The sequence below is a fragment of the Rhinoraja longicauda genome, chromosome 14, assembly GCF_053455715.1.
Source record: "Rhinoraja longicauda isolate Sanriku21f chromosome 14, sRhiLon1.1, whole genome shotgun sequence".
In the NCBI taxonomy this organism is placed as follows: Eukaryota; Metazoa; Chordata; class Chondrichthyes; order Rajiformes; family Arhynchobatidae; genus Rhinoraja; species Rhinoraja longicauda.
Genome location: NC_135966.1, coordinates 40792324 through 40858494, shown reverse-complemented (window position 1 = coordinate 40858494; position 66171 = coordinate 40792324). Strand labels below are relative to the sequence as shown.

The 66171-nt window shown below is 44.2% G+C and overlaps 2 protein-coding genes across 2 annotated transcripts; both read right to left on the bottom strand.

The window, feature by feature from the left end:
• Nucleotides 1-6012: 6012 nt before the first annotated feature.
• On the bottom strand, nucleotides 6013-23322 carry LOC144599931 (platelet-derived growth factor receptor-like protein). Its single transcript, XM_078411197.1, has 6 exons — nucleotides 23236-23322; nucleotides 20443-20743; nucleotides 15778-15929; nucleotides 8808-9101; nucleotides 7049-7188; nucleotides 6013-6244 (listed from the first exon to the last, which is right to left on the bottom strand). The coding sequence occupies exons 1-6, from the start codon at nucleotides 23291-23293 to the stop codon at nucleotides 6017-6019; spliced, it is 1173 nt and encodes a 390-aa protein (XP_078267323.1). The 5' UTR covers nucleotides 23294-23322; the 3' UTR covers nucleotides 6013-6016.
• A 9784-nt stretch (nucleotides 23323-33106) lies between these two features.
• Nucleotides 33107-55592, bottom strand: LOC144599778 (cationic amino acid transporter 2-like). Its single transcript, XM_078411015.1, has 11 exons — nucleotides 55217-55592; nucleotides 51694-51849; nucleotides 48338-48503; nucleotides 46508-46644; nucleotides 41497-41719; nucleotides 40229-40365; nucleotides 38673-38775; nucleotides 38377-38540; nucleotides 36248-36414; nucleotides 35433-35541; nucleotides 33107-33237 (listed from the first exon to the last, which is right to left on the bottom strand). The coding sequence occupies exons 1-11, from the start codon at nucleotides 55590-55592 to the stop codon at nucleotides 33107-33109; spliced, it is 1869 nt and encodes a 622-aa protein (XP_078267141.1).
• Between the last annotated feature and the right edge of the window lie 10579 nt (nucleotides 55593-66171).

Here is a 66171-nt window from a genome sequence, read left to right as displayed (position 1 = left end):
TTGGGTTAAATCGTAAAGTCATTCATAAAGAAAACATTATTTACTTTACTTTAGACTTTAGAGATACGACGTGGAAACAGGCCCTTCTGTCCACCGAGTCCATGTCGACCAGTGTAAGAAAATAACTGCAGATGCTGGTACAAATCGAAGGTATTTATTCACAAAATGCTGGAGTAACTCAGCAGGTCAGGCAGTATCTCGGGAGACAATAGACAATAGACAATAGGTGCAGGAGTAGGCCATTCAGCCCTTCGAGCCAGCACCGCCATTCAATGCGATCATGGCTGATCACTATCAATCAGTACCCCGTTCCTGCCTTCTCCCCATACCCCCTCACTCCGCTATCCTTAAGAGCTCTATCCAGCTCTCTCTTGAAAGCATCCAACGAACTGGCCTCCACTGCCTTCTGAGGCAGAGAATTCCACACCTTCACCACCCTCTGACTGAAAAAGTTCTTCCTCATCTCCGTTCTAAATGGCCTACCCCTTATTCTCAAACTGTGGCCCCTTGTTCTGGACTCCCCCAACATTGGGAACATGTTATCTGCCTCTAATGTGTCCAATCCCCTAATTATCTTATATGTTTCAATAAGATCCCCCCTCATCCTTCTAAATTCCAGTGTATACAAGCCCAATCGCTCCAGCCTTTCAACATACGACAGTCCCGCCATTCCGGGAATTAATCTAGTGAACCTACGCTGCACGCCCTCCATAGCAAGAATATCCTTCCTCAAATTTGGAGACCAAAACTGCACACAGTACTCCAGGTGCGGTCTCACCAGGGCCCGGTACAACTGTAGAAGGACCTCTTTGCTCCTATACTCAACTCCTCTTGTTACGAAGGCCAACATTCCATTGGCTTTCTTCACTGCCTGCTGAACCTGCATGCTTCCTTTCATTGACTGATGCACTAGGACACCCAGATCTCGTTGAACTCCCCCTCCTCCTAACTTGACAGAAGAGAGACGGAATGGGTGACGTATCGGGTCGAGACCCTTCTTCAGACTGATGTCAGGGGGGCGGGACAAAGGAAGGATATAGGTGGAGACAGGAAGACAGTGGGAGATCTGGGAAGGGGGAGGGGAAGAGAGGGACAGAGGAACTATCTAAAGTTGGAGAAGTCAATGTTCATACCCCTGGGCTGCAAGCTGCCCAGGCGAAATTTGAGGTGCTGTTCCTCCAATTTCCGGTGGGCCTCACTATGGCACTGGAGGAGGCCCATGACAGAAAGGTCAGACTGGGAATGGGAGGGGGAGTTGAAGTGCTCAGCCACCGGGAGATCAGATTGGTTAAGGCGGACTGAGCGCAGGTGTTGAGCGAAGCGATCGCCAAGCCTGCGTTTGGTTTCGCCGATGTAAATAAGTTGACATCTGGAGCAGCGGATACAATAGATGAGGTTGGAGGAGGTGCAGGTGAACCATGTCGACCAGTGATCACCCATGCACGCGCATTATCCTACGTACTGGGTAAATGTTTACAATTTACAGAAGCCAATTCAACGTACAAACCTGTACTTCTTTGGAGTGTGAGAGGAAACCGGAGCACTCAGAGAAAACCCACATGGTCACAGTGAGAATGTGAAACTCTGTACAGACAGCTCCAGTAGTTACGATCAAACCCATGTCTCTGATGCCATAAGGTAGCAACTCTACCACTGTGCCGCAGTGTTACCTTGTAAATCATAGATTCATCACCCCCACATTTACACTAGCTTTCCTCATTTAAGAAGTTATTTGACCAGGCATTTGGTTACCTGTTTTAATAATGTCTTTATTTGTTGCCAGATTTTTTTCTGTGCAATTATTTGGGATGTTGTAACTGTTACAGACACGACACAGAGAGAAAATGCTGTTGCCTTCTTCGAGCCTTCCTGGTGTCAGTTTAGGAAACCTGATTCCACGTATTTCCAGTAGACTAAAGTTAGCACTCACGCCAAATCTGAAGATGTTAACATACAATCAGGATATTAAAATATACTAAAAACGTTGGTATGATTTGCATGTTGCAAGAGAAGTTCACCTTCGACCTTCGCCTTTGCTTGGAGAGTGGCAACATTATTCAAGCACTGAACAATGGGAAGAAGGTCAGACCTATTTAAAACTTGTAGAGGCTGTCACAGAGATAAGGGAAAGGAGGAGTACTGTTTGGTGGGAAGCAGAAAGGGAGGCCATGTTCCGATGAAGTAGAGTGGAAATGGAGAAGGGAAGAGATTCTGATGATGCAGCACCTAAACTGTGAAGCAGCCATGATCAGACAGAGGGGTCTGAGAGCCAGAGCCAGAGGAAGTGGACCGAGTACTGTGATCAACTCTGCTCAGGCGAGGCAAACCAAGGAACGACTGCTGTTGGCTGTAGGCTAGGACTCCAATCCATACCTTGGACACCTGAAGGTTTTATTCAGATAAAATTCACCTGACACAGCAAATGCTTCTTAAACTCAAGTTTGAGGAGAGATTGTTGCCTCTGCAGCTATGGAGATACTGAAGAGGCAGATGAGGATCGGGCAGACATGGACAAAGGTGGGACTGGAGTAGTGCACATCGAGTAATGCTTTCTTTATTATCATGTGTACCAAGGTACAGTGAGATTATTATTTTTGCATACAGATCAGTGAGATTATTGCCATACATAAGTACAATACCCAGTTAGCACATAATGCAAAGTAGCAGCCCATTGAGTCTATATGCCAATGATGTTTTTTGGCACCATTTCAAAGTCCCAACTTCAGCTGGCCATCAAGCCATGTTCAGCCATCGCCTCCAGCTGGTCGTCCCGCAAACTGTCGTCCTTTGCCTTGCCTGGCCTATCTTCAACCTTCGTGCCCCGTGGTGGGGGGGGGGGGGGGGGGGGGGAGAGGGGCCCCCTTGACCAACCAACCTTGATTCAAGCCAACCTTGAGGGCGCGGAAGGTAAAACCCTCCGGTTCTAACTACCGTCCTTCGTCCAGCGTCTGCCATCGTCACCGACTCCCTCCACCTCCTCTTGGTTCCCGGTGTTCGGGGCGAGTAGGGGCCTGGCTCGGGTGCTTCCCTCTCCCAGTTCCATGGCGGGCGAGCCAGGCCTGAGGCTGCGGTATGTCTGCAGCTGGCCGGGATCTTCAGCCGCGGCACCATAGCACTGAACTTCAGCTGCGTGCTTGCTGGTACTTCACAGCACCACCTGCCCTGCCCAGCCCTGCCCTGCAAGGACGCCATCCATTTTTCTTAGCACTTACAGCTCCAAACACATCTCAAGGTGACACTTTCTGCTGTAACACGTCCAAAATGTCCTCCTTGCAGATAAACGGCTTCCTCTCTGCTACGGTTGATGGAGCCCTCACATATTTCTCCTTCATTTCCCACATGTCTGCACTCACCACCACCATAATTTCCCCAGACAAACGGGGACAGAGTTCCCTTTGCTCCACGCCTTCCACTCCACTGGCCTCTGCATCTAACATACCGCCATTGACTATTTCCAGCTGATCCAATAAGATCCCACCACCAGTCACATTTGCCCGACTTTCTCTGCTTTCAGCAGAAATCCCTCTACATCTCCCTGGCCTTCCCATTCCATCTCGCCCATCTCTGTCTACGTGTTGCTGCTTTCTCAGGCAACCGCAGGAGATGCAGCACTTATCCACCACCCAGGGACCATGCATTGTGAGTTACTCCAGCACTTTGTCTTTTACTCAAGCTTCCAGCATCTGCAGTTCATTGTTTCTCCATGCACGATTAAAACATCTCTGTGTAGGAAGGAACTACAAATGTTGGTTTGCTCCGAAGATTGACACTAAATGCCGGAGTAACTCAGAGGGACAGGCAGCATCTCTGAGAGAAGGGATGAGCGACATTTCGGGTCCAGACCCTTCTTCAGAGTGAAGAAGTTTGAAGAAGGGTCTCCACCTGAAATGTCACCTATTAAAACATCTCCCCCTGCTGTCCCACTGGTGTAGTCTGCATCTTGCTCTGTGCAGCAGCGTTCTCAGTAGACGGAGCGCCCTCTGCTGGGCATTACCTCCTTCTGCAATTGCTCATTATATTCAGTCTTCAGACTTTGATTCCCATTCCCATCACTTGTGTCAGCACAGTAATGCTTCCTCCATCCTCCACATCTTGTGCCACCTAGAAGGCACAGTGGTGCAGCGGTAGAGTTGCCGCCTTACAGTGGCAGAGACTCTGGTTTGATCCTGTCTGTGCGGAGTTTGTATGTTCTCCTTGTGACTACATTTGTTTTCTCCCGGCGCTCCAGTTTCTTCCCACATTCCAAAGACGTGCAGGTTTGTTGGCTAATGGCTTCTGTAAATTGTCCTTAGTATGTAGGATAGAACTAGTATACAGGTGTTCATTGGTCAGCGCAGACTCGGTGGGCAGAAGGGCCTGTTTCCATGCTGTATCTCTCAGCTAAACTAAGGAGCATAGATTTGAATAAGCGGGTACATGTCCTCTAGACATGCTGCCTAACCTACTGGGTTACTCCAGCAGTTTGTGTTTTTTCCTAAACCAGCATCTGCAGTTCCTTGATTAGATTTAGGTTTATTATTGTCAATTGTACCAAGGTAGAGTGAAAAGCTTTGTTTTGCATGCCATTCAATCAGATCATTTAATACTGTACATTATTACAATCATGCCAAACAAGTGCAATTGGCAGAGCAAAGGGAAAGATATAGAGTGCAGAATATACACCGAACTGCCAAAACATTATGACCCACTAACAGGCGAAGTGAATAACATTGATTATCTTGTTACAATGGCACCTGTCAAGAGGTGGGATATATTAGGCAGCAAATGAACAGTCAGTTCTTGAAGTTGATGTGTTGGATGCAGGAGAAATGGGCAGGAGTAAAGACCTCAGCGACTTTGACAAGGGCCAAATTGTTGTGGCCAGATGACTGGGTCAGAGCATCTCTGAAATGGCAAGGCTTGTGGGGTGCTCCCGGTTCAGCAGTGGTGAGTATCTACCGACAGTGGTCCGAGGAGGGACAAACCACAAACCGGCAACAGGGTGTTGGGTGCCCAAGGCTCATCGATGTGCGAGGGCAACGAAGGCTATCCCATCTGGTCCAAAACGCCAGAAGGTCTGCTGTGGCACAAGTCACAGAAATTTTTTATGGTGGTCACGGGAGGAATGTGTCACAATACACAGTGCATCGCACCCTGCTGCGTATGGGGCTGCACACGGAGGACCAACAGCATATTAGGCAGGTGGTCATGATGTTTTGGCTGATCGGTGTAGTTCTCAGCATTGTAGTGCATCAGTTCCACAGCCAAAGTCCAATGTCCGCAATGAAGTGGGGAGTGTATCAGACCGTACCCTAACATATGGAAGAACCGTTCAGAAGCCTGATGACTGAAGGGAAGATGCTGTTCCTGAGTCTGGTACTGCAGGCTTTCAAACCTCTGTATCTTCTGTCGGACGGGAGTGGGGAGAAGAAGGAATGTGGAGGGCAAGGTCTATGATGATATTGGCTGCTCTCTTGAGGCAGTGTGAAGTGTAGATGAAGTCTATGCTGGATAGTCTAGTCCGCATGATAGACTGGGAGCAACTCTGCAATTTCTTGCTGTCTGGGCAGTGATGTTGCCAAACCATATATGACTTCACATAAAGGGATGTTACTTCTTCATTAGGATTTGTATTAGTAGAATCAGTGTCCAGATGAAATAATAATTAGCTGGGTACAAAAGCTCACTGCCCCTGATGTCATATTGATCACCATTGCAGGCTTTATTTTAAATTTGCATTAAGATGTAGAATTGTTGTTACAGGTACAAGTGACAACATTATCTTACCAAACAGGTATCTTTCCTCTTCAGAGGAGAAGCATTGTCTACTTCTCTTTAAGGCAGTCATTGCACAAACACTCGCATAAACATTTGCGATGAAAGATTAAAATATCAAGATATTTTAAACAGCAAAACACTTTTTATCTGAGACCGAAATATGCAAATGTACAACTAAATACTTTGCAGGGGTTTAAAGACAAGTGCAGTTGGTTACTCCATTTTGCAGAGTAGTTGTCAGTAAACTGAGGGGAAAGTCTTAATTCTGCTCCTCTGCTTTTTCTCGAGCTGGACCTGCCTGTGGGAGTACGTCGACACGAGTGGAGACTGTGCTCGCCCCCTGCTGGTTCTGAGCGGTACAGGTGTAGAGTCCCTCATCAACAGGGCGGGCCTCATCGACCAGCAGCACACTTTGGGATGACCGGACTGCCTTGCCACCAGCATATACAGACTGCTGGCTCTCCATTGTGTAGGTGGGTCTCCCCAGCTGATTACACAGAGAGGGGAATAAACAGAAACAATAGATAGAATTAAAAAATAATAATAATAATTCCATTTTAAATGCAACATACTGTGGTTGTTTAGAGCTGAGTAAATACGCATTTCATCTCCATTTCAACGGGAAGTCGAGAAATAAGAATAATGAGAAAATTAATTCTGCTAACACAAAGTGCTGGAGTAACTCAACGGGTCATGCAGCAACACCGGAGGACATGGAGCCTCCAGAGAGAAAAGGTCCCGACCCAAAGTGTCACCTGTCCATAGAAGGATGAGGAAGGACCTCATTGAAGCTTACCCGAATAGTGAAAGGCCTGGATAGAGTGGATGTGGAGAGGATGTTTCCACTAGTGGGAGAGTAGGATCAGAGGGCACAGCCTCAGAATAAAAAGATGCACTTTTAGAAAGGAGATGAGGAGGGATTTCTTTAGCCACAGGGTAGAGAAGATGTGAAATTCATTGCCACAGACGGCTGTGGAGGCCAAGTGATTGAATATGTTTAAGATGGAGATTGACAGATTCTTGATTGGTAAGGGTGTCAATGGTTATGTGGTGAAGGCAGAAGAATGAGGTTGAGAGAGAAACATAAATCTGCCATGATTGAATGGCGGAGTAGACTTGATGGGCCGAATGGCCTAATTCTGCTCCTATGACTTATGAAATGAACCATTGCCATCAAGGCCAAGGCACAGTATGCCACCAAGAGATACACACGCCGTGCCCATTTTGATGAGGTCCATGGCTGAAGTTCTACGTCAAACGTTTCTAGAGGTCTCAGGGGTCTTAAACTTACCTGCTGACCAGGGAATTCCCAAGCGAAGTCCACCTCTATGTTAGCTTCTCCAAGAACTATACAGGTTAAGTTGAAGTTGACACCTGCATGCACAGAGCTGGATGAGGCTTTGATTGTAGCAGATGGAGGTGCAGATGGATCTGAGAGAAAAACCACTATTTAGTTTCCCCTCATAGATAGTCCATTGTTCATATGCAGTAAACCCTCGCAATAACGGACCTTTCTATGGTGGGGTTGGGTTACAGTGGACCGAGGCTCCCGTTGCACTGCGCCTCCCCACCTCTGCAAGTTACCTGATGAGCTGGGGCCACGTGACGTGCTTCTGCTTGCGTGGGCGGATCGAGCGAGCGGCCTGGAGGCGTCGTGGGCAGTCCCTGTCCTGTCCCTGGCATAACTTGTGTGGGACCGGGGGGCTCTGTGGCTCCCCGGCCTGTGAATCCCCGCTTGTTTCAACCCCCCCAATGACGTGCTTCTTCCCTCCTCGCCTCAGGTTCAACTTTATCCACCCCCACTTAGTTATTGCAGATGATCGGCAATAACGGCGCTTACAAATTAGAAGCGTTGACTGTCAGTGAAATGACGTCATTATCATGTTAAATTAATGACAGTTGTTGGAAAAAATATTTTGATTCAGAATATGAATTGTCAGGTATGTTTCTGCTGTATTAAGGCACAAATTAGTATCGGATAGCAAATATTCTGGAATATTGAGTGTTGGATTAATGAGAATTGACTGTAGAAACAACAGAGTGAGCACAGGGATTGTGCAGAATCATGTAGGCCATGGATCTAGTGCTGGTAAAGGAGATTGGTATAGGCACCATCTAATGGTCAACATTGACCATCAAGTTATATCGATATCAATCCCATTTGATGGGTTTCTGTGCCTTATGACTCTATGACTCTAGACATGTACTTGAATGAGCAAGGCACAAGGGGAGAGACATAAGCTGCTGGAGTAATTCAGTGGGTCAGGCAGCATCTCTGGAGAAAAAGGACACAAATGGGAGGAACAGCACACCATATTTCTCTTGAATAGCTTGCAAACCAGCGGGTATGAACATTGAAATCGCTAATTGTTGGTAACTTCTACCAACACTCCCCTCCCCTCCACTCTTGCCCCCTCCCTCCACCCTAGTCATTGAATCAGTTCCACAGTTCACCGCATTGCATCCTTCTTGAGATTACACCTTCCCTTGCCAACAATGGGCCTATCAGCACTCCACGCTACCTGAGAATATTTGTTGTGTAGAAAGGAACTGCAGATGCTGGTATATAACGAAGGTAGTCACAAAGTGCTGGAGTAACTCATTGGTCAGGCAGGATCTCTGGAGAAAATGGATAGGTGACCTTTCAGGTCAGGAACCGTCGTTAGATTGTTTATCTGAGCACATTTGTTGCCTGCCCTGATCGGTCCTGGTCTTTTCTCGCCTCCAGCTCTTCACCTCTCCCCCCCCCTCCCCACCCCCCCCCCCCCCCCCCCATCCACTATTTTCTGTCTGAAGTAAGGTCCTGACCTGAAACATCACCTGTCCTTTTTCTCCAGAGATGCTGCCTGACCCGCTGAGTTACTCCAGCACTTTCTGTCTATCTTCGGTTCAAACCAGTATCTGTAGTTCTTTGTTTCTACAAGGCATAGAGGGATACGGTATTAATGCAAGTGGTGTTAGTATAGTTAGGCTTGATGGTTGGCATAGATGTGGTGGGCTGAAGGGCCAGTTTCTACGCTGCACGGCTTATGACTCAATAATGTACTTACAATTGGTAAATATCAGGAGGTACTTGATGGAACTCTGCCGAAGCCCCTGATAGCTTGCCACGCAGTATAGTGTGCCACCAAACAATGGCAGGGCTTTGTGGATAACAAAACCTTTCTTCACATCAAACGTGATTAATTTCCCATCCTCTGGAATCAACTCTGGTGGATACTCCCGATGCAGAGACACTTTGGCGAGAGGGTTGGTCACTTGGCACGGTATCCTTGTGGCCCTGTCGGTGCGAAGCTGAATGGCCTTGTAGTAATCGTTCGCTGGTACAAACAGCTCACGAGGATCTGCAGGGAACAGAAACATCAGTAACTTGAATCATTTCAAGCACGAAACAAAAAGCTTTGCACTGTAGTCCACATGGCAATAAACTCAAACTCAACTCATTTCAAGTCGTGGTGAATCTCTGAACTAAACTAAACTAAACTGGTCAAGTCAAGTCAAGTCAATTTTATTTGTAAAGCACATTTAAAAACAACCCACGTTGACCAATGTGCTGTACATCAGTTCAGGTACTAAGAAACGAACATACAATGGCACACAAACATAACAGCACATACATAAACAGTTCACATCGCCCCCTCAGAGGGCCTCAAACGCTAGGGAGTAGAAATAGGTTTTGAGCCTGGACTTAAAGGAGTCGATGGAGGGGGCAGTTCTGATGGGGAGAGGGATGCTGTTCCACAGTCTAGGAGCTGCAACCACAGCTAAACTAAACTAAAATAAAATAAAGTCTTGCAACTTCATAATGTTTAGTCTCATTCAATGATTTGGATCTAATTCAGGCGCTCTACCCAGTTTTACACAGAGGGTAGTGGGTGCATGAACCATGCAGTCAGGGGTGGTGGTAGAGGCAGATTGGATAGTGGTGGTTAAGACATCTTTCGATAAATACATGGATATGTAGAGAATTGAGGGACACTGATCAGGCGCAGGTAGATGAGATTAGTTGATCTTGGAATCATGTTCAGCACAGACATTGTGGGTTGAAGGGGCTGTTGCTGTGCTCTATGTTCTATGTTCTATGAAACCAATCCGATTTAATTTCATTTTATCCGATTTAATTTCATTAAATCCGATTTGATTTAATCAAGCTGGTCGAGCTGTTGCCTCACAGCGCCAGAGACCCATGTTTAATCCTGTTCATATGGAGTGCTGTTTGTGTGGAGTTTGCACGTTTTCCCTGTGACCGTGTGGGTTTTCTCCAGGTGCTCTTGTTTTCTCTCACATCCCAAAGGCATGCGGGTTTGTTGGTTACTCGGCCTCTGGAAATCACCCCAAGTGTGTCCGGAGAAGGTGAGAAAATGGGTTAACATAAAACGAGTGTGAATCTGTGCTTGATGGTCGGCATGGACGGTGGCTGAATGGCCTGTCTCCATACTATATCTTTTACCATTTTGCAATCATTAGAAAGGAATTGACAGGCATAAAACATTCATTGAGAGTAGCTGTTTAGACAATAGACAATAGACAATAGACAATAGACAATAGGTGCAGGAGTAGGCCATTCGGCCCTTCGAGCCAGCACCACCATTCAGTGTGATCATGGCTGATCATTCTCAATCAGTACCCCGTTCCTGCCTTCTCCCCATACCCCCTGACTCCACTATCCTTAAGAGCTCTATTTAGATCTCTCTTGAAAGCATTCAGAGAACTGGCCTCCACTGCCTTCTGAGGCAGAGAATTCCACAGATTTACAACTCTCTGACTGAAAAGGTTTTTCCTCATCTCTGTTCTAAATGACCTACCCCTTATTCTTAAACTGTGGCCGCTGGTTATGGACTCCCCCCAACATTGGGAACATGTTTCATGCCTCTAATGTGTCCAACCCCTTAATAATCGTACATGTTTCAATAAGATCCCCCTCATTCTTCTAAATCCCAGTGTACATAAGCCTAGTCGCTCCAGTCTTTCAACATACGACAGTCCCGCCATTCCGGGAATTAACCTAGTAAACCTACGCTGCACGCCCTCAATAGCCAAAATATCCTTCCTCAAATTTGGAGACCAAAACTGCACACAGTATTCCAGGTGCGGTCTCACTAGGGCCCTGTACAACTGCAGAAGGACCTCTTTGCTCCTGTACTCAACTCCTCTTGTTATGAAGGCCAACATTCCATTGGCTTTCTTCACTGCCTACTGTACCTGCATGCTACCTTTCAGTGACTGATGCACTAGGACACCCAGATCTCGTTGTACGCCCCCTTTTCCTAACTTGACACCATTCAGATAATAATCTGCCTTCCTATTCTTACCACCAAAGTTGATAACCTCACACTTATCCACATTAAACTGCATCTGCCAAGCATCCGCCCACTCACACAACCTGTCCAAGTCACCCTGCAACCTCATAGTATCTTCCTCACAGTTCACCAGCTTTATGTCATCTGTAAATTTGATAATGGTACTTTTAATCCCTTCATCCAAGTCATTAATGTATATTGTAAATAGCTGCGGTCCCAGCACCGAGCCTTGCGGTACCCCACTAGTCACTGCCTGCCATTCTGAAAGGGACCCATTTATCCCCACTCTTTGCTTTCTGTCTGCCAACCAATTTTCTATCCATGTCAGTACCCTACCCCCAATACCATGTGCTCTAATTTTGCACACTAATCTCCTATGTGGGACCTTGTCGAAGGTTTTCTGAAAGTCAAGGTACACGACATCCACCGGCTCTCCCCTGTCCATTTTCCTAGTTACATCCTCAAAAAATCCCAGAAGATTAGTCAAGCATGATTTCTCCTTCGTAAATCCATGCTGACTCGGAACGATCCTGTTACTGCTATCCAAATGCTCCGTAATTTTGTCTTTTATAATTGACTCCAGCATCTTCCCCACCACTGATGTCAGGCTAACTGGTCTGTAATTTCTTGTTTTCTCTCTCCCTCCTTTCTTAAAAAGTGGGATAACATTAGCTACCCTCCAATCCACAGGAACTGATCCTGAATCTATAGAACATTGGAAAATGATCACCAATGCATCCATGATTTCTAGAGCCACCTCCTTAAGTACCCTGGGATGCAGACCATCAGGCCCTGGGAATTTATCAGCCTTCAGTCCCATCAGTCTACCCAACACCATTTCCTGCCTAATGTGAATTTCCTTCAGTTCCTCCGTCACCTTAGGATCTCTGGCCACTAGAACACCTGGGAGATTGTTTGTATCTTCCTTAGTGAAGACACATCCAAAGTACCAGTTCAACCCGTCTGCCATTTCTTTGTTCCCCATAATAAATTCCCCTGCTTCTGTCTTCAAGGGACCCACATTTGCCTTAACTATTTTTTTCCTCTTCACATACCTAAAGAAGCTTTTACTATCCTCCTTTATATTATTGGCCAGCTTACCCTCGTACCCCATTTTTCTCCCCGTATTGCCTTTTTAGTTATCTTCTGTTGCTCTTTAAAAGAGTCCCAATCCTCTGGCTTCCCGCTCTTCTTTGCTATGTTATACTTATTGTCTTTTATTTTTATGCTGTCCTTGACTTCTAATTACTATTGTTACTTATGGTTAACTTACAAAAATTGAGTGGTTTTGAATGCTACTTTTTAAAAAATAGTTTGATGTTTCTCAGCAGTTTCTACACTTCCCTGTAGGACGTGGTTTCCACGTGGGAAAGGACCATGGTTTCCCCCAACCATGCCCTGGTCACCCCTCACAGCCAGCTCAGCCTCGTGGTACAGACAAGGCTGAGAGCACATTGGGTGCCAGCACCCTGTGAGTGGCGCATGTGAGGGGATTGTCAGAATGAACTGCAGATGCTGGTTTATACCGAAGATAGACACAAAATGGTGGTGTCTCCACTTTTCCCGACGTCACCTGTTGACGGCCCTGATTTGTTCTGGCCTTTTCTCGCCTCCATTTTCCCCTTTCCCCCCTACCTCTATCTTTCAGTCTGAGGAAGGGTTCTGACCCGAAACGTCACCTGTTCCTTTTCTCCAGAGATGTTGTCCGACCCGCTGAGTTACTCTGGTATTTTATGCCCATCTTTAGCGAATATGAGGTTGGGTTGAGTCTAATCCAACCCATCGCATCTGCTCAGCTTGACAAATAGCTACTTAACTGTTACTCTCAAGAGAACACTGGAATAAGTTATGAATGAGTGAAGAAAAGGAGTAGAAATAGATTGTTCTTGAGAACAGGGCTTCCATACTGCAGCTGAAATATTATCCGATTCTCACTGTAAACCACTGATGATCCAGCAACCCAGGGGCTTTGGTGGCACCGGTCGAGCAGATTTGCAAGACTATTGCATATTTCTCCTATTAAAATACCTCCACGTTTTTTAAACTGAAGATAGACACAAAAAGTTTTATTCTTGGATATTCCACAGTCGTCCAATAAACTTTCCAATCCACTGGAGTCCAGGAATAATGGGTCTCATTAAGTTTAAAGGGAATGTGGCAAACAGATTTGCTGCTTTTAGAGGGTGCACTGGACACATGGCCTTAGTGACTTTAAAGAGGGTGCAGAAAACAAGACCCCAGTGAGTTTAAAGGGAGCGTGGGAAAGAGAACCTAATGAGTTTAATGGTGGCATGGAAAACAGATCGCTTGTGAGTTAGGGGAAGTGCAGGAAGCAGGGTCCTGGTGAGTTCAAAGGGAATGTGGGAAACTGGGCCCTGGTGAGTTTGAAGGAGCATGGGAAACAATATTTTGGTGAATGAAAGGAAATGCAGGAAAGGGATCTAAACGTCAGGTGCTGCGTCTGGTGTTGTCAGTCGCTTAATGATGTGGTGTGCGCTATTTGCTGAACACTGAGACCCAACATTCGGATTAGTTTTGTTAGTTTAGTTTAGAGATACAGTGTGAAAACAGGTCCTTCAGCCCACTGAGTCCGCGTCAACCAGCGATGCACCCCAGCACTATCCTACACGCACTAGGGACAATTCACAATTTTGCCAAGCCAATTAGCCTACAAACTTGTACTTCTTTGGAGTGTGAGAGGAAACTGGAGATCCCGGAGAAAAACCACGCAGGTCACAGGTAGAACGTACAAACTCCGTACAGACAGCACCTGTAATCAAGATCGAACCCGGGTCTCTGGCGCCATAAGGTAGCAACTGTACCGCTGCGCCACCGTGCTGGCCTGGTGATGACTTTGGACAAAGGCCAGGTTAAAAAAATTATCATAGAACTCTAAGGTGAGCACAAGGGGTACCTATATAATTTGTCCAACAACCTGCCTATCAAATGACCCCCCTCAGCTGTGTTCATTATTACAGCCATGCTTTGGCCTGCCCCTTGTCTCTTCCAGCTGCCTCTCCCGGCCCCACCTGCAATCAGTCTGAAGAAGGGTCCCCACCTGAAACATTACCTATCCACGTGCTCCAGAGATGCTGCCTGACCTGTTGAGTTACTACGGGATCCCACTACTGGCCACATCTTCCCATCTCCACCCCTTTCTGCTTTCCGCAAAGACCGTTCCTTCCGAAACTCCCTGGTCCACTCGTCCCTTCCCACCCAAACCACCCCCTCCCCAGGTACTTTCCCCTGCAACCGCAGGAGATGCAACACCTGTCCCTTTACCTCCCCCCTCAACTCCATCCCAGGACCCAAACAGTCTTTCCAGGTGAGGCAGAGGTTTACCTGCACCTCCGCCAACCCCATCTACTGTATCTGCTGTTCCAGGTGTCAACTTCTCTACATCGGCGAGGCCAAGCGCAGGCTCGGCGATCGTTTCGCTGAACACCTCCGCTCAGTCCGCCTTAACCAACCTGATCTCCCGGTGGCTCAGCACTTTAACTCCCCCTCCTATTCCCAATCTGACCTTTCTGTCCTGGGCCACCTCCATTGCCAGAGTAAAGCCCAGCGCAAATTGGAGGAACAGCACCTCATATTTCGCTTGGGTTGTTTACACCCCAGCGGCATAAACAATGACTCCTCTAACTTCTCTAACCTCCCCCTTCCCAGTTCTCCCACCAGTCTTCCTGTCTCCTACTACATCCTATCTTTGTCCCAACCCATCCCCTGACATACATCTGTCTGAAGAAGGGTCTTGACCCGAAACATCACCCATTCCTTCTCTCAACTCCTCAGAGATGCTGCCTGACCCGCTGACTTACTCCAGGATTTTGTGCCTACCTTCGAGTTATTCCAGCATTTGTGTCTTTCTATGGTAAACTAGCATCTGCAGTTCCTTGTTATTACTTAATTAATTTTAAGGCACCTCCAATATGTAATCTTTTTCATGAAATCACCCATGACACCAAGCTACGAGGAAACTCTGCTAATACCACAGATATTTTGTACAAAGGAGGAAGAACGTGGCCACAGCTCAAGATAATCAGATTCCATATCAGGATGGAATGAAGCCAGCATGGTGGTGCAGCGGTAGAGTTGCTGCCTTACAGCGCCAGAGACCCGGGTTCAATCCTGACTATGTTTGATGTCTGTACGGAGTTTGCACATTCTCCCTGTGACCACGTGGTTTTTCTCCAGGTGCTCCGGTTTCCTCCCACACTCCAAGGGGTACAGGTTTGTAGGGTAATTCGCTTTGGTCTGTTGTAAAATTGTCCCTAGTGCATAGGATTGTATGGGGTGATCACTGTTCGGCGCAGACTCAGTGGGCCGAAGGGCCTGTTTTTGCGCTGCATCTCTAAAGTCTAAAGTCTTGAAGAAATATGTTAATCTAAAGGTCTCCGTTCATTTATCAAGATGTGGATCCACAGCATCTTCTGCAGTTACAGCATGCAGTCTGAAGAAGGATCGCGACCCGAAACATCGCCTGTTCATTCCCTCCACAGATGCTGCCTGTGACGCTTTGAGTTCCTCCAGCACTTTGTGTTTTGCTCAAGGTTCCCGCATCTGCAGTTCCTTGTGTCTCTATCATCATGATGTTGGCATCCTGCCATTGTTTTCAGTTACATTTAAGCCATTGTGAAACCTGAGTCCTTACAGTGAAATTCCAGGGGTTAGTTCTGTTTCTGTGCCTACTTTAAGACTAACACCTGAGCGTGGTCCCCACCAGTGAAGAAGACATAAGTGCTGCCCGTTTTGGAGTCGTCCCTCCTGCAAGTCTCAGCATCGCAGTCCAGCGCCCAGCAGCTGAATTCACCAGTATCAGCTCCTGTGCTGTTTGCCACTCTCAGTTGACTGAATCTTTCCCGATGGTTAATGCTGCAAAATAAAAAATAAAGCTTTAAAATATAATTCAAGCAAGTATCAGATCACCAAATCTTAAATTCATCGATGGATGGAGTTGTACAGTGGCACAGCGGTAGGTGTTGCTGCCTGACAGTGCCAGAGACCCAGGTTCATAGAAACATAGAAAATAGGTGCCCTTCGAGCCTGCACCGCCATTCAATGTGATCTTGGCTGATCATCCAACTCAGTATCCCATACCTGCCTTCTCTCCATACCCCCTGATCCCTTTAGCCACAAGGGCCACATCTAACTCCCTCTTAAATATAGCCAATGAACTGGCCTCAACGACCTTCTGTGGCAGAGAATTCCACAGATTCACCACTCTCTGTGTGAAAAAAAACTTTCTCATCTCGTTCCTAAAAGACTTCCCCCTTATCCTTAATTGTTCATTCCTGACTACGAGTACTGTCTGTACGGAGTTTGTACATTCTCCCCGTGAACTTGTGGGTTTTCTCCGGGTGCTCCAGTCTCCTCCCGCATTCCAAAGACATACAGGTTTGTAGGTTAACTGGCTTTGGTAAGAATTGTAAATTGTCCCCAGTATATAAGATAGTGCTAGTATACGGGGATCGCTAGCCGGTACAGACTCGGTGGGCTGAAGGACCGGCTTCCGTTCTCTAGCTCTAAGCTAAACTAAAGGGCCTGTCCCACTTTGGCGATTTTTTTGGCGGCTGCCGGCGACTGTCAAAGTCGTAGCAAATCGCCGAACTTTACTTTTACCCGACGACAATGACCACGACAATGCCGAGTCAGGTCGAGATTACACCGTCTTCTGAAACATCGCAGAAATTCCCACGCTGTCAATGCTTCTCCAGTGTCCTGGTTTTCGCTGAAATCACTGACAAGTCGGTAAGTACTTGAGAGTTTTGAACTATAACACCTTGTATGGGTTACTTGAAAACCAAGCTTCACTGTGACAAGGAATAAACTGGATTTATTTCCAGTTTACTAATAGCTATATTTAAAAAGAAATAGTTTTAAGTGGTTCAGTGGATTTTTGTGAAAAGTGTGTGGGCATTCTTTGAAAATGTAAGGGAGATGCATATCTGGTTTCTAGGTTGAATATCTGGGTTTGGAGCCCACTTTAAATGTAATGGCTGATGGCCAAAAACATCGCGAAAATTCCCACGCTTACCTGACCGTCAAACTGTCGCCTCCAATCTACCTGTCAAATGTCCTGATGGTAAATAAATTGGTTAAACACATGCATTTTCATGGTATTTTGAAATTATTTTAATATTTTAATATTATGTGCTTCTAAATGCATCTTAAGAGAACCTATCAAATCTGGAGACAGCATGCGACAGCGCCCGCAATAAGCAACGATACCTGGCGACAAGCCAGCTGTCGCCGAGAGATTTCAAACCGTTTGATTTCTCGGCGACGCGCCAAAATCCACTACGATCTATTACGATCTTTGGAAGACTCCTCGCGATCATGCCCACGACACAGCCTAGTCGCCGGCAGTCACTTTAAAATCGCCTAAGTGGGACAGGCCCTTACATCTAAAACTTCCCTGCATTTGCAGATATTGGTGAAAATTTGTATACTCTTGCTCTGCTCCCATAAAGCCAAATTGAATCATATGAAGATACACAAACTCCCATTTTAACCTCCAATTTGTACTAAAGTTTCAAGGGTCCTTCCTTTTCGAATTGATGTTAAGCTGAAGTCTCTGTAGACACAAAGAACAACTGTTGCTGGGTTTACAAAAATATAGGCAAAGTGCTGGAGTAACTCAGCAGGTCAGGAAACATCTAAAAGACATGGATTGGTAACTTTTCAGGTCTGGGCCCTTCTTCTAGTTGCCTTTTCCAAAGAATGATAAACAATCAGTACAATCTTCGAGAAGATCAGGGAAGTTCTGGTCAATGCCGTGACCAAAGGACCTGTTTCCACGCTGTATCTCTGAACTAAACTAAAAAAAACTAAACAATCTCTTGGAAGCTCACTCTGCCCAAAGCATTGATTGTTGTGAGATCAAATTACTTCCAAAATTATTGTTTCAGGACCCCAGTCCTTGTAATTCCAGGAAAATAGCATTGTAGAATTACATCAATACTGAAAGACAAATCAATTCAACTTTGAAACCCTATTTATTCTATTAATTATGGCGTGCTATGTTTCCAAATTTGATTACTTAAGTAGCATTTCATAAAAAGCACACAAACGTGAATAATAAACTTCAAACTCTACCAAATATAATTTTATTAAATGGTGTCTTGTGTGTACAAGTCTTGAACCCACCAAAAACTATCTTTTCATAACCCTTTTCAAAAAACACAAAGTAAAAAATTAACTTATCAAGTAGTTTTACAATATTCTTCATTGGTAGTTTGTGCCAAATGTGCTTGTTTACAGGGGCTCCAATACACAAGGCTTTACATTTTTTTTAACCCAACATGAAAGTACACATTTTTTAACTGTAATTTTTGATCATTTAAATCCACATGTAATTGATTTAAAATATGATTAAAACTATCAAACCAATCTTCAGGTGTATTGATCAAATTAGATTGTATCGATACTTAAATATCGCAATGAATCAATCAATACTTTTATAAACAACTTCATAAATTGTATTTTAACATCACGCACATACACAAGCTCACACACGCACGCACACACACACATGTGCACACACACACATGTGCACACACACACATGTGCACACACAAACACACAAAACATGTTTGTATTGATTCATAGCTGATTTATTTTAGCAATATACAAAGTGATTGACAAGTAGTGCCATTCCCTCTCTCCTAGATGCTGCCTGACTTGCTGAGTTACTCCAGCATTTTGTGATACCTTCGATAAGTGATTGACAAGTGATTGATTTTCATTTCCAAAATCATTGTAAAATCATGAAAACCTAAAATAGTAAATAGAAATTCTCGCAAAAGGACACAAAGTGCTGAAGGGTCCCGACCCGAAACGTCACCTATCCATGTTCTCCAGAAATGCTGCCTGACCCGTTGAGTTTCTCCAGCATTTTGTGTCCGTTTGTATTTCAGCTCATATCCGCGGCTCCTTGTTTCTCCATTGAAATTCTCGCCTCTAACTTTACATAAATAGTAACCAACATGAGCAGAATGCAGCTGAATTATAACCCAGAAGAGATCTCATTAAACAATCATTTACAAAGCATTTTTAACTGGCTTTGTGAATCTGTTACACCTGGGACACAGATTTAAGTAGATTTCAATGAAATTTAAAGGCTATATTAAATTGTATTTTTCTCCAGAGTAATGGACGCTTATTGAGGTGTACATCCCTTGTTTTGTCTGTGTTGGTGTTGTGCTGTGGTTAGCTCTTGTCTCTTGAATGCAATCTTGGAAATGCTTGTTTGCAGATCAATTGGAAATTAACTATTGGGCATTTTCCAGTGCATTTGAGTGCAACTGGTGAGTCCAGTTATGGGCGGGAGGGGGTGGGGAAGGGATGACATGAATGGTGGTGGGATCACGTTGGAGGTGATGGAGTTGACAGGGAGTGATGTGTTGGATGCAGAGGCTGGTGGGGTCAGGGGGTGAGGACTAGAGGAACTCAATCCTTGTTCTGCCCGGGGGGGAGTGGGAGGAAGAGCAGAACTATGAGGCACAGGGGAGATGCAGGTGGGAGATCTATCAATAACAGAATGGAGAGGGACCATGTTTGATGTGGAGGGGGGACATCTTGGATGTCCTAGAGTGGGGGGGGGGGGGTTCATTTTGGGGTCGGATGAGGCGGAGTCCGAGATGTTGATGATAGTTGATTTGCAAGATGCAGGGTGGGTCTGGCTTTATCCTGCCCTTCCACCCTTCCAGTTTTATCCCCCAACCCCCTCACCACGACAATCAGTCTGAAAAAAGGTCCTGACCCAAAACATCACCTATCCATGTTCTCCAGAGCTGCTGCCTGACCCGTTGAGAACCTCACTCCAGTATTTGTTGTCTATCTTTGGTTTAGACCAACATCTGCAGTTCATTTTTATTACATTACTAGACCAAGTGGACCCGTTGGGCCCAAACTTCTCCTGCATTGGTGCAGCATCCTCTGCTACCCCCCACCCCCCTCCCTTCCCTCCCCCCCTCCCCCTCCCCTCCCCACTTCCCCTTCCCCCTCTCCATCCCCCTCAACCCCCCTTATCCACCTTCCTCCCCCCTCCCTGCCTCCCACCTCCCTCCCCCTCCCTCCCTAGGAGATAGATTTAAACTTTACAATGTGAATAACTTTAAAAATATAACACCAATTTCAATAAAACGACTTGCTTTACCATTAAAGCGACGACGGTGAGTAAGGTGGGCCTAAAATTGTTACGCTATCGTGTACCGTTTTGGCTGTAGTTCGATCACAAATAAACAAACAAACGAGAGTTTTAGTATATAGTTATAGAGTTCCAGTTATGTGTTGGGATACATTAGGCCTCCTTCCATTATTTCCATTGATTGTAGGCTGCATACGGACACATTGGGACAAAACGTTACAGTGAACAGATACATACCTGAATCTGCCGTCGTTTTCCTCATCTAGATAAGAGGGGTAGGCCCAGCTGATGTGCTTCCCCTTGCAGCGCAGCAGAAGATTCTGTCCAGCAGGAATGGCCAAGGTATCGGATGGCTTCTGAAACCTGCCTTGCTCCAGTAGCTGGGTCATGATGCTGATCCTTGCAAGCTTCTTAGCCGCCACCTTCTTCACTTTTGGTTTGCTCTTCGGCTTTTTGTTGGTCAGTTTCACTTTCCTGCCAGCATTTTGCTTTTTACTTTGGCCGACCGTTTTGGTATTTGCATCCTTCTGGCATTCCGCTGAAAAAAGAAACAGCTTTATTAGATCAACAATATTAATTTTACTATGAAGCAAATTATTTTGCCTTGCAATCATAAATATTCCATTGAACTTGCGAATGAAAATGTCTTATTTTGCTGACTCCATGGATTTCATTTTTATTTCGCAATCTACTTACATTAAATGATGTGAAAATTATACGATAGAAGTAGTTATTGGCCAAACCTGGCCACTTGATGCAGAAACAAGGAACTGCTGATGCTGGTTTACCGAGGAAAGGCACAAAATGCTGGAGTCACTCAGCGGGTCAGGCAGTATCCCTGGACAATATGGATAGGCAATTTGGTCAAGACCCTCTTCTGATCCTCTTCTTCAGATTGATTGCACATGTGGAAGGAAAGCCTGGTGGGTCATCTATTGGATGAATAAATACAAAGACCAGACCCACGAATAACAGGAGTCTTAATTCCATGTGTTCCATGTTGACATGTTCCATTATCCTATATTCCGTCCATTATCCTTCAAACATACTACATTTAAATCACAGAATCATAAAAAAATTAAAGCATAGATATGAACCCTTTTCAGTCCATAGGGTCCATGCTGACCTTGATTCTTATCCGCACTATTCGCATTTGCTTGCATTCGTTCCTTAGACTCCTATCTAAGTACCTGAGTAAATGCTTTTAAAGCATTGTAATAGTATCTACCTTCACAGCCACCTGTGCCAACTCATTTCAGATATCCATCTCCCCTGTGTGAAAACCTTGCATCTCAGAACTCCATTAATTTCTCCCCACTCACCTGAAACCTATGTCCTCTAGTTCTCGACTCCACTGCCCTTGGAAGAAGATTTGGATTATCTATTCTATCTATGTCCATTAAATTTTTATTAACCTGTATAAAATCACCCCTCAGTCTCCTATGTACTAGAGAGAATAAGCTCTCTCTTAGTTTATACTTTCTGGAACTAAGAGATGACCACAGTTATAATGAGAGATTGGCTATACTCAATGTGTAGGAAGGAACTGCAGATGCTGGTTTAAACCGAAGATAGACACATAAAGCTGGAGTAACTCAGCGGGACAGGCAGCATCTCTGGAGAAAAGGAATGGGAGACGGTCTTGACCCGAAAGGTCACCCGTTCCTTCTCTCCAGAGATGCTCCCTGTCCTGCTGAGTTACTCCAGCTTCTTCTGTCTATCTTTGGCTATACTCAATTATGGCTCTCCATTCCAGGCAACATCCCAATACATTTTCTGCACTCTCTCTACTACCACCACATCTTTCTATAGTACGGTAATCATAACTGCACACAATAGACTTTAGGGTGGCACAATGGCACAGCAGTAGAGTTGCTGCCTTACAGCACCAGAGACCCAGGTTCGATCCTAACTACCGGTGCTGTTAATACAGAGTTTGTACGTTCTCCCTGAGACCACGTGGGTTTTCTCCGGCTGCTCCGGTTTCCTGCCACACCACAAAGACGTACGAAAAATAAAACCCGCACATCAGCTCATTTTGATTTGGCTGTTTGTGGAGTTTTGCTGTGTACAAACGGGCTGCAGTGTTTCCTAAATTGCAAGAATGTTAAAAATCACATGAAAATGGCCAAATTGGCTGTAAAGTGCTTTGCGCCATCCCACAGGTCACAGGTAAAGCTGTATAAATGCAAATTTATCTTACACATCCCCCTTTGCCTTTTAGGAGATATTGTAAGCCAAAGACATCACATAACTGCAAAGTTTTTCTTGCCATAAACCGAACATATTTTCTAGCAGTTTTACTGCTAATGAGAAGGAACACATCTAAGTGGATATGCAAAATATTTGATAATGACCCTGGGGAGAAACTTTTTCTATGCCCCAAGCATGCTTAAGGTTTGGAATGCACTGCCTGAAGGGAGTTCAGATGCATTTGGTGCTTTCGATGATGAACGGAAAAAAAATTGAAAATCGAGAAAGGAAAGCTGTAGGATATGAGGAAAGTGTGGGGTGTGAGAATAGCTGGATTGCATTTCGGAGGTGATGTTGGAGACTTGAAGGACCGATTGGCTTCTTTCTGCCGCCTGTCAGTCTGAGGTATATTCAACCCACAGGTTACAACGACCAGTGTGTGAGTGGAAGTATTTCCTTCTGAACTCCAGGACCTGAGGAACAAGCAGAATGATCACTGCCAAATCTCCCACATCATTTACTTTCTTATATATATATATATAAGAAAATAACTGCAGTTGCTGGTACAAATCGATTTATTCACAAAATGCTGGAGTAACTCAGCAGGTCAGGCAGCATCTCGGGAGAGAAGGAATGGGTGACGTTTCGGGTCGAGACCCTTCTTCAGACTCATTTACTTTCTTATTGCTTGCGACAATTGTATTCGTTACTCTGCCAATAAGCTTGATTTTAATCTCCAATTCATTGATCTTTAGTGTGAATTGAAAATACCATTGGGTAGCTGGTGTGAAGTTGAGAAATGTTTCTCGATTTCTAACCCTTTACGTTTTTACTCACCGAATTCCAGCAGAAACACGCTTAGGCAAACCAGCGCGAAAACCAGCCCGGGCCTCATTGCGGAAAGTCTTGTTTAAAAGTAAAACAAACGAGGACGCGTTTGTGCTCTGCAGCCAGCGAAACAAATGCGGAACCAAACTGGAGCGAGTTTCACACCAACTCGATTTTCTTTCAGGAAATCTCGCAGCAGAGAACCAGCGGTGCCAAGGAACTTGCGTTTCCCCAAACGGAATCAAGGAGTCAACTATTTCTCATCTAACAAAGTGCCCTCACAAGCAACTGAGATGAAAACCTGGTGGAGCTGGCAGTTTAAAAGACAAACTCAATAGAATCCATTCAAAGGCATTCATCTCTCAATAAACATCCACATTCCTGACATTCTACCCTTTCCACCAGTACATACCAAAATCTATTTTAACACTTCGAAAATCCAGCATGAATCCACGTTTTAAGTAGGCATAATTATTTTCCTTCCTTGAAGCCACAAGGGTCAAAAATAAATTTGACCTCTTATGGTTTAATACTGAGCCTGTTGAATTTCATCCTTAAAACCAGAATCATACTTAAGATTACTGAAAGAGGCCTTTATTTATATGGCATCTTTAACCATGTTCTTTCACACTTGTTGATGCACTCTTTATCAGCAAAAAAACAGGCCCTTCAGCCCATTTGTGGAAAAACTTTTTCAGTCAGAGAGTTGTAAATCTGTGGAATTCACTGCCTCAGAAGGCAGTGGAGGACAATTCTCTGGAAGCTTTCAAGAGAGAGCTAGATAGAGCTCTTAAAGATAGCGGAGTCAGGGGGTATGGGGAGAAGGCAGGAACGGGGTACTGATTGTGAATGATCAGCCATGATCACATTGAATGGTAGTGCTGGCTCGAAGGGCCGAATGGCCTATTCCTGCACCTATTGTCTATTGTCTATTGTCTATTGTCTATTGTCCATGCCGACTAAGAACTCCTTTGTAAGCAAGTCACATTTGCCTGCTTTTGGCCCTTATTCCTCTAAACCTTTCCTATCGATCTACTAGTCCAAGTAACTATTAAATGTTGCTATTGTTCCTGCCTCAACTACTTCCTCTGGCAGTCTGTTCCATATACCCACCAGTCATCTTCTCAGTGAAAAGGTTGTCCCTCAGGTTCCTATTAAATCTTTCTCCTCTCACCTTAAACCCGTGCCCTCCAATTCTTGATTTCGCTACCCTGGAAAAAAGAGCTCAGTGCAATTCATTCTTTCTATGCCAATCATTTCTGCAATGTAGCGGATATGGCACAAAAGTGAACTTCATAAACAGTTATCCAGTTATACCCCGATAATCTGTTTTTGTGACAATGGTTTCTTGATTGAAAGATGCAGCAGAGAAACAGGCCGTTTGGGCCACTGAGTCCATGCTGGCCATCATCCACCCATTCATGCAAGTTCCACGTTATCCCACTTTTGCACACAGTCCCTGCTCCCTAGGGACAATTCGCAGCGGCCAACAAAACTACAAACCGCACACATCTTTGGGATGTGTGAGGAAACCAAAGCACCCAGATAAAACCCACGTGGTCACAGGGAGAACGTGTAAACACCATACAGTCAGAAGCCAAGGTCCCGGATTTCTGACGATGTGAGGCAGCGACTCCACCAGCCGCACCACTGAGCCACGCTTAGTTGCAGGATAACTAATGGGCAATGTACTTTCCCCCCCCCCCCCCCCCAATACCTCCCTGTTCCTCTTCACATCCACCTGTGGTAGTTGACAGGGCTGCACTTCAACAGCCAGCCTAGCTCACAGGAATGAAAGTCCTCCTTTGAATGACTGTAGAAATGACCTTTTAAGAGGGGAAATCTGCTTTTATTTGTTGGCAATAAACATTGGCCATTGTTATAACCATCTCTATACGTTCGATACCATTGTCGTAAAGAACTAGGAGGGCTGCCGAGAACACCCCGGTGGGGGTCCGCTGAGAATGATGGGGCGACTGGGCAGGAGTGGGGGGAGAGTGTCCGCTGAGAATGAAGGGGAGACTAGGCTGGGGGGGGTCTATTGAGAATGAAGGGGAGACTATGCTGGGGGGGGTCTATTGAGAATGAAGGGGAGACTAGGCGGGAGGGGGTCTATTGAGAATGAAGGGGAGACTAGGTGGGGGTCCGCATAAGCACGAAGGGGTTACAAGGCCGGGGGGGGGGGGGGCTGTGGTCATGAGTGGTGGCAGGCAGGCCTGGTTTGTCACTGTGAGATAAGACTGTTCGATTAACTTTTGTAACCTTGTCGGTGCCAGAAGAGTAGTGACTCTTTGTGTACTACCTTGTCAAGGTCTGCTGTATGATTTGACTGGATTTTATGCAAAACAAAGAATTCCACTGTACCCAGGTACATGTGCCAATTATCATTGAATCATTGTGTGAAGGAGCATTCAATCAGCAGCATTACTCTCGCACATGATCCGCACTGTGGTCTTTTTTTCGTTAACCAGCACCTGCGGTTCCTGTGGCTCCAAAGAACTGCAGCAACCTGGACGTTAAAGTGAGGAACTGCAGATGCTGGTTTGCAAATAATGACACGAATGGCTGGAGTAATTCAGCGGGTCAGGCAGCATCTCTGGAGAACATGGTTAAATGAAGTTATGTGTCGAGACCCTTCTCCAGACTGATGGATAACCTGGGTATCTCTTTCAAAGACTTTACACATAAACTGGTGGGTTAGAGTCCTCTGCAAGAGGCTCTGGAAAGGGAGCAGAGAAGATTTACAAGGATGTTGTCAGGACTCGAGGGCCTGAGTTATAGGGAGAGGTTGAGCTAGTTATGACTTTATTCCTTGGAGCGCAGGAGCATGAGGGGTGATCTTGTAGAGATGTACAAAATCATGAGGGAATAGATCGGGTAAACTGTTGTGTTCGATAAATCACTGGATTCAGATAACAGTTTTAATTCAGTCAGTAATTTATTACACTACTAAATAAGGCACATACACTCACGTATCCTCGAATATCTCCGAACGCACTCGCAAACCCGAGTACACAGCAGAGCACGCCACAGGGTGTTATGTTCAAGATCACCAGACACCGTTCACAACATGGTCCAAGGCCGAGGTTCTCTCACCGAAAGCGCGCCCAACACCATCCTTTATGGGATTTCTTATCAGAGCAGACTGCGCCACTGCCCCCTTCCCGGGGCGATCATAAACCCCCCTTGTCTGCAACGTTTCTACGTAACTAGCGGCAGGGTGCGCGTGTGGTCGACCCAACTGTAGCTGTTGTGTTGCTCAGCTGACCCAGGCATCATTAGACATTGTTTGGTGCCATCTACTCAAACATTACTGGGTTTTATTCCCATGGAATGGCATGGGAAAGGCTGCGTTCCCAGGCACTGATCGCAGGTGCGAGGAGACAAACTTGTTTTCGACAGGCTATGGAAAGTAAGGGCTGCTAACTTAGCTGATAACTCCATTTCACATTTTAGCTGAAATTGTCAGTTTAACCTATACACTCTAGTGAACGCATAGTCTTGTGCCCAGAGTAGGAGAATCAAGAACCAGAGGACATAAATTTAACGTGAGAAGAGAAAGATTTAGCTTAGTTTTTGTGTAGTTTTGAGATACAGCGTGAAAACTGGCCCTTCGGCCCACTGAATCTGTGCCAACCAGTGGTCCCTGTACAATATCACTATCCTACACACTATGGACAATTTACAATTTTTACTGAAGCCAATTAACCTGCAAACATGTACGTCCTTAGAGTGTGGGAATAAACCAGAGTACCCGAGGAAACCCTACGCAGTCACAGGGAGAATGTGCAAACTCCATACAGACAGCACCCATAGTCGGAATTGAATCCCTGGCGCTGTTAAGCAGCAACTCTACCACTGTGCTGCATGCCGCCCAGTTAATAGGATCCTGAGAGGTAACGTTTTTACACAAAGGGTGGTGGGTGAATGGAATGAGATGCTGTGGTTTAGGCAGGCACTATCGCAACGTTTAAAAGCATTTAGACATACATGGGTAGGATATATTTAGTGGGATATGTGCCAAACGTAAGCAGGTCAGACAAGTGTAGATGGGACATGTTGGTTGGCAAGGACAAGTTAGGCAGAAGGGCCTGTTTCCATGCTATAAGACTCTGTGGCTCTATGACTATGATAATTCCATGTCACCAATGGCCTATAAACAGCCACTAGTAAATTTTCAGCAGGATAGTTAAGTAAAGGACTGAATTGTTCTGTTCTGGTCACTGCCAGTTAAATGACTACACATCATTAACAAAGACCCGGTAGAAAGTTACCTCTGCCTAGTTGACGATAGCACATGTCAAGAATAATCTAACTACTACTATAATAATCTAACTATGGTTACTAGATACTAGAGTGGTTTTGAGAGGCTTTCAGATAGGTTCGGATCTGAAGGGAATGAAGGGGTTTGAAGTATGTGGAGGTAGATGAGATTAGTTTATTTTGGTATAATTTTCGGCACAGCCATCGTCGGCTGAAGGCCCTGTTCCTCTGCATTATGTTCTATGTTTTGTGCTCGAGGTTCTTAGTTTAGTCTAGTTTTGAGATACAGCAAGGAATCAGGCTCTTTGGCCCACCGGGTCCGCGCCTACATACGATCCCAGCACACTAACACTCCCCTACACCCACTAGGGACAGTGTACATTAATACCAAGCCAATTAACCTACAAACCTGTACGTCTACGGAGAGTGGGAGGAAGGCGGAGATCCCAGAGAAAACCTACACAGGTCATGGGGAGAACATACAAACTCTGTACGGACAGCACCCACAGTCAGGATCAAACCCGGGTCTCTAGCGCGATAAGGCACCAACTCCACAGCTGCACCACCATGCCGCCCTTATTTAGATTTAGATTTCGATTTAGTTCTCTTTAGGTTAACAAAGGAAGCCTACATGGTCTGTTTGGATTTAATGGTTTGTGCAGCCCATGCAATCCTTTGTAACTTAAAAAGTGACAAGAAAGTTAAAAAGTGATTTTGCATTTTGTCTGTGTAGAGTTTAAATGTTCTCCATTCCTCTGTGTGGCTCTGGTTTTCCTCCCACGTTCCAAAGACCAGCTGGTAGGTCAATTGGTTACCGTAAATTATCCCCAGTGTAGGTGTGTGGGAGGAGAATTAGAGAGGAAGTGAGAGAGAATAGGTTACAGGGAAATAATAAGAGAAACGGTACTGATGGGAATGCTCCGTTGGATGTTGGCGTGGGCCCAATCGAGCAAAGAGCCTCTTTCTGCGTCTCAGTCGGTGAGTAACAATGTTTTCTGGAAAATAAAGATCACACCACCAATACATTGCAGTAAAAGAAGCATTCTCCTATTCATTGTGTTTCCTGAATCTTTGACAAGACCTTTGGCAAAGTTTTTGACAAGGCACTGCAGGATAGACTGGTCAAGGAAGATTGGATTAACACGGATTAAACTCCATCTGACATTCTTCGGCCCATTGATCCAGTTGACAACTGTGGACCCAGTGATCACGAGCGAGCTAGCCAACTGGATAAAACATAGTCTTGAAGGTAGGACACAGTGGGTGGTGGTAAAGTGATATTTTATTTTAAGACTGGAGGCTTGTAGCAAGTGGCATGCACAGGAATTAGTGCGGGCTCCATTGTCGATCATTATTTATATCAATGATATGGAAAGGAATGAAGGTGACATATTTAGTAAGTTTGCTGATGACATTAAAATTATCGGTGTAGTAGGTTAACTAAGGTTATGACGGAATCCTAATCAACTGGACCTATGGGCCGATGAATGGCAGATGGAGCTTGATTCAGATAAATATGAGGTGTTGCACTTTGGAAAGTCAAACCAGGATAGGACTTACAAAGTAAATGGTAAAGCCCTGGAGAGTGTAGTAAAACAAAGAGATCAGCGGATGCAAGTACATAGTTCCATCAAAATGATCACACAGGTAGACAGGGTGATGGATAAGGTGTGTGGTCGTCTTCCCTTCATTGTGAAGAGTATTGAGTTGAGAAGATAAGGCATCATGTAACAGCCGTACAAGATGTTGGTAAGGCCACTTTTGGTGTACTGTGCACCAATTGAAGCCTTGCATTATAAGGAGAGGATTATATTATAAGGATTATAAGGATAATTAAACGTCACCCATTCCTTCTCTCCTGAGATGCTGCCTGACCTGCTGAGTTACTCCAGCATTTTGTGAATAAATACCTTTGATTTGTACCAGCATCTGCAGTTATTTTCTTATATTATAAGGAGAGTATAGATAGGCTTCTTTCCCTGCAGTGTAAGAGGCTGAGGGTTTAGTTTAGAGATACAGCATGACACTTCCGAGTCCTCTTAACCAAGGCCAATTAACCTACAAACCCGCACATCTTTGGGATGTGGGAGGAAACCGGAGCACGTGAAGGAAACCCACACAGTTACGGGGAGAACGTGCAAACTCCGCTCAGACAACTCCAGAGGTCAGGATTGAACTCCTGTCTTTGGTGCTGTGAGGCTGACCATATAGAGGTTTATAAAGTCAAGAGGGGCATAAATAATGTGAGTAGGCACAGTTTTCCCCCCAGTGTAGTGGAGTCAAAAGTAATAGGCATGACACGGTAAGGTTTGCTAATGCTACAATAGACAATAGACAATAGACAATAGGTGCAGGAGTAGGCCATTCGGCCCTTCGAGCCAGCACCGCCATTCAATGTGATCATGGCTGATCATTCTCAATCAGTACCCCGTTCCTGCCTTCTCCCCATACCCCCTGACTCTGCTATCCTTAAGAGCTCTATCCAGCTCTCTCTTGAATGCATTCAGAGAATTGGCCTCCACTGCCTTCTGAGGCAGAGAATTCCACAGATTCACAACTCTCTGACTGAAAAAGTTTTTCCTCATCTCCGTTCTAAATGGCCTACCCCTTATTCTTAAACTGTGGCCCCTGGTTCTGGACTCCCCCAACATTGGGAACATGTTTCCTGCCTCTAACGTGTCCAACCCCTTAATAATCTTATACGTTTCGATAAGATCCCCTCTCATCCTTCTAAATTCCAGTGTATGCAAGCCTAGTCGCTCCAGTCTTTCAACATATGACCGTCCCGCCATTCCGAGAATTAACCTAGTAAACCTACGCTGCACGCCCTCAATAGCAAGAATGGTTTAAACTAGATTGGCAGGGGGGTGGGATGTCGTGCAGGACAGAGGCACGTGAGAGGCTAGACGTTGGTATGGAGGGCGGTATGGGACAGGTTAGTGGGCAGAATAGGCAGGTGAAAGGCGGAGAGCGAGGAAGGAGGGTTGGTTAAAACTGCACGTATTGTAATGCACGGGGCCTGACGGATAAGGCAGATGAGCTTAGGGCATGGATAGGTACGAGCGGCTGGGACGTTGTAGTCATGACTGAAACCTGGTGCTTCTCCTTTGTAGCTCTGTTGACACTGTGGAGAAGTATGTGGTGTGTAAATCTGTATTTTGTGACTTTCTTTAAATGTAACCAAATTCACTAACCAAATAAGATTTTAAAATAGATGCATAACAAAGAAACATCAAAATACAGCAACCTGCTCCAGGCAGCCACTTCAGTCCAGGTTCAGTTAGTGGTCTGTAAGATCAAGACCTACTTTAAGAACAAAATATGGCTTGATAATCCGGTATCATTTTGAAAGAGCCCGAGATTCCATCTCTCTGCTTAAACCAAGCCTTTATTTGTCCTAGATAGACACAAAATGCTGGCGTAACTCAGCGGGACAGGCAGCATTTCTGGAGTGAAGGAATGGGTCGTGATCCCTCTTCAGACTGTCCTTTGAATTGAGGGATCCTATGGCACTATTTTAATAATTTAATCATTTTCCAGCATGGAAACAGGCCCTGCGGCCCAACTCATCCATGCCAACCAAGATGCCCCATCTAAGCTCGTCTCGTTTGCCCATGTTTGGCCCACGTCCCTCTAAACCTATCCTATCCAATCAATGTAAGGGAGTTCATCTTGGCATTTTGGACATTATTGTTGAGTCAGCCAGAATCCAAAGAGTAGGTTAATTGACTGGGTAAATGTAACAATTGTCCCTAGTGTGTGTAGGATAGTGTTAGTGTGCGGGGATCGCTGGGCGGCACGGACTCGGTGGGCCGAAGGGCCTGTTTCCGCGCCGTATCTCTAAATCTAAAAAAAAACTCATAGATGCAGGTGGCTTAGACATCCTAACCCAGTGGGTGTTGCTTATTTTATTTTCTATATAAAGGTGAACATAATTCAAAAGCCATCAACCTGAAATGTTAACCTTTTTTTAGCTCATCACAGATTCTGCCAGTCCTGCTGAATATTTATCACAATTTAAATGCCATAAAGCACTTTAGGATGCCCTGTGATAATGAAAGCCAATATATAAATGCTTTTTCTAGAGCTAGTTGAGCTGTAGCTCGTTCTGAATGGTGTTTATGAACCACCTGTTGTGGATCCTTTTTTACAAAATTTGAATTATGGAAAATGAATGTGCAATTCAAAACTGCACAAGAATAATGAGACCATGTATGAAATACTCTACAGTTTTTTTCATTACCTTAAGGAAGAATGGAGTTTACATAAAGATGGCTTCCCAGATTAAGCTCTGGATTGGAGAAAAGACTGAGTAGATTGGGTCTCAACCCTCTGTTTGGGTTAATGAGAGAGGATCTTATCGAAACATGTAAGGTGCACAAGGAACTGCAGGTACTGGAACCTTGAGTAGAACACAAAGTACTGGAGTAACTGAGAGGATCAGGCAGCATCTCTGGAGGACATGGATAGACAATGTTTCATGTCTGAACCCTTCTTCACTCTCTGGGTCAGAACATGGTCTAACGCAGGAGAGCAGCAGGAATCACAGATGGGGATCAATGAGAGAGGGTCTCCTCAAGCACTGTGAGGGAAACTACTACCCAATTGACTGGGTAATTGCTGAGAGCATATTTTCTTTGATGGGGAATTCTCAAACTAGGAGAGTAATTTCAGGATATGGGAACACCATTTAGTTTAGTTGAGTTTAGTTTAGAGATACAGTGTGGAAACTGGCCCTTCGGCCCACCGAGTCTATACCGACCATTGATCACCCATACACTATAGACCAAACGAAGGCAGGTGGGACTAGTAGTGTAACTGGGACATGTTGGCCGGTGTCAGCAAGTTGGGCTGAAGGGCCTGGTTCCACACTGTATCACTCTATGACTCTGTGACGAGTTCCATCCTACACACTAGGGACAATTCACAGAAACCAATTAACCTACAAACCTGTACGTCTTTGGGATGCAGGTGGAAGCCGACGCGGTCACAGGGAGAACGTGCAAACTCCACACAGACAGCACCCGAAATCAGGATCGAACCTGGGTCTCTGGCGATGTAAGGCAGCAACTCTACTGCTGCGCCACTGTGCCGCCCTAAAGCTAAAATTGAGGAATCTCTCCGCACAGAGAATTGTGAATCTTTGGAATACTCTTCCTGAAAGAGCTGTGGATGATGGAGTGAACAGGTATTTGGACTAGGTTAGAGAAAGCAACCCATCAAAGTGGGGCTGAGACCAACGTTAGATCAGCCCTGATCTGATAAAATGGGAAGCAGGCTCGAGAAGCCATATTTCCTATATCCGATATCTTAGGTTTTCAAATCATGATGTGAATCCTTATTTCACAGTAATCCACTTTAACACCTTGTGCTATTGGTGAATAAAACCGTTACCATGCAAAGAACGAAGTCACCATCCCACCTTACTCTTTTGTGAAGGTGGCATTTGATGTTCATTAGTCAGTAAGGTATGGGTGTGATTCCAGTGAAGCACCTTGAGATGTTAGATTACATTGGAGATGATTTATAAATGAAAATTGATGCTGTTATGGAAAAGCTATGCTCCTCCACATTCAGTTGTTGAGAACTAGTTTTCATTCTCTTCGATCTGTCTGCCTTAAACGGCATCTTCCTTGTGTTCTTCGTCCACTGGCTTTTCGTTCTCAGATAGACTTGGGACGGGGCGTTCTTGGTTTTTCTGACCTTCCACACTGTGCTGAACGCCATAGCAAAAATATATCAGCACACCTGGGAAATGTTGCAGAAAGGTTCATAGATTAATGTGAGGATCAGGAAAAGAGAGACAGGTATTTTTCACTTCGTCAGGAACAATGAAGTTGACTATTCCGTGTAAACTGGGCAACCAGGGCTTGGCTTCACCTTTTGTCATTGAGTGCTTCAGTTATGTCATTACAGTAGCTGCCAATACTGCGGGAAGGTTGTGAGATGGGCATTTAGGAGGCTAATTGTCACAATATCCTAATCGCAAAATAACCAGTGGCCTATTTAAATTTCATCACTGCAGAAATTATGGATCCTCCAAAATCATGCTTCTAATACTACACGTCAGCTTGTCTGACCAGCTGATGCTTGGTTTCACAAAATCCCAGGGCCACAACTCCCAGGGTCTCTCTCTCGCTTTCTCTCTCTCTGTCTCTGTGTGTGTCTTTCTATCTCTGTTTCTGTATCTCTCTCTCTGTCTCTCTGACTGTCTCTCTCTCTCTCTCTCTCTCTCCCTGTCTGTCGGTGTCTCTGTTTGTGTATCTCTCTCTGTCTCTATGTCTCTCCCCCTGTCTGTGTGTGTCTCTCTGTTTCCGTATCTCTCTCTCTCTCTCTCTCTCTGACTGTCTCTCTCTCTCTCTCCCCTTTGCCTGTCTGTGTCTTCGTTTGTGTGTCTTTCTCTGTCTCCATGTCTCTCCCTCTGTCTGTGTGTGTTTTTCTCTATGTGCGTCTGTCTGTGCGTGACACAAAATGGTGGAGTAACTCAGCGGGATTGGCAGCATCTCAGGAGAGAAGGAATGGGTGACCTTTTGGGTCGAGACCCTTCTTCAGACTGATTGTGTGTGTGTGTGTGTCTCTCTCACTCTCTCTCTCTCTCTCTCTATTTCTCTGTTTGTGTCTCTCTTTGTGTTTCTTTTTCTGTGTGTGTGTGTTTGTGTGTGCCTCTCCCTCTCTCTCTCTCTCTCTCTGCCTCCTTGTGTGTCTCTCTGTTTGTGTCTGTTTGTCTGTCTGTCTGCCTGCCTGTCTCTCTCTCTCTCTCTCTCTCTCTCTCTTTCTCTCTCTCTCTCTCTCGCTCTCTCTCTCTCTCTATCTCTATGTTTCTGTGTGTGTCGCTCTCTGTCTGTGTGTGTCTCTCTCGATCTCTGTGTCTCCCTCTGTCTGTGTGTGTGTGTCTCTGTCCCTGTCTCTGTCTGTGTCTCTGCCTCTCATTCTCTCTGTGTCTCTGTGCCACTCTCACTCAGTCTCATTCTCTCACTCACACACTCACTCACACTCTCACTCTCACTCCAGGACTGACTGGATTCCCTCTTAGCTGCTCCACACGCCCCAGGCCTCTCCTCTCCCTCTCATCGCTCCGTTAGTGACTGGCTTTACTCTCAGCATCTCTCCAGATTCCTAGCCTTCCTCTCTTATGACTTTTGCTAATTTGCTAAGTAAATATCACATTTCTGCAACTGTGCATGTCCTTGCAGTTCAGCGGCAACTTTTTTTGATAAAGTGTTGCGAATTGTTAAGCTTGGGGATAGAAAAGTAGCGAATTGTGTGTCCATTGTAAACGGTACAATTTGAAGGGGTGGCACAGAGGGGTAACCAGTGTGAGTTTAGCCAGGTTTCAGGGGAGGGGAGTGGAGGAGGGGGGGGGGGGGGGGGGGGTTGGAGGGGGCGGGGGTTCTTGGGGAGAAGGGATGGGGAGAAGGCTATTGTGGTTTAGTTACTTAAAATAGGAAAATTCTATGTTTATACCGTTGGGTTGTAATCTATGAGGTGCTATTTCTCCAGTTTGCATCAAACCTGACTTGACTTCAGACTTAGGTATCACAAAATGCTGGAGTAACTCAGCAGGTCAGGCAGCATCTAGGAGAGAGGGAATGGGTGACGTTTCGGGTCGAGACCCTTCTTCAGACCCCCTCTGTGACTTCAGACTTAAGTCTGAAGAAGGGTCTCGACCCAAAATGGTACCAATTCCTTTTCTCCAGAAATGCTGTCAGACCTGCTGAGTTACACCAGTATTTTGTGTCTATCTTCGGTGTACACCAGCTTCTGTGGTTCCTTCCTACACACTTTACTACATCAGTCTTCTTTCTGTTCTTGCTGCAGGAAATTAACATTTGATCTGGTGTACTGAATTTTAAATCATTCATAAAGGAGCTTGCAGATTATAAGATGGTGCAGATTCACTAAAGTGCAATTTTTGGGACATAAACCATAATAAAGAACCTTACCAATCGCCGTCCATACAGATAGTCGAATCCAAGTGCCTTTACTCAGCTGTGCCATGAGGTAAATATTTATCAAAATACCGAATATTGGCAGAAATGGTATGCAGGGAACCTTTGAAAAAAACATAATATAGGCATTATGGCAATCCTCACAATCTTGCCTGCAATCCTCTAAATAAAACATTATCGAAGTCAACACCACAACAAAGTTAGACTTGATAGACACAAATTGCTGGAGTAACTCAGCGGGACAGGCAGCATCCCTGGATGGATGGAATGGGTGATGTTTGGGTCGAGACCCTTCTTCAGACTGAGAGTCGGGGAGATGGAGACATAGAGATATGGAAGGGTAAGGTGTGAAAACAAGACATCAAAGGGGACAAAGCTCAATGGCAATGTAGAATAGTTCATTATTAGCAAGGGGAAGGTGATAACGAAGTATACAAAGATAAAATTTAATCAGGAAGACAGTCAGACTGGTTGGAGAATTAGGATGGGGGAGGGATGGAGAGAGAAGAAAAGCAAGGGGTTACTTGAAGATTATCTAAGTCAATATTCATACCGCTGTGTTGTAAGCTGCCCAAACAAAATATGAGGTGCTGCTCCTCCAATTTGCGTTGGATCTCACTCTGACAATGGAGGAGGCTCAAGACAGCAAGGTCTTTATGGGAATAGGAGGGAGAATTAAAGTTTTAGGCGGACTGAGCGCAGTCTTGAAACTTGTACTGTTGGTTCATTCCATGAGTATTAAACAGATATTCATTCGATTCTCCACTATCCCTCAATTATTTTATTACTTTCCCCAACCATCTACTTACCATGAAGGAAGCTTTCTTCTGATTTTGAGGTTGCCTCCAGATAACAAATATAATGAATATTTTTATTAGTATGATAGGTATCAAAATACCAATACTCCCAAGATTTGCCGCTGCGATGGCTTCCAACCCATATGTCATCAATCCACTGAGAGTGCAAGCTAAAATGACTATGGAAGAGAGAGAAATATAAAGTCAAAATAAAGCACTCGTGATGATGTGTAATGAGTTACCAAAACTTTCTTGAGGTCTGATTTTCACTGTGTGTTTATTTTGGAATGTGATGTAGCATTTAGTTCAGTGAGCAGTGACTGTAATGCCCAAAGATATGACAAGGACAAACATCAAGCATAGGTCACGGTGGCATGGTGGCGCAGAGGTAGAGTTGCTGCCTTACAGCGCCAGAGATCCGGGTCCGATCCTGACCAAGGATACCGTCTGTACGGAGTTTGTACATTCTTCCCATGACCTGCGGGGGTTTTCTCCGGGTGCTCCGGTTTCCTCCCACACTCCAAGGATGTACAGGTTTGTAGATTAATTGGCTTCGGTAAAAATTGTCAATTTTCCCTAGTGTGTGTAGGATAGTGTTAGTGTGCAGAGATCGCTGGTCGGCGCGGACTTGGTGGGCCGAGGGGCCAGTTTCCACTCTGTATCTCTAAACTAAACTAAACTAAACCAAAAGTAAAATAACTTAAATGAAAGAGCTGCAACTGACAAAATAAATGGCCTGTTCATGTAAATTGGGATTAAAAATTAGCAACCAAAATATACTTTGCTCTCATTAAAGTGGAGAGATGGTTTGAGTACTGGCATGGTACATTCTAATAAAGTGAAAGTAAGGAAATCAAACCCAAAGCTCCCAGAAGACAAAGACGATTTTGAGTAAAAGATGCAGGAAAGGAGTTCATATGGGAAATGTCAGGGTGAGACCAAGAAGAAGCAGAATGGTTCTGGCAGCATTTAGAAATTCCTCCCTGTACTTAAATTTACAAATTGCAAATTGCACTTGCATTTAACAAGGTGGCTGAAGGAACAAGAGTTTAAGTTGCAGAGGTATTGAGCATCATTTTACCCAATCCCTCTGAGATATGGCTGCCAAGAACTAGCAAATTTCAAATGATACAACATGGTTAAAAACAGGGCGCAGAATAAATCAGCCAACTTCACGCCAAAGGCTAAACGCAGTGAAAACCTTCTACAATCAATAATTTAGGACTGAATTAACAGTTATTTGGATGAATTAATTAAAGGATTCAAGCATGAATTTCTGAAAGCCAAAATTATGCTCAACAAAGTTGTTCTTGGTGTGCACATGGACTTCAAAAGATATTTTCTGCAGTCCCACGTAATAGGCTTGTTTGTTATGAATGTAAAAGGAGGCAGTGGCAACGTGGGTAAGAAATTGGCTTTGTGATCGAAAATAATGGTGAATGGTTGGTTTGGGAGTGAAGATGAGCAGTGATGTTCACTCACACTCACAGCTGAGGCCAACCAGGTCCGAAGACCAAAGAGCCGTGTCCTTTGGAGGTAACAGGTAACTGGGACAAGAACATGGGCGGCACGGTGGCGCAGTGGTAGAGTTGCTGCCTTACAGCGAATGCAGCGCCGGAGACTCAGATTCGATCCTGACTACAGGCGCCGCCTGTATGGAGTTTGTACGTTCTCCCCGTGACCTGCGTGGGTTTTCTCCGAGATCTTCGGTTTCCTCCCACACTCCAAAGACGTGCAGGTTTGTAGGTTAATTGACTGGGTAAATGTAAAAATTGTCCCTGGTGTGTGTAGGATAGTGTTAAATGTGCGGGGGTCGCTGGGCGGCGCGGACTTGGTGGGCCGAAAGGGCCTGTTTCCGCGCTAAATCTAAAAAATCTAAAAAAACATCAATGCCGCCATGTAGACAGATACAAAATCTGGAGTAACTCAGCGGGGCAAACAGCATCTCTGGAGGAAAGGAGTGGGTGACGTTACTGGTCGAGACCCTTCTTCAGACCTTCATCTATCTTCGGTTTATAACCAGCATCCGCAGTTTCTTCCTTCACTGAGTGTCGACGTGTTATGTACTGAGCTGTGTATTAAGCCCTTCGGGCTAATAATTTTGTGGTTCTAACTCTTGCAGATTTGTTTCGAATACTCACCTATTAACCCCACACAGCATGTAACAATATTTGATGATTGTTGTGTGGGGAATTGAAGAGGAAGTATCAACAGTTTGAAACTTAACCCTTGCTGAGGAGCCTCTGTGATCTGTAGGCGTTTGCTCATTTCAGTCTCGGCTTTAAAACAAAAATCTGGTTGGTGCCTATTGTATATTAAAAAACACAAATTTTATTGATAAGTTAATTGGATAAAAACATATTTTATTGCTAAATTAAATCTCTATCCATAATTACATATGGATTATACTCTATCCACATAGAATCAAAGTCCTTACCTTAAAATAAGGATACATATCGCCACAAGTGTATAGGCTAGAAGAGTTCCAATTGACATCATGTCAACCAATGTCTTCAACTCAAAAAGGCAGGACATTATAGCTAAAAAGAGTAAACGCGATTTTTAGAAAATAACGTGTTTTATACTAACTTTAAATGCCCTATATAAAGAATGCACTAACAGGATCAGATTGAAAGCAGCTAATATACAGAAATTTCCCTCTGAACTTATATTGCCTCAATATTTAGGAAAGTAGGAAAACCTAACGCAATAAAAATAACTTTCAGTTCATCGAGGCTGCTCCATTTAAAGTTCATGTGTGACTATTTCGTGAAACAGAATCATACAATTGTACAGCATGGACACAGGCTCTTCAGCCCTGTTGACCAAGATGTCCATTTAAGTCAGTCCCATGTGCTTGATCCATATCTCTATAAACATTCGATAGACACAAAAAGCTGGAGTAACTCAGTGGGTCAGACAGTATCTCTGGGGAAAAGAAATAGGTGACGTTTCGGGTCAAGACTCTTCTTCAGACGCCTAGACCTGAAACATCACCTATTCCTGTTCTCCAGAGATGCTGTCTGACCTGTTGAGTTACTCCAGCTTTTTGTGTCTATCTTCAGTTTAAACCAGCATCTAAAGTTCCTTCCTACACATCTCTATAAACAATCCCTATCCATGCAACTGTTCAAATACTTTCTTCTCTTGACTATTACCCATAAGTCACTAAGTTATCAAGCTGAGAACTTGCACCAAACATTCATGCAGTATTAAAGTTGTTAGGTTAAACACTCCAACTCTGAGATCCACTCCACTCCCCATTTGATATTCATCTTGCAACCCTGGGTAAATAACATTCTTGCAAGGAGTGAAGATCATATGAGCCTTTTTTGTGACACATCCTCATTTACTCTCAAGTAGCCCACCGACAATATTTGTGTAGATTCATATGTCAGTAACAGCAATCTAGATGAATCCTGATTTTCACATAACATTAATGGTGGAAAATACCATTCAACTGCTGCAAGGAGAGAGGGCGCCAATGTGTGGTAGGGGCGTGGAAATCAATACTTTTAGGATTGATCATCCTAATGGAACCTTATTCAATAGCAGTAATGATGATAAAGGTATTCCAACATAATGTTGCAACCCCTGAAGTTATTCAGTATTAGCATGGTTAAACCACTGTGTTGAGTGAAAAACTATTAAAGAACAAGAGTTTCATTTTGTGTAGGAAGAAACGGTTTGAACATTGACTTCTCCCACTTCAGGTAGTCCTTGCTTCCCCTCTCCAACCCCTCCCCCTTCCCAGTTCTCCCACTGTCTTCCTGTCTCCGTCGCATCCTATCTTCCTCCCGCCCCCTCCCCTGACATCAGTCTGAAGAAGGGCCTCGACCCGAAACGTCACCCATTCCTTCTCTCCTGAGATGCTGCCTGACCCGCTGAGTTACTCCAGCATTTTGTGTCTGCCCAAGAGTCACATTTTAGGTAATCTAGGTAATATCTGGGAATAATAACGCAGAATGCGGTCAAATCTGAGGTGCGTCTTACCAGAGATACTTCCTGCTATGGCTGTGGCAAGGACTGGAGTCTGACGTTTACTCAGTTTCGCGAGAGCTTTGAAAACCAAACCATCCCTGGCCATTGCAAACAGAATGCGCGGTAAAGGGAACATGGAACCCAAAAGGCTGTGAGGGAATAAAGAGCAATTAAACCCCAAATCTGAATGAAAAGCAAACTGAGAAGCAGATGAACAAGGCTCACTGAACGTCTTGTTGGTCAAGTTACTAATAACACACAACATAACTAGGTTCACTGGTGGGTTAATGCAGAATACATGCAGATTATTAACAAATCATAGAACACATTGACCGCTAGCAGTGGTGTGTGGAGGCTGGAAGAGACAAGTTGGGGCACACTGCATTCCCTTGAGTCCTATATCATCTAACGTTACGTGTATAAGTTGCATTTGCATGTGTGTGTGTGCACAAAGTTCATTGCATAATGCTGAGGACGTGTGCAAAATGCTGGTTCAAAACCCAAGAAATGTACATTTCCAGAATACAGGACAGTGGGATGATTTATATATGAATTCCATGTGTCTTTGTGTTATGGGGTGACACAGTGGTGCAGCAGTAGAGTTGCTGCCAAGAGACCCAGGTTTGGTCTTGGCTATCAGTGCTGTCTGTACTGAGTTTCTATGTTCTCCCATGACCACGTGGGTTTTCTCCGGGTGCTCCGGTTTCCTCCTACACTCCAAAGACGTACAGGTTTGTAGGTTAATTGGCTTTGGTTAAAAATTGTAAATTGTTCCAAGAGTGTGGGATGGTGTTCGTGTGCAGGGTGATTGCTGGTCGGCACGGATTTGATGGGCCGAAGAGTGTGCTTCCATGCTGTGTCTCTTGTCTAAAGTTTAGTTCTTTTTTGTTTAGAGATACAGCTCGGAAACAGGCCCTTCGGCTCACCGAGTCCATGCTGACCCATACACGAGCACTATTCCACACATAAGGGACAATTTACAATTTTTACCAAAGCCAATTAACCTACAGTACAAACCTTTGGAGTGTGGGAGGAAACCAGAGCACCCGGAGAAAACCCACTCAATCACAGGGAGAACGTATGAACTTTGTGCAGACAGCACCGGTAGTCAGGGTGCTGACTATAAGTCTAAAGAATATATTTCTCGATTGCATCCTGCAAGCAATAATGAGCTGCGCTGGTGTATCTGGAAGGCAGTAGGGTTTTAGCCCTTTAAATGTAGGTTGAAATTAGCAGTTTTATTTGACTGAGGGGGAAATCACATTTTCTTCGTACACTACCTTGTTGAAAGGGCACACAAGGAACCCACAGCCACAAAGTATTTGGCAGCATTCCATTCCACATACTCAAAGGCCGAAGGGATTGGGCTCTTTGTATCAAGAAGATAGTAGGGCATCATAAGCGTGAGGGCAGCTGAAACCCCAAAGTAGGCCAAGAAGCAAATGAGAAGAGATGATATGATCCCAATCGGGATAGACTTCTGGGGATTCTTCACCTCCTCGCCTGGGGAGATAGTCACAAAAAGAATCAAAGTCACATATAACAGAATAAATTATTCACAAAATGCTGGAGTAACTCAGCAGGTCAGGCAGCATCTCAGGAGAGAAGGAATGGGTGACGTTTTGGGTCGAGACCCTTCTAAGGGTCTCGACCAGAAACGTCACCCATTCCTTTCCTGAGATGCTGCCTGACCTGCTGAGTTACTCCAGCATTTTGTGAATACATAACAGAATAAAAATAGCTTCAAATCTCTTCCAATTCTATTAAAGTTCTTTCTTTTGGAGATCTCATTTAATACTAACAACAACTGTCAATGGGCTACAGAAGGTAGTCATGAAAAGCTGGAGTAACTCAGCTGGCCAGGCAGTATCTCTGGAGAGAGGAATGGATGACGTTTCGGGTCAAGACCCTTCTTCAGACCCAGTACACTGTGGGCCTCAGTGTAACTAGGCAGAAAGACAGATTGAGAGAGAGAGATCACAACTAGTGTGTTACATAGAAACATAGAAAATAGGTGCAGGAGTAGGCCATTCGGCCCTTCGGGCCTGCACCGCCATTCAATATGATCATGGCTGATCATCCAACTCAGTATCCCGTACCTGCCTTCTCTCCATACCCCCTGATCCCTTTAGCCACAAGGGCCACATCTAACTCCCTCTTAAATATAGCCAATGAACTGGCCTCAACTACCTTCTGTGGCAGAGAATTCCACAGATTCACCACTCTCTGTGTGAAAAAAAACTTTCTCATCTCGGTCCTAAAAGACTTCCCCCTTATCCTTAAACTGTGACCCCTTGTTCTGGACTTCCCCAACATCGGGAACAATCTTCCTGCATCTAGCCTGTCCAACCCCTTAAGAATTTTGTAAGTTTCTATAAGATCCCCCCTCAATCTTCTAAATTCCAGCAAGTACAAACCGAGTCTATCCAGTCTTTCTTCATATGAAAGTCCTGCCATCCCAGGAATCAATCTGGTGAACCTTCTCTGTACTCCCTCTATGGCAAGAATGTCTTTCCTCAGATTAGGAAACCAAAACTGTACGCAATACTCCAGGTGTGGTCTCACCAATGCCCTGTACAACTGCAGCAGAACCTCCCTGCTCCTATACTCAAATCCCCTCGCGATGAATGCCAACATACCATTCGCTTTCTTCACTGCCTGCTGCACCTGCATGTCTACTTTCAATGACTGGTGTACCACGACACCCAGGTCTCATTGCATCTCCCCTTCTCCTAATCGGCCACCATTCAGGTAATAGTCTGCTTTCCTGTTCTTGCCACCAAAGTGGATAACCTCACATTTATCCACATTATACTGCATCTGCCATGCCTTTGCCCACTCACCTAACCTATTGATTGTGTTCACATCAATGTTGCCATAGGGACCCCCGTTTTTGTTTGGTTATCAAAAGTTATAGAAAAATGAAAAAGATATGTACACCAAGTAGATCATGGCACGGTGGTGCAGCGGTAGAGATGCTGCCTTACAGCGCCAGAGACCCGGGTTTGATTCTGACTATGGGTGCTGTCTGCATGGAGTTTGTATGTTTTCTCCGTGACCACATGGGTTTTCCGCAGGTCCTCCAGTTTCCTCCCACTCTCCCAAGACTTGCAGGTTTGTAGGTTAATTTGGCTTCAGTAAAAATTGTAAATTGCCCCTGGTGTGTAGAATAGTGCTAGTGTATCAGGATTGCTGGTCGGCGCGGACTCGGTCTGTCGAAGGGCCAGTTTCCGCGGTGTATCGCAAAACTAAAACGAAAACTAAACACCAATGACTTGAAAATAGACACAAAATGCTCGAGTAACTCAACCGTGCAGGCAGCATCTCTGGAGAGAAGGAATGGGCGACGTTTCAAGTCGAGAATAACTTCTAATGATATTGCATGACTCGGAACTAAACACCTCAATAAGACTTGGCATTGTGTGACATAGGGACAGATGATCAAATGTTTGGTCAAAGAGCTTTTAGAAGATTTAATGTAATTTTATTAGGGAATAAGGCTTAGGGTGTTGGCAACTTGAGGCATTGGACCACAAGAGTTTCTTCTGCAAGAAAGGAAGGTTTCCTTGAGGCATTGGACCTCAGTAGTGGAAACATTAAACTTGGAATGATTAAAAACTATGACCTCAGAAATGGAACAGAGATGGGACACACAGGCCCAGGGAATAGCTTTAAAACATGAGTGAGCATTGCAAAATCGAGGCATTGCTCGGGTCAGTGTCAGCCAACAGGCACAAGGGTGATGGCAAACAAGATTTGTTGTGAATTATGACATGGCCAGCAGTTTAGATATCCGAAGATAGACACAAAATGCTGGCATAACTCAGCGGGACAGGCAGCATCTCTGGAGAGAAGGAATAGGTGACAAAACATCACCCATTCCTTCTCTCCAGAGATGCTGCCTGTCCCGCTGAGTTACTCCAGCATTTCGTGTTTATCTTCGGTTTTAATCAGCATCTGCAGTTCCTTCCTACATGTTAAGTTATCCAGTAGTTTATAGACCAGTACAGCAGGGAAAGAACCTGAAATAAACTTAATTTGCCATTAAGCTAGTCCGAGGGTCTCCAATAAGGTAGATAGTAGTTCAGGACTGCTCTCTAGTTGTGGTAAGATGGATCAGTTGCCTGATAACAGCTGAGGTTGCCTGATAGCAGTAAGTGTCACAGGGAAAGGAGAAAGGAGGAATTTCTTCAGAAAGATGGTCTGGAGAGTGTATCTCTAATTGGGATAATTTTATTGCAAAATGATTTAGAATTTAAAATTACTCAGTGCATTTATTTCTCAGTTATTATCACAGTTCATGAGAGAGGTTGAGAAGAGTACAATCGAAATCCAAATATCAGATTGGATCCACGAGCCCCTCTTGTTAAAAGCTTGTAGTGGGTAGAGAGAAAAATAGATGAGGCAACATGGTTAATAATCCATGCTCCTACCTTAACGAAGCGTATAACCCGGTCAAACATTATTAGAGAGGCACCCTGACTGATGCTGACACTGATGCTGACACTGGGCAGTATAGTGGAGCTGCCACCTCATGGGTCCAAGAACCTGGGTTCAATCCCGATCTAGGTTACCGTAAGGGTGGAGTTTGCATGTTCTCCCTATAACAATGTACGTATTCCCCAAACACTCCAGTTTCCACCCACATCCCCAAGACAGTCTGTTAGGTTAATTGGCCACTGCATATTTCTCTTAGTGTGTAACTGAGTGGAGGAATCTGCGGGGAATCGAAGGGAATGAGAGGAGAATTCTTTTTAATGAAATTAGTGTAAATGGGTGATTGATGTTGATATGGACTCTGGGCCAAGCGGCCTGTCTCCATGCTTATGACATAAGGAAAGTTTTCTAAATGGACAGTAACCGTAAGCAGCAAAGTAATATTCAAGGAATATTTTGTCTGGCCTTCACACTTAAAATGCATGCAATTGTTTCCAATCTGAGTGACGCCAAACGCAAATTGGAGGAACAGCACCTCATATTTTGATTGGGCAGCTTACAACCCAGTGGTATGAATATTGATTTCTCTAACTTCAAGTAACCCTTGAATCCCCTCTCTCTCTGTCCCGCCCCCCACCCTCCCCATACTAGTTTCACAGTCGTCCTGTTGAGTTCCACTGTCTGTATAACTTGTTATCACCATCCCCGCAGCCAACAATAGGCCGTTGTGGGCTCCACATTTCCTTCATCATCGTTGCAGTTTGCACGTCTTTCATTCATTTGTTCTATGTACCTTCTATTTCTCTCGTTTCCCTTACCCCTGACTCTCAGTCTGAAGAAGGGTCTCGACCCGAAACGTCACCTCTTCCTTTTCTCCAGGGATGCTGCCCGACTCGCTGAGTTACTCCAGCTTTTTGTGTCTATCTTTGGTGTAAACCAGCATCTGCAGTTCCTTCATACACCTTTTGTCTGTTTCCAATCTTTTTTGATTCTCATGCACCAACTTCAAATTCAGATTTAAATCCACATTTAAATCCAGATCCAGAAATCCAGATAACATTTTTCCCAGTATTCCCAGTTTCTTCAATAAGTTTATATTCATAGGTTATAGGAGCAGAAGAAGGCCATTCACCCAATCGAGTCTACTCCACCATTCAAGCATGGCTAATCTATTTTTCCCTCTCAATCCCATTCTCCTGCCATCTCCCCATAACCCCTGACACCGTTACTAATCAAGAATCTGCCTTAAATATACCCACTGACTTGGCCACTACAACCTTCTGTGGCAATGACTTCCATAGATTCACAACCCTCCTACTAAAGAAATTCCTCCTTTCTGAAGAAATTCCTCCTTTCTCCTTTCCCTGTGACACTTACTGTTATCAGGCAACCTCAGCTGTTATCAGGCAACTGATCCATCTTACTACAACTAGAGAGCAGTCCTGAACTACTATCTACCTTATTGGAGACCCTCGGACTAGCTTTGATCATACTTTACTGGCTTTATCTTGTACTAAACATTATTTGCGTTATTCCCTTTATAGAAACATAGAAACATAGAAAATAGGTGCAGGAGTAGGCCATTCGGCCCTTCGAGCCTGCACCGCCATTCAATATGATCATGGCTGATCATCCAACTCAGTATCCCGTACCTCCCTTCTCCCTGATCCCTTTAGCCACAAGGGCCACATCTAACTCCCTCTTAAATATAGCCAAGTTATCATATTAACTTTACACTGTGAATGGCTCATTCGTAATCATGTATTGTCTTTCCGCTGACTGGTTAGCACGCAGCTAAACCTTTTCGCTTTTCGTTGGTGCACAATAAATAAACTAAAACGAAACTAAACTTACTTGTGGTTGCAATGCAATCAAACCCCACAAACGCATAGAAGCAAGTGGCGGCACCGGTCAGAGTGCCTCTGAACCCATAGGGCATAAACCCTCCTGTTCCATAATCACTGGTTATATTTGCAGCTGAAGGCAAGTTCCTGAGAAACATGAAGGAACACACAAATTACAAAGTGCATTTAAATTAGGAATTTCCCTTCCCCATTGTGACCTGTGCTGTGGGATGTTTCCACTGGCTCTGGAAGCTGTCCCATCCGGTTAAATCAATGGTTCAATGATGCTTTCTTTGGCGCATGTGCAAATGCGGGGTGAAATTCTCTCTGCCTATTTACACGTGCAGGGCCACCATTTTTGACGGCATTTCCACAAGTCCAAAGTCCGGTCCGCCCGGCCGCTCGGTCCACTGGAATAGTTCCCAATCCGGGTGAAGCCCAAGCTGCTGCTGTGCCTCTGTCCATCGCCTTCGACTGCATCGGCCCACGACCCGACATCCCTCTCCTCGCCAGTGAGAATCAAACTGGCCAGTGATCAGACGAATCTCCTCTTCATCTTTGAACATAGTCACTTGGGATGAGAATGACTTTCTTGTGCTCTGGCTTTGTAGGTTCAGAGGTGACTGACTAGCCCTGAGAGAGCAGGACGCTAAATTGGCCAAAAATGCAATACATCTGGGCATTATGCTAATTTAAATATATATATTTTATACCAGGTATATTTAAGCAATGGTAAAGTTATTTTTCTAGTGGTAATGGTAAAATGCTGATACAGTAAACCCCTGTTTTAACAAAGTCGGAAGAAAGGTCTCGACCCGAAACGTCACCCATTCCTTCTCTCCAGAGCTGCTGCCTGTTCTGCAGAGTTACTCCAGCTTTTTGTGTCTATCCCCGTTTTAACAGACCTCTTTATAATGGATTTCAGTTATAGCGAACTGACCTACCCACCTTCGCCTCCCCAGCCACTGTCTGCACATGCCTGCTGTCACTGCTACCACCGGCGACCCTTACCTACACTCCAGCCACAACCACTGATCCTCTCCTCAACTCACCTGGATTCCAGGTCCAGTTCCAGACTGAGAGTCTGAAGAAAGGTCAACACGAAACGTCACCTATACATACAATACAATATACAATATATCTTTATTGTCATTGTACCCAGGGGTACAACGAGATTGGGAATGCGCCTCCCATACGATGCAATAATTTAAGTAATTTAGACAACAGCAACCCAACGAAACGAATCAATTGTAACAGTTTTAGACAGGGTAAAGTGCAAGTTGATCTATGCGTTGTGGCCATCCGGCTCAGCAGGACCGGTTTTGTCTTCCAGAGATGCTGCCTGACCTGCTGAGTTACTCCAGCATTTTGTGTCATTTTGCATTATAACCAGCAACTGCAGATAGACAGAAAAAGCTGGAGTAACTCAACAGGTCAGGCAGCATCTCTTGAGAAAAGAAATAAGTGACGTTTCAGGTGGAAACCCTTCTTCAGACTGAAGAAGGGTCTGTAGAAGGGTTTCTATCCGAAACGTAACTTATTCCTTTCAGTGTATTAGTCTATCTTCAGTGTAAACCAGCGTCTGCAGTTCCTTCCCACTAAACCAGCAACTGCATTTATTTCTTTATACTACTTATACAATAATAATCCATTACTCGGTTATTGTGGACAATCGGCAATAAGAGACACCATTCCCCCATCTGCTATGGTCCGTTATAACGAGGATTTACGGTATTGTATTACCCAGGTGTCAATTACTACAATTTTCTACTTTGCAAGTGACGAAACTGTCCACGATCAACGTTTGCTCGAGCCCTCGAATATCCCAGTCAGTACCTACCATGTTTTTGCAGTGATGTTCAGCAGAACCTCAGCACCAATGTTCCAGTTATTAATGTTACCTTTGATGCAACCTCCAATGATAACAAACACAAGCACAAGGACATTGATTGTGGTGAAGACTTTGTTTACTGTTGTGGATTCTTTGGCCCCAAATGACAGGAGACCTGCAACAAAGGGAAGATAAGGAGAATATGTCATTGCTCCGTGGATATTTAAAGCCACTTCAGGTGAACTTAAGATCGCCATTCTCGCAACTCTCTTGGCAAAAAGAATTGGAGAAAAGAAGAAACATTTTCAGCAAAATATTTCAGCATTAAAATTTGGAACATTCTATTCAACGTTTCTGAATTTTTCAGATCACGAATAAAAAGTCTTAAACATCCCTGACAAGGAGAGGCACAGTGGCTCAGCGGTAGAGTTGCTGCCTTACACCGCCAGAGACCCGGGTTCGATCCTGACTATGGGTGCTGTCTGTACAGAGTTTGTACGTTCTCCCTGTGACTGCCTGGGTTTTCTCTGGGTGCTCCGGTTTCCTCCCACACTCCAAAGACGTGCAGGTTTATAGGTTAATTGGCTTCTGTAAAATTGTAAACTGTCTCTAGTGTGCAGGATAGTGCTAGTGTGCGGGGTGATCGCTGGTCGGCGCGGACACAATGGGCCGAGGGGCCTGGTGTGTCTCTAAATTCTAAAGTCTTAAGATAACAGAGAAAGTTGTAATACAAAGCAAAATACTGCAGGTACTGTAAACCTGAATAATACATTAAAACTTTAATGATATCCAAACTAAATTAAAATGTGAGCTGAGGTGCAACAGCAGTAATAAAAATTAGGCCAGGAAAGGACAAATGCTAACTAAATATAAAATGTTGGTTTCTGTAAGTAAACCAGAGAGAATGCTGCCATCTCAAAACCACATGCCCACTGCGTGGTGACACAAGAAACCGTAGGTGTTGGAATATTGTGCAAAACACAGCATGAGGAACGCGGTGGGTCAGGGAATGGGCAGTTGGCGCTTCGGGTCGGGAACCTTCTTCATTCTGATCTGTCTATTTCCTCCGTGGATGTTGCTGGACCTGGTGAGTTCCTCCAGCACTTTGTGTTTGGTTCAAAGTTCAGCAAATGAGGTGTATCATATAATTCATCATCATCATCATCATATATATACAGCCGGAAACAGGCCTTTTCGGCCCTCCAAGTCCGTGCCGCCCAGCGATCCCCGTACATTTACACTATCCTACACCCACTAGGGACAATTTTTACATTTATCCAGCCAATTAACCTACAAACCTGTACGTCTTTGGAGTGTGGGAGGAAACCGAAGATCTCGGAGAAAACCCACGCAGGTCACGGGGAGAACGTACAAACTCCTTACAGTGCAGCACCCGTAGTCAGGATCGAACCTGAGTCTCTGGCGCTGCATTCGCTGTAAAGCAGCAACTCGTCAACCCACTAAACTTAGAATCAACTATGCGCAACCTGGATTCTGAGCATTCCTGGAAGAATTAACCTTTCATGTTACAAAGGGAAAGGAAATGTGTGTAAGAACAACAAGGATAATTGATGACAGTCTTTTCAGTGCAGACAAACAGGATTGCATAGGTTCATATTCATAAGACCGTCGGGTCTACTCTGCCATTCGATCACGGCTGATCTTTTTCCCTCTCAATCCCATTCTCCTGCCTTCTCCCTGTAATGTTTGACACAGAAGAAGATATTCAAAAATTCAGACAGTCACTGAAGACTCCAGGAGTAGCTGAGTGTGTTTGAAGGAACTACAGGTACTGGTTTAAACTAAAGATAGACACAAAAATGCTGGAGTAACTCAAGGGGACAGGCAGCATCACTCCAGCATTTTGTGTCTATCTTAGGAGTAGCTGAGTGTTGTCTTTGTTTAATCTGTGTGCCAGAAGTTAAATAAAGAGGGTATCTGTGATGTCTATGCAATTATGTATTCCTGGCAAAACAGGTTTAGATCCACAAACTCCAATCTAACATAAAGTTGGTGATGTAAAAGAAAGAAATGATTCCTACACAATCAATGAGGTACTTTTTGAAGCTATACTTACTCAGCTAACCTACTAACAGGTTGAAATATGAAAACAGTCTGAAGGAGGTCCCGACCCAAAACGTCATCTATCCTTTTTCTCCAGAGATGCTGCCTGATCCGTTGAGCTACTCCAGCACTTGGTGCATCTATCTTTGGTATAAACCAGCATCTGCAGTTTTCTGTTTCTACTAACAGGTTAGATTGACTAACCTCCATGCCAATAAAATATTTTGGCTTTAATAAAGAATTATGTTACCATTATTATGTATCCAGATAAAGAAAAAATAGAAGTAGCCAGAATGAATTTCAAATGAGACAATTGTACTTGGCAAGCCTCTGAACATTGCTTGAGCAGGTGATGGACATGGTAGACAGGAAAACTGGAGTGTTCACTGGCACCAGGTGGACCTTTGATGGGGGATCACACAGAGCCTGATGAGAGGAGATGAAGGAAATTCAGAAGCAGACTGCCATCAGTTATCCAGGGATCATAACGTCATAAGGTCATAAGTGATAGGTGCAGAATTAGACCATTCGGCTGATCAATCTCTCCCTCCTAACCCCATTCTTCTGCCTTCTCCCCATAACCACTGACACCCGTACTAATCAAGAATCTATCTATCCCTGCCTTAAAAATATCCATTGACTTGGCCTTCACAGCCTTCTGTGGGAAAGAATTCCACAGATTCATCACCCTCTGACTAACGAAATTCCTCATCATCTCCTTCCTAAAGGAACGTCCTTTCATTCTGAGGCTATGACCTCTAGTCCTAGACTCCCCCACTAGTGGAAACATCCTCTCCACAGCCATTCTATCCCAGCCTTTCACTATTCGGTAAGTTTCAATGAGGTCCCCCCTCATTCTTCTAAACTCCAGCGAGTACAGGCCCAGTGCCGTCAAACGTTGAAACATTGCAAACTGGATGAAGAAAATTTAGAACAATGTGAAAAATAAGTTTCTTTACTTAGATGAGGTTGTTCAATTAACAAACAGGGTGGTAAATTAAAGCAGAAGCAAAAATCAAATGAACAAGGGAATCGGAGAATCACTTAAATTATTTGCTTTGTAAACTCTGACACGAATAATCGCCTCTCTTGAGATGATGCACAAGGAAAGTTTATTTGCAATTTAACTTTTTAGACATAAACAATAATCGGACTAGAATCCCTTAGTCGATTACAGACTGGTCCAAACTCTGACATAAACTGTATGGGTCAACATGGCATGTTTCTGGATTTTGAACTATTAGTTTCTAGAAATTTGAGGCTACTTTTTAATTTTTGTTCTATAAAAAAAATCATCTTACCTGCCAGTAACATTATCAAGCATGCAGCAAAGAAGTCTGGATATTCAGCCAATCCAGGTGCGTTCATTCTGACTTGGTTGCCAAGAAAAATCGCAATACGTTTGCCTAACAGTTCATCAAATGTAGCACTCCAGGCACGCGCCACACTGGATGTACCTGATGTGGAGAATGAGACCAGAAAGAGAAAGATTTTTGTTTTCTTTTGATATTTTAATTGGTGGCAATTTTGACTTTTGGAAATATCATAAAGTGGACGTTTGGATTGGACATTCCTTCACATCCTACACGATTTGCGTTCTCATTGTGTTCCATAAAACCACGTCATAGACATAGAACATAGACCAGGAGAGTGCAGGAATAGGCCCTTGGGCCCAGAATGTCCATGCCGACCATGATGCCAAGATAAGTTAATTTCCTCTGCCTGCATGGGACCCATTTTCATCCATTTCCGGAATATCCACGTGCCTATTTAGAAGCTGCTTCAAAGTCACTATCATAACTCCACCCCCTGCAGGACATTCCTGACACCTATTAAACTGTGTAAAAATATATGCCTGTACGTCTTTATACCAAAACTCTTGCTTGTTTGTTTGTTTGTTTGTTCCTGAACTACAGCCAAAACGGTACACGATAGCGCAACAATTTTTGGCCCACCTTACTCACCGTTGTCCCTTTGGTGCTAATGGAAGAAGTTTCATTGAAATCGGTGTTATATTTTAAAAGTTATTCACATTTTAAAGTTTAAATCTATCTCCTAGGGAGGGAAGGGGGTGGAAGGGAGGAGGGATGGAGGGGTAGGAGGGAGGATAAGGGGGGTTGAGGGGGATGGAGTGGGGGGGAAGGGGTGGGGGGGAGGGGGAGATGGGAAGGGTGGGGGGGAGGGAGGGAGGGAAAGGGGAAGGGGAAGGGGAAGGGGAGGGGGATGAGGGAGGGAGGAGAGGATGCTACACCAATGCAGGAGAGGTTTGGGTCCAACAGGTCCACTTGGTCTTGTCTCTTTTAAAATTTGTCTCTCTCATCTTAAAGCTCCGCCCTCTTGTCCTTGACATTTCTACCCTGGGAAATGAGATTCTGACTATCTACCCTATTGATGTCTCTCATAATTTTATATACTTCCATCAGGCCTAGCCTACTGTTGGATACTAGACACTCCCTGTCTGAATGGTCATTGTGTTGAGTTGTTAACCAGAAATTTCAGTCTTAGCCGGAGATATACGATGGGCAGCTAATTTGATGCCTTCCATTTTACACTCCCAATCAATGTTAAAATTATACAAGAAAAGAGGATCTCCACGTCAGAGAGGTTGTGCGCCTTAGTAAACAACTTGCTTTGAGTTCAGCACCAAGCATCTTCAAAACACCATTAACTGTAAAATCCGCTCCAAGTTTACTACACAATAGGGAAAGGCTCGACAGCCCATTATGGGTTTTAGGCCTTTAAGTTTGTCATCTGTTTATTAATCCCAGAATACATAATAACACGTTACATACCATAACTGCACAAGACATAGTTGAAGCCACTTTTGAAGTACTCTGGCTAACAATTGGAAACAGGAGTCCCATCTAATTTTCTTTATCTGAATCCAAAGGTCCCGAGTCTTTATATCGCTACCAAATGGTGAATTGATTCTGATAACGTTCAAATTACTCAGCTCAGTCACTCACTGGATAAGCTTACAAAACTATCAAAGAACCTGAAGGAATATTTGTGATAAATATTACTGTGACTATTTTAACCAATGAAGCACGTCAGAAAATGGTGCTATTTCAGTGTAGGGTAAGTTAGTTAGTTAACGATGCCATTTAACACTGTTGAATTTTAGAAAGGAGAAGAGGAGGAATTTCTTTAGTCAGAGAGTGGTAAATCTGTGGAATTCATTGCCACCAACAGCTGTGGAGGCCAAGTCAATGGCCTCCACATATTTTATATTTTTAAGGCAGAGATTGACAGATTCTCGATTAGTAAGGTTGTCAGGGGTTATGGGGAGAAGACAGGAGAATGGGGTTGAGAGGGAAATATAGAACAGCCATGATTGAATGGCGGAGTAGACTTGATGAGCCGAATGGCCCAATTCTGCTCCTAGAACTTATGAACATATGAACTCTGGTGAAATAGTTAGGTCTCAGGTTAGTTAGTTGGTTAGTTAGTTAGTTAGTGCAGTTAATTAGTTAGTGCAGTGCACACGTCCAAAGAAAACATATATTTCAGAACACTGTCTGAGAGCGGGATTAAGCTCACTTGTCATGTTGTTAATCATATTTGTGAGGCGTTGGCACTGCTCCAATTAGTTAGGAGGTTCGTTAGAAAGATTCTTAAGTGCTATAAGGAGAGGACGAGTAAACTGTATCTCTGATCGCTGGAAATCAGGAGAATGCAAGGTCATCTTATTGAAACATGTATCATTCTCTTGGGGCTTAAAGGGAAGATCCAGAGTTGGGGTCCAGAGGGCCGTGAGTATTTGATGATCTCCACCAAAGAGGTCTGAAAATGCCCAGTCACTGAATATAATCAATGCATTGAAACATTGTAGAATAATACAGGAATCAAAGGATATGGGATTAGTACAGGAGAGAATTCTTGTTAAAACACAACTTACTTGTGCTATGACACCAGGATAAGCGCTCAACCAAGAAACCCAAGCCCAAAGCCAAAGTAGCATCTAAACTACCTATACGCACTTATGCCATAGGACATAGGGCGGCACGGTAGCGCAGCGGTAGAGTTGCTGCTTTACAGCGAATGCAGCGCCGGAGACTCAGGTTCGATCCTGACTACGGGTGCTGCACTGTAAGGAGTTTGTACGTTCTCCCCGTGACCTGCGTGGGTTTTCTCCGAGATCTTCGGTTTCCTCCCACACTCCAAAGACGTACAGGTATGTAGGTTAATTGGCTGGGTAAATGTAAAAATTGTCCCTAGTGGGTGTAGGATAGTGTTAATGTACGGGGATCACTGGGCGGCACGGACTTGGTGGGCCGAGAAGGCCTGTTTCCGGCTGTATATATATGATATGATATGATATGATAATAACTAACTTTATTTTCATTAATAAGCTATCTAGGTTAACAAACACACAAGCTAAATGTTCAACCAAGAAACCCAATCCCGATGCCACATAAGAATCTAAAATTCCTTTACACGGCTAGACTATGGGACAACAAAAACTGGGCCAGTATATCATTGGGATTATGAAGCAGGAACCTCCCTTCACAGGTGTTTCCTTGAGTTAGGCCCACAACTCCTCGGGAAGCTCAACAGTTAGTTCCGGAGTCCCTCGCTACCTGCTCTCACCACCTATGCTGCCAGTGTGCACTACCAAGCAGCTAACCTGAACATTGGGACAGGCATAAGAGCTGAATGGCCTCAGCTGCTTCCCTTTCTTACATTCTATGTCTCCAGTTGCCAAAGGAACTTTGTTCAATTACTTTAAATATCATGGAGTACCATAGTACACCAAACGAGTTAGGAGCACCATGGTACTATAAGATATCTGTATGATGGTGATAATATTAAGCTGGTACTTGCCAATGGTATAAGAGAGAATTAAATTCCAACCCGTAATGAAAGCCAAAAATTCTCCAATGGTCACATAGGTGTAGAGGTAAGCCGAGCCAGTCTTTGGTACCCGAGCACCAAACTCTGCGTAGCACAAACCAGCCAACACTGATACAAGGGCAGCGATTAAGAAGGAGATTACGATGCTGGGCCCTGATTCTGCTTTGGCAACTTCTCCTGCCAACACGTACACACCAGCGCCCAGGGTGCTGCCAACACCCAGAGCTATCAGGTCAATGGTCGATAAACAACGGCACAGACTGGATTCTCCACTGTTGTCCACTGTCACCGTTTTTTTCCGAATAAGGCACTGAGCAAGTGATTGGACTCGGCCACACGAAATCATCCTGGTGGGGAAAAAAAGAGAGAAGGTTAATAATGAAGCAAAGAAAGGTTACTAAATGATGCGTGCAACTACCAGGGGATCACAGACAATGTGAGGTAAGTTCAGTTTAGTTTAGAGCTTCAGCGTTGAAACAGGCCCTTTGGCCTACTGAGTTGACACTGACCATCGATCACCTGTGCAAATAAATGGATGAAAACAGTGACAACATAAATTTCCAATTAACATATCAAGTATATATTTGTAGCCGAAGAATATATTCTGGCGGCACGGTGGCGCGGCATTGAGCTGCTGCTTCACAGCGCCAGAGACCTGGGTTCAATCCTGACTATGGGTGTTGTCTGTGTGGAGTTTGTACGTTCTCCCTGTGACAGCGTGGGTTTTCAATGTTATCCCACTTTTTGCTTAACTACATGTTAGTGGCAATTTTACAGAATTCAATTAACCTACAAACCTGCACGTCCTTGGAATATGGGAGGCAACTGGAGCACCCTGAGAAAACCCATGCGGTGTTTAGGCACTCAAGATGGTCCACTTATTGTGTTGCATGTGAGAAGAGATGTTTGGAGAATTACACAAATACAATTTAAAGCTCTAAAGAAGCAATTATACATTCATTCAGAAAAAAATAATTTATCTCGAGTAAAACATTGATTGTAATGGATTGCTTCCGATCAAAGAATAAGTAGAAGCAATTTTGAAGGCAATGAAGCGTGAAAACATTCTAGTCTGCCAAATCAAGCCAGTGAAGACACCTCGATTTATTCACAAAATGCTGGAGTAACTCAGCAGGTCGGGCAGCATCTCGGGAGAGATGGAATGGGTGACGTTTCGGGTCGAGACCCTTCTGTGCCAGCATCTGCAGTTATTTTCTTATACTACAGTGAAGACACCTGTACAGTTTTGAAAAAACCCAACAAGACCTTTTCAAAGAGTAGGGCCCTAGTGAGACCACACCTGGAGTACTGTGTGCAGTTTTGGTCTCCAAATTTGAGGAAGGATATTCGTGCTATTGAGGGCATGCAGCGTAGGTTTACTAGGTTAATTCCTGGAATGGCGGGACTGTCATATGTTGAAAGACTGGAGCGGCTAGCCTTGTATACATTGGAATTTAGAAGGATGAGAGGGGATCTTATCGAAACATATAAGATTATTAAGGGGTTGGACACGTTAGAGGCAGGAAACATGTTCCCAATGTTGGTGGAGTCACAGTTTAAGAATAAGGGGTAGGCCATTTAGAACAGAGATGAGCAAAAACTTTTTCAGTCAGAGAGTTGTAAATCTGTGAAATTCACTGCCTCAGATAGTACACAATCATAATTGTGAAAATTGGCACAAATAGTCCCTCAAAGTGAAATGCGTGAAACATTGCGCTATCTCAGGGCGAACAACTGAAATTGGTTTTCTCATTTCATGCTTTACCACAAATGTTAGCCTCAAATAAAAGTATTTAGATTTGGCCATTCCTATTTGAATGCTTTATGAAAAAAAAACTCATACCAAACACTTTTGTTTGACTATATCATCATAGGTCAAGCAGTGCAGCAGTGAGAACAGTGCAAAATGCCAAAGGAGTTTTGAAGCATGAAAGGGGACATCTAGGCTTCGGTTTAACAGTCTCACATTGAGGAGCTAACTTGTACCTAAGCTGCATAATGATGCCGTATTTCATAACATTATTCCCTGGTGAGCTGCTATTGAGTAAAAAACTCAAACATGATTTACTTCAGCTTGAAGTCTTGAAAAGAGCGTGGAAGGTTTGTATACACTGGAATTTAGAAGGATGAGAGGGGATCTTATCGAAACGTATAAGATTATTAAGGGGTTGGACACGTTATAAGCAGGAAACGTTCCCAATGTTGGGGGAGTCCAGAACAAGGGGCCACAGTTTAAGAATAAGGGGTAGGCCATTTAGAACGGAGATGAGGAAAAACTTTTTCAGTCAGAGAGTTGTAAATCTGTGGAATTCTCTGCCTCAGAAGGCAGTGGAGGCCAATTCTCTGAATGCATTCAAGAGAGAGCTAGATAGAGCTCTTAAGGATAGCGGAGTCAGGGGGTATGGGGAGAAGGCAGGAACGGGGTACTGATTGAGAATGATCAGCCATGATCACATTGAATGGCGGTGCTGGCTCAAAGGGCCGAATGGCCTACTACTGCACCTATTGTCTATTGTTTATTGTCTATTGGAAGAGAAACCTATACCAAAATGATAGAGTCTGTTTGTTGTCACCACCTGGCAAAGTTAACGTTCAGAAATTGGACATTGGATTGAAAGTTGCAGTGCAAAGTGGTGTTGTGTGAAAATAGGAGACTGGATTCTCAAGTGACATGTGTGCAAGCGGATATTTAAGAACTGCATATCACAGGTACATCTCTTGCCCAGAGTAGGCGAATTGAGGACCAGAGGACATAGGTTTAAGGTGAAGGAGAAAAGATTTAATAGGAATCTGAGGGGTAACCTTTTCACACAAAGGGTGGTGGGTGTATGGAACAAGCTGCCAGAGGAGGTAGTTGAGGCTGGGACTATCCCAATGTTTAAGAAGCAGTTAGACAGGTACATAGGTAGAACAGGTTTGGACGGATATGGACCAAATGAGGGCAGGTGTAGCTGGGACATGTTGGCGGCTGTGGGCAAGTTGGGCCAAAGGGTCTGTTTCCACATTGTATCACCCTATGACTCTAAGTTCATCTTGTGGAAGCTGTTAAAGAAACAGCACGAGATTCTACTGGATTGGGTCAAGAGGTGATGCCTTCCACAAATCAAGAGGTAGATACAATGGAACTTGGGAAAAACTTGTGAGGGGTAAATCTGTAAAATGAAAATATGAATAATGTGGCCAAGCATAGACTAGGTGACTGTTTTGCCAAACACGTGCTCTGTCCACCAAGGCAGGCTGGATTTCCCGGTTGCTTACCATTTAAACTCCCTTCCATTCCCATACTGATTTTTCTGTCCTGGGCCTCCTGAGGCCACAATACAATACAATACAATACAATACAATATATCTTTATTGTCATTGTTCAGGGGTACAACGAGATTGGGAATGCGCCTCCCATACGACGCAATAATTTAATTAGCTAGTCAGTATTAATTTAAACAACCCAATGAAACAAATTGTGACAGTTTTAAAACAGAATAAAGTGCAAGTAGATCTGTGCCGGATCACTGTGCGATGTGACCATCCGGCTCAGCAGGACCGGTTCATAGCAGCTACGGCCCTGGGGATGAAGCTGTTCCTGAGTCTGGAGGTGCGGGCGTAGAAGGCCAAACAAACTGGACAAACAGCACCTCCTATTCTGCTTGGATAGCTTACAGTCCAATGGTGTGAACAATTAATTCTCCAAATTTAGATAACAGTCCAGATCCAGAAGATTAAGACGTTTGGTATTCACGATGACTAGTTTATGTGGATTCAGAATTATAGAAGACAGAGGGTTGTGGTGGAAGGTAGATATTCTGGCTGGGATTCTGTGACCCATGGAGTTTTGCAGGGATTTGTGCTGGGACCTCTGCTGTTTAAGATATACAGTATATAAATGACTTAGAAGTAATTGTAGATGCGTTGGTGAGTAAGTTTGCTGACGGCACCGAAATTGGAGGAGCTGCAGACAACAAAAAAGGCTGTGAGAACATACAATGGGATATAGGTCAGCTGCAGAAATGGGCAGAGAAATGGCAAATGGACTTTAAGCCAAGCTACTTTTGGAGGTTGAATGTAAGGACTGCTGAGATAATGATATTTATCAGCAATGATGCTCAAGGAATATACAATATACAATATCTTTATTGTCATTGTACAAGTACAATGAGATTAAGAATACATTTGGAACGGTCATAGGGAAGAATCCCACTGCTCTTCTTGAAATATTTATCATTCAAGTATTTTACTTCTGCTGAAGACAACAAATGAGATTTCATGTGAACTGAAAGATATCAGCCCCATTCACACTGGGGCGGAATTCTGAATTATATTTTTGTTTCCAATATGGGATTAAAATACAAAACCTTCCCACTCAGTTATGGGACTACACTGACACACGTGTCCTTTACTGGGTCAGTGTCCACAAAGATGCCGAAAGAACGTGGAAAGATTGGAACCTTTGATCCTTCCCTCCCCCTCTTGTGCAAGAGCCAATTGTGTGCCATGGATGTCAGGTCCCATGTGACTTTCTGTTGCAGGCAGATTTCCACATGACAAACTTGTGTTAGGATCAAACATGTATTCTTTCTGCCCGGAATCACCAGCCAGCAATCAGAAATTGGATAAGTATTGCCTTCTCTTGCTTCATGAGGCCAGTTCAATGTCCGAACTCTTATTTTGAGTGGGGTGAGCTCACTCATGACAGACTATGTTTTGCTCTGGAGCCCTTCACAGTCCAACAACATTTCACATGAATCCAAAATCTCCCTACTCATTTCCCACTAGGTCTGGAAACAAAGAAGAAGTGTCTCGACCCGGGGCGTTGCCCATTCCTTCTCTCCTGAGATGCTGCCTGGCCTGCTGAGTTACTCCAGCATTTTGTGAATAGGTGCCTCCCACTAGGTCTGAGCAACTTCTTGGCCTTATTAGATTTTGGCTCTGAATGCATTTTACATTTTGCAATGTTGCAATGTATTTCATCTTTAGCCAAGCTGACAGAGCTTTCATTGTCTCTGTTAGACACGAAGGTTGCATGTGAGGTTAATCATTATCTCCTATTGTTTATTGCATTCACAATTCTGATTCTTGTCCTTTGTTATCCTATGAATTAAAGGGTCACCAGCTGGCCAACCAATGACATTTGATTTGCACTGTTTGTAAAGAAACAGAGGAATTTTGACTCTCTCTCTCTCTCTCTCTCCCTGGTCAGAAGAGAACTGGACTGGGACATAGAACTCACCATGTTGAAGGTACGTGTCTTTAGAGCTGCACATGCTAAATGTAATTCCATGGATTGACTTCAAGTATCTGGGGGGCATTCTGGTGAGTATTTATTCCTGTTTTGGTTAGGGATTTATCATTGGTCTTTGTTTTTCCATTTGTTCGGGTGGGGAAGGGAGATTGTCATATGCTGTTGGGACAGGATTGGGGGTTGAAGACTAAAATGTCTGCTTTAGATGTTTAGCCATTACAACGTAGCCAGATGATCTTCACTTTCCCTTCCACGTGTTCAAAGTCAGTTAAACTGTAGAATTTTACCTACCAAGTCTGGATTAAGAATGGGGTGAGTGAGTCAGTCAATCCAGTCACTAAATCTTTTTGCTAACTCCAACTAATAGTTGGAAGATAGGAAGTACTTCAGAAGGGTATGGGGGCATGGAATCTCCGAGCTTCCTTTTCCTCAAAGCTTCGGATCCATGTTATTGTTGGGGTCATACCTCAGCACAAATGTCTTCCCATTGAGTTGAGGGTTTATTTCTTTATTTAGAGGGTTGCATATTTTGGAATTCACTACCACCCCCTCCAGCAAAGTGGCTACCCAATACCCAATTCCTCCACCCCCCCCCCCCCCCCCCCCCCCCACAAGGAAGGTGGGGCGGGAGCTTTGAATGAAGTTGAGTTTGCATTCAATATGTCTCTGGACATTGGGGGGGTGAGGGACAAGGATATCAAATGGAAACCTGGATGAGGTGGTGGATAGGCCTTAAATCCTTAATTAATATGTTAACCCCCTTACATCTGTTTTTGAACGTTTGTTCAGAACACTTTATAAAATGAATGATTTCAGTCAACTTGGCACACGTCCAATCATTGTCTTCAGTGAGTGGACTTTCACCGCTGAATTGATATCACTTAGACTCCCAACTTAGGAGACCTTCTTTTGTGTGCTGTTCAGTGCAGAACGTAAACAGGAAAATAAATGAGTCCTGGGTTGGGTCTGGATCTGGAATTCTGCAGGAGAAGCCAGTGGTGGAGGGGAGGCTGGTGTATTGGATGACTGGGTCAGGCTAAGGGTCAAGTGTCAGCGAGCAGGATCAGTGGTTAGGTAGTGATGACTGTGAGAGCGGTCAGTAGGTTGTGGGTGGTCGTCGGTCAGGGAGAGGCGATGGTGGTCAGGGATTGTTATACATGGGGTCTGGGAGAGGTGATGGTGGTCAGGGATTGTTATACATGGGGTCTGGGAGAGGTGATGGTAGTCAGAGCTTGTGATCCATAGTCAGGGAGAGGCGATGGTGGTCAGGGATTGTGATCAGCAGTCGGTGAGAGATGATCCTGTTCCAAGATTGTGATCCATGGTCGGTGAGAGGCAATGGTGTTCAGAGCTTGTGACCTGGACTCAGGGAGATGCAATGGTGGTCCAAGATTGTGATCAAGGGTGAGAGTGTGAAGTGATGCCGGTCAGTGGCAGTGAGGTGCGGGCAGTGGTTGGGAGCTTGTATTCAGTGACCAGGGAAGGTTTGGTGAATGAATGCAAATTTTCTTCTGTAGACCAAGATCTTCTGCTTGGGCAGTTAGGGTCTGTGGATCAGGTGCTGTTGTCAGGGTGAACTTCTTCCCAACAACCATCAGGCTATTGAACATTATAAACTCCAACTAAACTTCGAACTATGAAATGCCTGGGTTTCACTATGGACTTTGGGCTTTATTTTGTTTTGCACTATATTGTTTTTTTAAATTGAACTATTTTTTTGTTCTGTTTATTATATTATCTATTGAGTATTATGTTTACAAACCTGTTGTGCTGTTGCAAGTATAAATGTAATTGTTCCATTTTGGTGCATATGACCATTAAACACTCTTGACTCTTGATGTGTTTAGATGGGAGTAGTGGGTGGTATTGGGCACAAGTAAGTAATTGAATTAAAAGGGACCTACCTGAGTTTGGTTCTCAACAGAGGTCCGGGATCGTTTTGGGGAGGATCCCCTCAAATCTTGTCACTGCAGAGGAAGCACAGTTGTTAAACCTCAGTTGAGCTGAGGATGTTGAGTCCTGGACGCTCTTTGAAACCACGTGAACTATTTAATTCCAGGCAAGACTTGCGTGAGGGAGTGTGGTCGGGATGGACAACAGCTGGTCCAAGCATGTTTCTTGACATGGAGTACTGTATCAAGTGGGCTAACCAGTGCAAACCAACACAGAAACAATGATAATCACTCTCCACAACAAGAAAAATCTGTTCTCATCGGAATTTCAAGGCCGCTGAGACTAATTTGAACACTCAGGGTATGTGTTATAGCTGATAACAAAAGTTATCACATTCCATCGACTAAATTGCTACTGTTTCTACAAATGTGAGAATACTACAAATGCAAGGAATAAATATTATTTATAGCTCATTTTAAATGGGTTGAGAAATATACAACGGATAATATTCATTGTGCAGCTTTTATTAAATCGAGTTGCCACATACAAACTAAAATTAAAATGAGAAGCAGATAAAGGGTATATATATATTTAAAATCCTCAACGTAATGATTACAGGGAGAAGGTATTTACCCACTTCTCGGGAAAGAACGAGTTTGAGAAGAAGACAGTGAGATATATTTTGTTAGCAACACACTGTGCTTTGTTAGCAAAGTTGTGAAAATAAGTGTAATGGAGGGAGATTTAGTCTGCAACATCATGACTAAAGTACAGATTAAACTGATGTCCACAAAAATTACATAACAAAGCAACCTTAAACCATTGTAATGAAAGTTTCTGACGTGCAAACCACCCACAGAGGAAACACGTATTGGTTTCTTCAGGAGAACCGGCAATGAATACATTTATCAAAGCTTGCAAAAACATGTTAGGCATTAATACACCGAATTGTAAAACGCCATTTTATTTTGAAGCATTTTTGTTTCCTTCTTTTGTTACCTTTTGTTTACTGCTGTGTATTTTCTATGGTCCCTTCATCCAAGTAAAGTCGCAGTTCCTGGGTAATAAAAAATCTCTGGTCCGTTGTTTAAAGTTACTTTGAATAAAATATCAAAACACATCGAAAGCCCAAGGCATCCCACCAATGGAATTTGCATATTTTGTTGGGCAATTTTCCGAGCACACAATGAAACATTGGTTATAATATCTATTGACCCTCTGTAAATAATTCCAAATGAAAGAACTGCTTTACACACAGAAAATGATAATCCGATTTAAAAACATCATAAGCATAATCCTTTCAGAATGCACTGTATTGTTTTTAGGTAAATATCCAAAAATGCAAGTTTAATAATCCAGCATTAATGAGAATTAAGGTGTGTAACAGGTTGCTAACTATTTGTCACAAAATTACTGATTGCGATATTAGGCTAGTAATATGTGCTTCAGTTGAATGATTTCCCATATGTTCAGCAGTTTATCCGAGACTTTGATCCACACAAAACAGATGGGTTAGTGCTTCTGATGAAATATCCTGCAGAAGGATGTTGTAGAAAAAATTAAGACTTGCATTTCATACTTGGCATTTTTATAGCATCATTCACAATCTCAGGATGTTTTAGTTTAGAGAATCTACAGCATGAAAACAGGCCCTTCTGCCCACCGAGTCCACATTGACCATCGATCACCTGTTCACACATTAGTTTTACACACCCCTGCTACACTTGGGGCAATTTTCAGAGGCCAATTAACCTACAAACCTGCATGTCTTAATTTGGTTTAGTTTATTCATTTGCTTTATTATTGTCAAGTGTACAAAGGTACAGTGAAAAGCTTTTTGTTTGCATGCTATCCAGTCAATGAAAAGACCACACATGATTACAATCAAGCCAGACACAGTGTACAGATACGGGATGAAGGGTATAATGTTTATTGCAAGGTGAAGTCCAACAAAGTCCGATTAGAAATTGTTCAAAGATCTCCAATGAGGCAGATGGGTGGTCAGGACCAAGTTTGTGATGTGGGAGGAAAGCAGGGCACCCGGAGGAAACACATACAGTTACATGGGGAATGTGCAAACTCCACACAGACAGCACCCAAAGTCAGAATGTTTGTGTTGTCATTTGTGAGCGGAGCACCAAGGCACATTCCTTGTATATGCATACTTGGCCAATGAACTTATTCATTCATTCATTAGTGTGATAAACTGCAATCTTTATTTACTTTCAGAATACCAAAGGTTTTATGTACCTTATTTCACCTGAAACTGTGCTTTTTAATTAACCAGAGAGACAAGGGATTGCAGATGCAGGAATCTTGAGATAAACACAAAGTGCTGGAGGAACTCAACAGGTCAGGCAGCATCTCTGGAGGGCACGCATTGACAACCTTTTGGTTTGGGATCCTTCTTCGGAATGTAAGAGATCCCGGCACAAAACGTCGCCAATCCATGTCCTCTAGTGATGCTGCCTGACCCGCTGAGTTCCTCCAGCTCTTTGTGTTTTACTATTTAAAGTGCCAATGTGCTTTGCAATGTGCAGTGTTCTTTGCTTTCACTGAGATCGGTGAACTCCTGTGTGTCAAACACAACCTTAAAGGTTCATGTTATGCTCTTTCCCCATTTCCCAGCCTTAGGACCAATTCCAGGTTGCTGCTGTTGCCTGCCGTGTCTTAGACATTGCTGCTCAATGCTTTTTCTGGGAGGCCACTCTTGGTTCATAGTCAACGAAAGGAAAATTCATGCACTTTTCCTTGGGCTCCAGAGGAACAGGCAGAACAGGAGCGAGATTGGGATAGATTACAGACTTCAGACCATGTCCTTACAGAAATCCCTCTGACAAATATCGGCATGGAGTGCTTGGGGTAGCACCTGAGGATCTCTGCAACCCCCTTGTACAAAGACACTGCCTCCTTCTTCACCACCCTGCCCAGGTTCCTCTGATCCCCTGTGAACATTCTCCCACCCATTTCTCATCATTCAAGTCTCCACTTCTTCAGCAGCAATAATTGCCTGTTGTCCCCTGAATTGTAATGTCCCTGGTCGAAAGCGACAAGGTTAATTTCCGCATCGCTTGGAAAGGAAAATTTGACACCGCTCTTTTTTGAACCTTACGATTAAAGTTTCAACATTGACAGCAGCAATAGGATTAAACTTCTTTAATCTGAAAGGCAAGGTAAGGTGCACATTTAGGTCTTGTTTGGTTTTTCCAATCTGAACAACCAATCTCCCTTCCAGAATATTGATACCAAATGAATGAACTTATGCTCAAAATGTAAAAGAAACACCAAGAGACCACTAATATAAGAAAATAACTGCAGATGCTGGTACAAATCGATTTATTCACAAAATGCTGGAGTAACTCAGCAGGTCAGGCAGCATCTCGGGAGAGAAGGAATGGGTGACGTTTCGGGTCGAGACCCTTCTTCAGACCACTAAAGTCAGCCAATTTCACAATTAGCATCGGTCATGGACTCAGCCGACTAACAAACCATACTTGACGTACCCGTGGCACAGTGGCACAGCGGTAGAGAGGTAGAGCAGCAATTCTAACCTGGGGTGCCGTCTGTGCGATGTTTGCACGTTCCCCCTGCGACTACATGGGTTTTCTCTGGGGGCTCCGGTTTTCTGCGGATTTCTGTAGAGATCTTCAAGCGTGAGAGTAAGCATGCAGCTGCACAGTGGTGCAGCTAGTGCAGCTGCTGTCCAACACTATCAAGGTCCTGGGTTCAATTCTGACCTCTGCTACTGCCTGTGTGGAGTTACCATGTTCTCCCTACCACAGGGTATGGGTTTCCT

What these genes read in the sequence shown, in the direction of transcription:
- LOC144599931 (XM_078411197.1), bottom strand. Translation starts at nt 23,293, where the DNA reads ATGAGGCCCGGGCTGGTTTTCGCGCTGGTTTGCCTAAGCGTGTTTCTG. An exon ending in CGTGTTTCTGCTGGAATTCG is followed by an intron (nt 20,744 to 23,235) that starts GTGAGTAAAAAC and finishes TTCTTTTTTCAG; the next exon opens with CGGAATGCCAGAAGGATGCA. An exon ending in CCTCCTGATATTTACCAATT is followed by an intron (nt 7,189 to 8,807) that starts GTAAGTACATTA and finishes TTTTTCTCTCAG; the next exon opens with ATCCATCTGCACCTCCATCT.
- LOC144599778 (XM_078411015.1), bottom strand. Translation starts at nt 55,592, where the DNA reads ATGATTTCGTGTGGCCGAGTCCAATCACTTGCTCAGTGCCTTATTCGG. An exon ending in CATAGCAGGAAGTATCTCTG is followed by an intron (nt 38,776 to 40,228) that starts GTAAGACGCACC and finishes TACTCTTTTTAG; the next exon opens with CTATAATGTCCTGCCTTTTT. An exon ending in ATGCTGTGTGGGGTTAATAG is followed by an intron (nt 36,415 to 38,376) that starts GTGAGTATTCGA and finishes TCTCTTCCATAG; the next exon opens with TCATTTTAGCTTGCACTCTC.